Source organism: Oncorhynchus mykiss, chromosome 21 (genome assembly GCF_013265735.2).
Source record: "Oncorhynchus mykiss isolate Arlee chromosome 21, USDA_OmykA_1.1, whole genome shotgun sequence".
Classification (NCBI taxonomy): domain Eukaryota; kingdom Metazoa; phylum Chordata; class Actinopteri; order Salmoniformes; family Salmonidae; genus Oncorhynchus; species Oncorhynchus mykiss.
The window spans coordinates 20197459-20268607 of NC_048585.1; the positions used below are offsets into that span (position 1 = coordinate 20197459).

At 41.4% G+C, this 71149-nt stretch overlaps 2 protein-coding genes across 5 annotated transcripts in view; both read left to right on the forward strand.

Annotated features, from left to right (window-relative positions):
- Positions 1–22976: 22976 nt before the first annotated feature.
- LOC110499957 (sodium-coupled neutral amino acid transporter 4) lies at positions 22977–57707 on the forward strand. 4 transcript variants are annotated; one of them, XM_021577017.2, is made up of 16 exons: positions 22977–23125; positions 37538–37762; positions 38176–38272; positions 38587–38702; positions 40056–40129; positions 40262–40354; positions 40436–40517; positions 40689–40771; positions 40919–40977; positions 43249–43497; positions 43763–43842; positions 43953–44053; positions 46735–46859; positions 53012–53156; positions 53418–53515; positions 53879–57707. In XM_021577017.2, the coding sequence occupies exons 2-16, from the start codon at positions 37650–37652 to the stop codon at positions 53981–53983; spliced, it is 1620 nt and encodes a 539-aa protein (XP_021432692.2). In that variant the 5' UTR covers positions 22977–23125; positions 37538–37649; the 3' UTR covers positions 53984–57707. The 4 variants fall into 4 exon arrangements, with proteins under 4 accessions (XP_021432692.2, XP_036813105.1, XP_021432691.2 ...); XM_036957210.1 differs by having other exon boundaries at positions 22991–23129; XM_021577016.2 differs by lacking the exon at positions 22977–23125 and adding an exon at positions 34135–34265 and having other exon boundaries at positions 53879–57703.
- A 12531-nt stretch (positions 57708–70238) lies between these two features.
- LOC110499958 (sodium-coupled neutral amino acid transporter 2) overlaps positions 70239–71149 on the forward strand; it is a 27300-nt gene continuing 26389 nt past the window's right edge. The window contains exon 1 of the mRNA XM_036957211.1: positions 70239–70371. The gene's annotated coding sequence lies outside the window, so the exon portion shown is untranslated. The remainder of the gene's footprint in view (positions 70372–71149) is intronic.

Here is a 71149-nt window from a genome sequence, read left to right on the forward strand (position 1 = left end):
ACTCCCACCGATGACAGTTCTCTAGGGGACATATTTAACTACAGTAGGTTCCCACTACCACCCTCACTGACAGTTCTCTACGGGACATATTTAACTACAGTAGGTTCCCACTCCCACCCCCCATGATAGTTCTCTAGGGGACATATTTAACTACAGTAGGTTCCCACTCCCACCCCCACTGACAGTTCTCTAGGGGACATATTTAACTACAGTAGGTTCCCACCCTCACTGACAGTTCTCTAGGGGACATATTTAACTACAGTAGGTTCCCACTCCCACCGATGACAGTTCTCTAGGGGACATATTTAACTACAGTAGGTTCCCACCCTCACTGACGGTTCTCTAGGGGACATATTTAACTACAGTAGGTTCCCACTCCCACCGATGACAGTTCTCTAGGGGACATATTTAACTACAGTAGGTTCCCACTACCACCCTCACTGACAGTTCTCTACGGGACATATTTAACTACAGTAGGTTCCCACTCCCACCCCCCATGATAGTTCTCTATGGGACATATTTAACTACAGTAGGTTCCCACTCCCACCCCCACTGACAGTTCTCTAGGGGACATATTTAACTACAGTAGGTTCCCACCCCCACTGACAGTTCTCTACGGGACATATTTAACTACAGTAGGTTCCCACCCTCACTGACAGTTCTCTAGGGGACATATTTAACTACAGTAGGTTCCCATTCCCATCCCCACTGACAGTTCTCTAAGGGACATATTTAACTACAACTACAGTAGGTACAGACAAGTTATTATATGGAAATGTGGTCCCATTAAAAAAATGAGGCTACATCCAATATATCCTTTAACAACGCTTTAAAAAATCCTTTCAGCCAACAAAGGAAAAGAGGATCTTTACAAAAACGACATTCATGCTTTTATGTGTTGTAGTCTGTTTGTACTGTAGGAATGGAACAAACCATTCTTGATTTGATGCTTGAAGCCACAGGGATCCCAGAGCTGTATCTGATTTTAGATTGTGCTGTCTCACTAACTAACAGGAAATCCATGTCAACAACAGATCTCTTTGCTGTCATTACCATAACTGTACGGGAGTTAGAGGAACACGTGGGATGAAACTCCGCCTCCATGACAGTTATATCATTGAAGAAGGGGCAAGACAAGGCGAGCATTTGTGTACAGCAACTCACAAATTATTTTTCTCATGCAATTACATAGTTTAGATTAGTGCACAGTATGGCCATAGGGTACTATATTCTGAACTGTCTCGTTTTTTGTTTTTGAAGTCCTCCCTAAAACACACATTGCCCACAAACTGATGTGAAAACGACAATTCATGTCTGGGCTTTCTTCTCCTAAGAAGAAAATGGAACATTTTCCCAGCAATGGCAGGGAGCTACCACCACACGGACTATAGGCCTGGCTTCTGTAATAATGACAACTCAGAGATGTTTAGTATGTGTGCCCATTGGTCAATGACTGGATGCTATGATGAGCCTGTTAGATGTATTAGCATATTTGTATGATATACTACAATCACACACACAAAAGGCAAGTTTTGTTAAATACATACACAGGTTACAATATGTACATGTGTTTAAATTGGCATGTTGACAAACGCATCTGGAGCCCAAATGCATATAACAGAGAAGGTAGTTATTCCAGAATACCTACATTTCATTTCAAGGCATTTTAAAATGTTTTATCATTCAAAATATCCAGGGGTGCAACTTTCACTGGGGACGGGAGGGGTATGGGGGACATGTTTCCCCCACAGTCTGAAATTGCATTTTTGTCCGTCCCCGTCCCCCCGTCCCCCAGGTTTGTCATTGGAATGCGATACAAAACGAGGCAACGCTGTGCTTTAGGACCATGTGGACACCTGCGAGCGGTCGGGTAGGCTGTTTGGAGAGTGTGTCTGACTGGATAAAAAAATGTGTCCCCCCCACTTCTAAAACCAAAGTTGCGCCCATGAAAATAACCACCACTGAATTTCCATTCTAGTAAAGCACTACAAAGAGTGAATTGACAACACTTCCGAATATCCAGTACATTCCATTTCATAGAACACTCCCTCTTTCTCTATTTTCAGCTAATGCATGTCTGTGGTGTGACCTACCTGAGCTCCTCTTAACAGAACTGGGTTTCTTGATGTCTACTACATGAAAGTTTGCCCTTTACAATGCCCACTGGGCACAGACATCAATTCATTGTCTATTCCATGTTGGTTCACCCTAATTTCATTTAAATTACGTGGAAACAACATTGATTCAACCAGTGTATGCCCTGTGGGTGGTTTGCTCTCTCCCTCTGTTTTGTTCAATCTGGGAAGGTTTTACACTCCTGTGTAACTCTGTCATGTCACACTGTTTAGTGGACTATTCAATCCCAATTTGAGATATGCAAATCTGAAATGACACATTTCCTGTTGATATCAATGAATTATTAGCACTTGAGTAATGAGTGCATCATATCTCAATTATTCTACCTTCTGTATGTGTACAGTAGGCATATTTTCTCTGTAGCACAAAAAATGAACAGTACTGTTTTGCAGTTGTGTAAAGTTCTACTTTAGTAGTTTTTGAGGGTATCTGTATTTTACTATTTATATTTTTGACTACTTCCCCTTTTACTCAATATATTTTCCCTGAAACCCAAAAGTACTTGTTACATTTTGAATGTTTAGCAGAACAGGAAAATGGTCAAATTCACTCACTTATCAAGAGAACATCCCTGGTCATCCTTCTGCCTTTGGCGGACTCACTAAACACACATGCTTTGTTTGTAAATTATGTCTGAGTGTTGGAGTGTGCCCCTGGCTCTCTGTAAGTACATTAAAAAAAACACAAGGTACAGTCTGGTTTGCATAATATAAGGAATTTTACATTATTTATACTTTTACTTTTGATACTTAAGTACATTTAAAACCAAATACTTTTACTCAAGTGACTTTCCCTTTTTCTTGAGTCATTTTCTGTTAAGCTATATCGAATCAAAGTTTATTTGTCACGTGCGCTGAATACAACCGGTGTAGACCTTACAGTGAAATGCTTACTTACAGGCTCTAGCCAATACTGCAAAAAAGGTATTAGGTGAACAATAGGTAGGTAAAGAAATAAAACAACAGTAAAAAGACAGGCTATATACAGTAGCGAGGCTGTAAAAGTTGCAAGGCTACATACAGACACCGGTCATACAGACATCAGTCAGGCTGATTGAGGTAGTATGTACATGTAGATATGGTTAAAGTGACTATGTATATATGATGAACAGAAAGTAGCAGTAGCGTAAAAGAGTGGGTGGTGGATGGGACACAATGCAGATAGCCCGGTTAGCCAATGTGCGGGAGCACTGGTTGGTTGGGCCAATTGAGGTAGTATGGACATGAATGTATAGTTATAGTGACTGTGCATATATGATAAACAGAGAGGAGCAGCAGCGTAAAAAGAGGGGTTGGGGGGGCTATTTGATTACCTGTTCAGGAGTCTTATGGCTTGGGGGTAGAAACTGTTGAGAAGCCTTTTTGTCCTAGACTTGGCACTCCGGTACCGCTTGCCATGCAGTAGTAGAGAGAGCAGTCTATGACTGGGGTGGCTGGGGTCTTTTACAATTTTTACACCGCCTGGTGTAGAGGTCCTGGATGGCAGGCGGCTTAGCTTGACATTTATTCAAGTCTGACAATTGAGTACTTTATCCACCACTGCTGTTTTGACTGGTATTTACCTGGTATTTGATAGGAAATAATGTGGTAACATTGGGTATTTTCTGGTACTTTACACCTCTGGTGGCATGCGTTTTGTTCATAGCCTAGTACAGTAGAGAAATGGTGCCCTCGTGCTTTAACTGAGGGTGCCACACGTTCTGACTGAGAGATGTATTGTTAGGCTTATTCCTTACAACATATAAATGCAACAAGCACACTAAATGGTAGGCTACACACCACAACAACATTAGGGTTTGAGTTACAGCTATTATTGGGTAATAATGAATAGCAATTGGGTAATGGCAATACAATTCCATATGTACTGTAAATATATTTCGATTCAGTCCAGGCCAGATGGTAACATCAAATACATTTCAATTCCTAACTTAAATGGATGAGATGGTAATGGTTTGTCATCCTACCACCTTTCTTCAGGACCAGGGTGAAAGCCCTGTTGGATCCCAATTGGTATTTTGAAGTTTACTGTGTGCACTTAAACCACATTCTGTGCAGAAAGAGAATGTGTTTAATAAAACATCCGTTTTAATTCAACATCAAACCACTGTTTTATTGATTTGATTCTAAATGACCATTATCATAACACAAGATAGGCAGCGCAGCAGCTTCATTAGAATAGGGCCCTCTGTGTAACGGTTGTGAGTAACCACTGGATGGAGCTAGTAAACTTCATAGACCTACTATCACACTGCACATTGTAGAAATCAGGGATTTGCTACAGTAGATGTCAGTGTTTTTATGTGCAGTTCTCCCCTCTACCCTGGTAGTACATTAGAACACACTTGTAACAGTCACATGATTGTGTCAATAGCATTTCTGTGAGATACTCGCGTGCCAGTAAGTTGTGTGAAGCCAGTAGGCCTACACAATAATCTCATTTTGGGGATTGTCACCTTCACACTTGTTTTTGTAGTGGTTTGTCACATTTTGAATAGTGACAATTTGTTAGACCATCAATCAAACTCATGTCATGAAGTGCTTAACAACATGACGGTGACAATGAAAAATGAACACCAGAGGGGAAGTTCATCCTCTCCTGTCTGGCCAGATAGAAGTTTAGAGTATACAGTGTGGCAAAAAAGTATTTAGTCAGCCACCAATTGTGCAAGTTCTCCCACTTAAAAAGATGAGAGAGGCCTGTAATTATCATCATAGGTACACTTCAACTATGACAGACAAAATGAGAAAAAAACATTTTTAATTAATTTATTGGCAAATTATGGTGGAAAATAAGTATTTGGTCAATAATAAAAGTTAATCTCAATACTTTGTTATATACCCTTTGTTGGCAATGACAGAGGTCAAACGTTTTCTGTAAGTCTTCACAAGGTTTTCACACACTGGGCAAACAGCAACATTCACCCTTTTGAATGGCGGACACAATCCAGGTCTCAATTGTCACAAGGCTTAAAAATCCTTCTTTAACCTGTCTCCTCCCCTTCATCTACATTGCTTTGAAGTGGATTTAACAAGTGACATCAATAAGGGATCTTAGCCTGCACCTGGATTCACCTGGTCAGTCTATGTCATGGAAAGAGCAGGTGTTCTTGATGTTTTCTGTACTCGCTGTATGACCATGTGGGAAGGCCAATCGGTTGTCCTCAGATCCCAGCACGTGCTAATAGTTTTGTCCATCATGTTCTAGTCCATGAGGTGTGTATTGACTGTGATCCAGCGGTGTAGTGAACTTCACCTCTGAGTGGTGATAATGTAGCATTCATAAAGCCTTTATGAGCATGACATAGAGGATCATAATGCTCTACATAACATTACTCTTTATTATACATTTATAAAGCCTCAAAACAAATGTAGCCTCTTATGGTATGATGAGACACCTGTTATGTCCTTCATAACAACAAATAAATAGTAAGAAAGTGAGCCGGGTCTGGTTTCAGCAGACACATCTACAGTTTCATGCGTCGGTTGGTTGCACTGTGGATCGGCATGTTACTGGCGGTCATGATGTGGAAAGTGGACTGGCACGTGTTGCTGCATGTTGTGGACAGTTCTGTTGGACACGTGTATTTTTGCAGTTCTCCTCTAATCTGACCTGACCATTCGTTTGGGTGCCTTGTGAGTGAAGCCCAACAGCAGGAGATTAGCTGGGCTCTTATCATGGCTATGTGAATGTCAACAGAGGGATGCGACCCCCTAACCCATTCCATATTAAAGAACAGGGACCGTCTGAAAAATAGATTACATCATGGGTTTTACATAACGACCTCAACAATTAAAGCGAGGGTAGAGGAGCGGAAGAATTTGGAAATGATGCAGTTAACCTTGGCATTGAGCGCACAGACTGGTCATTGAGGCACAGCAGAGGTCTCCGAAGGGTTAGTCTCTAATGAGGCTGGTACAGTGTGCCTACATGCAGTCATAACAACAGCCTTATCTAATTGGATAATAGGGATTATGATTTTCACTCTCAACATAACTCTGTATTGACAGTTAGGCCTATTCCACCTGAACCGCCATTTTGATAAGGTACAAAGTGTTGTGAATAGTGACATGGTGAAAAGTAGTCCAAGGGGCATTTGACAAACAACTATGTTTATATGTTTCTATGGTGCAATTATGTTGTGACAAGATTTGCCACTTCTGCAAAACAGTAAACACACACCTTTGGTATTTTCAGAGTACATGACCCCCAACTAGTCATGACCTTCAGAGTACTGACACTTACTGTTGCCCCTCCCCACGTCATGGTCATGGTTAGACCGTAAACATAAAAAATATACAGTGGCTTGTGAAAGTATTCACCCCCTTTGGCATTTTTCCTATTTTGTTTCCTTTCAACCTGGAATTAAAATTGATTTTTTTTGGGGGGGGTTGTATCATTTGATTTACACAACATGCCTACCACTTTGAAGATGCTAAATATTTTTTATTGTGAAAAAAACAAGAAATAAGACACAAAAAACTGAACTTGAGCGTGCGTAACTATTCCCCCCCCCCCCCCAAAGTAAATACTTTGTAGAGCCACCTTTTGCAGCAATTACAGCTGCAAGTCTCTTGGGGTATGTCTCTATAAGCTTGGCACATCTAGCCACAGGGATTTTTACCCATTCTTCAAGGCAAAACTGCTGCTCCAGCTCCTTCAAGTTGGATGGGTGTCCCACAATATTTAAGTCATACCACAGATTCTAAATTGGATTGATGTCTGCGCTTTGACTAGGACATTCCAAGACATTTAAACATTTAAACCACTCGAGTGTTGCTTTAGCAGTATGCTTAGGGTCATTGTCCTGCAGGAAGGAGAACCGTCCCAGTCTCAAATCTCTGGAAGATGGTTTCCCTCATACGGTTTCCCTCGAATTTCCCTGTATTTAGTGCCATCCAGCATTCCTTCAATTCTGACCAGTTTCCCAGTCCCTGCCGATGGAAAAGCATCCCCACAGCATGGGTGGTGAGAGGTGTTGGGTTTGCGCCAGACATGGTGTTTTCCTTGATGGCCAAAAAGCTCAATTTTAGTCTCATCTGACCAGGGTTCCTTCTTCCATATGTTTGGGGAGTCTCCCACATGCCTATTGGCAAACACCAAACATGTTTGCTTATTTTTTTCTGGCCACTCTTCTGTAAAGCCCAGCTCTGTGGAGTGTAAGTCTTAAAATGGTCCTATGGACAGATACTCTAACCTCCACTGTGGAGCTTTGCAGCTCCTTTAGGGTTATCTTTGGTCTCTTGTTTGCCTCTCTGATTAATGCCCTCCTTGCCTGGTCTGTGAATTTTGGTGGGTGGCCCTCTCTTGGCAGGTTTGTTGTGGTGCCATATTTTTTTTTAATGGAGCTCCGTGGGATGTTCAAGGTGTCGGATAGTTCTTTATAACCAACCCTGATCTGCACTTCTCCACAACTTTGTCCCTGACCTGTTTGGAGAGCCCCTTGGTCTTCATAGTGCCGCTTGCTTAGTGGTGCCCCTTGCTTAGTGGTGTTGCAAACTCTGGGGCATTCCCGAACGTATATGTGTATATATATATATATATATATATATATATATATATATATATATATATATATATATATATATATATATATGAGCGAGAGATGCTGAGATCATGTGACACTTAGATTGCACACAGGTGGACTTTATTTGACTAATTATGTAACTTCTGAAGGTGATTGGTTGTGCCAGATCTTATTTAGGGGCTTCATAGCAAAGGGGGTGAATACATATGCACGCGCCACTTTTCCAATTATTTTTTTTGAAACAAGTACATTTTTTTCACTTCACCAATTTGGACTCTTTTGTGTATGTCCATTACATGTAATCCAAATAAAAATCCATTTAAATTACAGGTTGTAATGCAACAATATAGGAAAAACGCCATGGGGGTGAATACTTTTGCAAGGTGCTGTATCCTCAATGGACCTAGAAACAGCTAGAGGAGGACAGACGTATGTGACCTAATTCTGACCCAGAGCCCACTAGCTGTTGAATTTAAAATTCTATATACCACAGTACAGACTTGTGATGTTTTAAAGTGTCATCATGGCTCAATATACGTAGAACAGATAGCATTTTCCCTCCATGAAAGATAATTATTACCCAGAAATAGAGAAGAGGGAGGATATTGTTGGGGTTCCCTTCATCCGATCTCACGTTAGTGCAACATATTCTGCCGATTGTCTACTGTCCAAGATGAATTAGCTGAGGACGACTATTGGAGAAATATCCCACCCAGCAGATACTCTTAGCCCATCGTTTTGATGAGAAAAGAAATGTACAAATACTGACCTGTAGCCTCACAGCTGAACTTATAGGGTTAGCTGAAGAGACTATTTGTTTACTTTTGTCCAGATGCTGACCTAAACCACAACCTGCTCTAACCCTAGAGGGCATATCAACATACAACATGCATTTATTCAATCCCGTTGCACAAAGAGCAAGACAAAAAATATGGCTTTATACCTCTGGTAGGTTTTGTTTTGCTTGATTTTAGAAATTAACAAGTTTCGGAACTTCCGGAACCGTTAACATTTTAATGATTAGGGTTCAAAAACAATGGGCTGTGATGCATACATACTTTTTATGACAACAACCAATCACATGAGGCAACCCAGTTCAAGATGTCAGAGGTCATTCTTTGGTCAGATGATGTACACAACAACAGCATGTACACCAGTATAAGCAAAAAGTAATCTGTTAGTCAGTCACAGCTGTGTTGATGACAGATGTGAGGCACACAACTTGGAAGGATAAAACACAAAACTTCAGATTGAGAGGACATGGCTAAATGGTAACCCTAATGGTGGCTAAATGGTAACCCTAATGGTGGCTAAATGGTAACCCTAATGGTGGCTAAAATTGTAACCCAAATGCTGGCTAAATTGTAACCCAAATGCTGGCTAAATGGTAACCCAAATGGTGGCTAAGTGCCCTAATGGTGGCTAAATGGTAACTAAAATTTGGTGGCTAAATGGTAACTAAAATTTGGTGGCTAAATGATAACCCAAATGGTGGCTAAATGGTAACTGAAATGGTGGCTAAATGGTAGCCCTAATGGTGGCTAAATGGTAACCCTAATGGTGGCTAAATGCCATAATGGTGGCTAAATGGTAACCATAAAATTGGAACTTCCAGAACCATTAATATTTTAATGACTAGGGTACAAAACCAATGGGCTGTGATGCATACTCTTTATGACAACAACCAATCACATGAGGCAACCCAGTTCAAGAAGTCAGAGGTCATTCTAGGGTCAGATGATGTACACCAGAATAAGCAGAAAGGCATCTGTTAGTCAGTCACCACTGTGTTGATGACAGATGTGACACATAAAACTTGGAAGGATAATACACAACACTTCAAAGACTGAGGACATAACTAAATGGTAACCCTAATGGTGGCTAAATGGTAACCCAAATGGGGCCTAAATGCTAACCCTAATGATGGCTAAATGCCCTAATGGTGTCAATTCCCTCCATGCTGGATACAATGCGGTATGAATCAAACACACTTCTGAAGGAGTAATGCAGAAACCCATTAGGCAACTTTTGAATTCCAGTCAGAGCAACCAACTGTGCAATTAGAGATGGATTGAGTAGATGTCATAAGACTGACAGGAATCATAGTGCAGTGTGTTATTCTGTTTTTCTGTTTTTCTTTTACTTATTTGAACTAATTTGTCTTACCGTTAATCATTTTCGGATGGAAATTGACAGTTCTATAATTATTCAGATAAAATGTATAAATAAATACAGCGTCCTATGGTTTATGGAGTAGCTCTTTTAGTAGTTTTTGTGGTTAAAAAGGGGAATGAATTTACTAATTGTTAACAGGAGACTGGAATTTAATAATTGGTCTGAAGTCAAGCCAGAGTCCGAAAAATAAAATTATGGCCATGAAGAGGGACTGAACTGAGGTACCTATTACTGTATAATTACATTTATGACCAAGACTGTGGAGCCATTACTATACCATTGATCAAAACCTGATGTGCATGAATGAGCTTGCATGCATGGATGAAGAATACAAATATTACCCCAACGTAATGACAAGAAGTACACCCAAATCTGAGTTGATCAATGTTCTGATCAACAGTCTAATAATTTAGGCAAGTACTTTGCAAAAGACGTTTGCTGAAGTGCAACATGATGTAATGGAAATGATACCTCTCAGATGTGTCGATTTCTGTGTTATTTGGGATCTTCTAACCATTCATAACGATGGCTTGTTTGCCAGTGCCCCTGTTATGCATGTTTGGATCTAAAGTGGCAATGCCTGTGAACAAATTGCTCTGCTGAGCCCTGTCTTAAACACTGATCCCAGAGCTGCGACTGAGTGGCCCCTATCCACCTGAGTAAACAGCTAGGAACAGGGGGCCTTCTATTTTTCAGTTGGTTGGGGAACTTCCTCTGTGTCTGTCTGTAAGATGAACTGAGTACACAGATGTTCTCTCATGCAAAAATAGACACCTTTTCACATTCACTCTTGTGTGCTGTTTGTCCCTCGAATAATTAAATTCCAGGTCATGTTGAGAGCCAATAAAATACAGTTGTTTATTATTCTACATGAACAGCTGGTGTCTGTTGTTTGACAAAAAGATGAAAACGCTTGGTCTTCCTATATTTGACTCAACACATCCATCTGAAGCCTGACGTTACATAATGTATCATTTTTCATCCTGATTATTGACCATATTGAATAGAGCCCAATGTATTGTACACATCAGAGTTGTAGTCTTGACTCAAAGTTTTAAAAAATATAACATGACACTCCACCCAATTACAGCAAACCTTACACTAAGACCGAAAGGGTCTTGAGTAAGACTAAAACTGATGACTGAACAGATGACAGCTATGCCATTTCAACACTTTTTTTACACAAATACCCCTCCCACTTTCACTATGTTCACAGGATGACTTCTTGAGACTTGACCCTCTTAACTTGGAACCTTCTTGAGACTTGACGGTCAAGACGAACTGCTCAACTACACCAGAGGTATTGGGTTAGCATGCAGTGAGTATTCTATAAAGTTTAGTTTTACACAAACTTCTACAACCTCAGACAATCTCAGAGAGAGAACTTGTCTGAGCCTGAAGTGTAAGACACTGTGTATTTATGCTCCATAGAAAATAGACTTGATACGGAGGAATACAACAGGGATGCAAGTCTGCTTGCATGTGTTGCTGCTGCATCGTGTCTAAGAACAGCCCTTAGCCGTGGTATATTGGCCATATACCACACCCCCTCGTACCTTATTGCTTAATTTTATTCTACTGTATTTAGTCAATGCCACTCCGACATTGCTCGTCCTAATATTATTATATTTCTTAATTCAATTATTCCCGCTTTTAGATTTGTGTATTGTTGTGAAATGTTAGATACTACTGCACTGTTGGAGCTAGGAACACAAGCATTTTGCTACACCTGCAATAACATCTGCTAAATATGTGTATGTGACCAATAAAATGTTATTTGATTTTTTTTAAAAGACAGATGGGCACAGTCATGGCTAAAAAATAACATCAGAACTTGTATAAACATTTAACCTGTTTCAGTGGAGTGACTCCCATTTGGCTAACAGATCACAACATGCAGTATTTGTTGCAAAAAACTCTCTTGGTATTTATAGATCAATACCTCCAAGCTACAGACGCACCCATATCTGAACAATAATGCTATGTTGAAAACCATTCACCTTTCACAGAGAAAGATCAGGATAAGCTTTTATTTTATTTTACTATTAATTGGTTGCTTGATCCCCAAGAGCAAATTAGGGATTTGTGGGTATAAAAGGGTGATATAATCTTTCCATAATACAGATGGTTTACTATTCTTTATCTGGCAAAATGTCTGGCTATAAGTAGATTAACCAATGTAGCAACTAAATGGCATTCTCCAAAAATGCTAGCCAGGAGATTTTGTACATTGCTAAATAACCAGCTAACAAATGTAAAAACAGGTTGGAGGAAATGATAACGTCCCAGGGAAGTCAAAAAGAAGCTAAAATGTAAAAAGAGAGAACTATTACTTTAAGACATTATTAGAACTCACTAAATCAGATATCTTATAATGGTCCAAATTACGATTCTACTTTTACAGGTTGCACTAATTCTGGGCTGGGTGGTAGCCTAGCGGTTAAGAGGTTGGGCCAGTAGAACATCTGCTAAATGACTAAAATGTTTAAAAAATGGTCACATTTCACAGATCATTGTACCTTTTTTATAGACCACACCATTTTTTCCACCCAAGTCTTTACTAAGTCCCCCTCCCCCTCTAAAGTTGTTTGAACATCTGCTAAAATAGTATTTAAATCCAATTCACCGATACATCATGAGAAACAATTATTGAGAGGTTTTTAGGGGGTGGCATAGGTAGTGGGGAGGGTCTCGTTTTGAGTAGGAGAATTGAGTTTGGGAAGGTGTCGTGAGCATTACCATGCAATGCCATGTATGAGGTCACTCTGGAGACTGTGACCCCAGTCACGCCTGTCACTCCTGGCTGTACCTCCGCACCCACCGAAACCCCTATCTGTGCCCCCTCCCCAAAGCTGAAATAGACTGGCTTCAGATAACTGGGTCAGCCACCTCTGCAAGCCGAGTTTCCCACCTCTGTGAAATACCCAACGCCTCAGCCACTCTGACACAAGAACTTGAGAAGTGTGTGCACAATGATTTGCCCGTGATTTTACCATCAGGTATCTATCTATCTACTCAATCTCACATAGAAGTCATCATTCTGCTATATCATCCTCCCCTTTTAAACTGGCTGCTTCTTCTTGTTATATCATAAGGGAGAATAAAGTAGACGGCACAGGTCAAAATTTTGATTTATGACCCTGTGTCCAGATGACGTGTACAAATATGGGCCTCCGGCCAGGACATCCTGTTCCTGTGGTCAGGTGTTAGAGGGTGTGTTATTTTATATCTATATTGCATCCTTTGAAGTTGTCATGCTGATTGATGTCTAGGGACCTGGTTGAACTGAGGGGTTCTATGTTTGAACTTTTGAAAGAGTATGGCCCCAAACTCCCAGTTTTATTGTCCTTATGGTTGCTATCTATGAAGCAGGTGTGTGTGTGTGTGTGTGTTCGAAACAAGGTCCCTTAGCAACAACAATTAAACAGCCATCTAAGTAATGTTTCTCAACCTAACACACTGTTGAGTTCCCTATTTAGTTCTCTTTATATGTACATGCACAGAGCTTCCAGATGGCTCCAGCCTATGGATGTTCGGTGCATGTACACCGGGGAGATTAGAACCCCCAAAGAAAAGATCCTTAAGGTAATTTCAGATTCCAGTTTAGGGTGTAATAACTTTAGGGAAACCACATTTCACAATATGTACAGACATAGGAGAGCCTTAGGTAACAAGCAATATGTGTTAAATATGTGTCACAGTCAATCAAGACAGCCTCTTTATGAAAGGCCGTTACTTATGGCTAAACAGTTTCTACCAAGCTTATTAATTAATGCTGTGGGATAAATCAGGTGTTTCTAGGTGGGCTTAAATAAATCTACAGTGAAATAAACGTGTACACTTTACATACATGTTTATTGACTTTTAAAAAGACCACAGTAACATGACAGATGTTGTGCAAATGCGACGAAATCTGCTAGGGGATATTCAATGTACAGACATAGAGAGCCTTAGGTAACAAGCAATACGTGTTAAATATGCGTCACAGTCAATCACGACAGCCTCTTTATGAAAGGCTTTTACTTATGGCTAAACAGTTTCTACACATCTTATTAATTAATGCTGTGGGCATACCCAGGATTTACATGCCGGACGGATGATCTACACATGGAGGGAAAACGTACGGAGTTTTGATGGAGCGGGCATGAGTCTTTGCGATGGTGAATTGGAAACGGATAATGGCCAGGGCTAACCGGCCCCTTTATCTGTAAGAAATAGTTTAAAAAATTAAAAAAAAAAAAAAAAAATTGAATTATAACGGGTGTTAAAATGTATGTACTAAATATTTTGGAATTAAATCAATGCTTTAACGATAGGGGAAGCTGTCTTTTCTCTCACGCCATGGTCTGTCGCAGATAAATTTAATGTCTGAAAAAAACAATGTATTATTTTATAGTCTTTCCTACAATGATATGTTATAAACATTACGGGTTATTAAAGTTTGTAATAATGTACAACTGCAGGCCTCCAAGGTTTTTACATAAAACATTCGTGATGGATGTTTAAATATTAGTACAATTTGGTAATTCATTCTAACATGTCTTTAAAAAGTTTGTACTAAATATTTTTGAATTAAATCAATGGTTTTAAAACATTACTCACCCTTTAACGATAGGAAAATGTCATTTACATCACCCCGGTCTGTCGCGAACAAAAAAAAAGACACGGAAAATCAGGGTGCGTGCGTGAGTGTGCGTTTCAAAAACAAAGGGGGGTGTGTGTGTTCAACAGGGCCCAAGCATTCTATCTGGAGGGGGATCGTTTGAAACCAAGGTGTGCACTATCATGCATACGGCATGTCCAGATATCTGCCGATCCCCGGGGTTAAACATTGATATCTCTAATCAGCGCCCGGTGCCCCCCACCCCGGTTGTAGACAAAATGTCTCGACATCCCCTCCTGTTGTTTGAATTCACTGCCTTTGCTCTCTAAACCAAATATACAGGGTATTGCATACATGATATCTCCCGAAAAAGAAAAAAAAATGCCCCTGTAAACTCATTCCGTACTTTCGATAGTTAGGGACAAGAACGCGGAGCGAGTCTAGTGGAGCATATACTTTAACACTATGTTAGCACAGCTTTAGCGCAAACCCACGGGCCAACAGCCCCGAATATTTAGCTGCCAGGACAGATTAAAAAATATATATTCTGTGAATCCCTCCTAATGGATATTTCTGAAGGCTACTGGACATAAGTGATGTGGAAGCAACTGTTAGACGGGGATTCTCAGAAGCAAACTGCGCCCTGTCCTTTACGTAGCCCTTCACCATCACACAATTTTCGGCGTAAATCCAAATAACCACATACCCAATAATATTTAGATATTAAAAAAGGAAAAGTGTGCACTCTGAACGACTTCGGAAGAGCAGATGAAACAGATGCTATTCTACGTTTTTGTACTAACGGCCTCAACCTAACTCCAAACACCAGGCAGCAGTCCCAGGACAGATACAATTATAATCGGGGAATCCTTCCTGCCTCATGGAACTTTTTTTGAAGGGGAGTTGAATATTCAAGGTGATGTTAAAAAATGAAGACTATTTATACAATGAAACAATGTTTTTTTTATTCACACTGTTTGTAAACAATAGCTTCTGCCCTCTTAGGGTCAACATGACCCGCTTATTGATTAGAAAGTATGATTAGAAACCAAGGCTGTGGAATATATTCTCTCTCTCAGGCTATGAAAAAGACAAAAGCTAGGACATTGACTCCTGAGTGTTGAACCGATGCCCACTCTACAGCAACCCTGGTTGTTATTTGCCCCTGAGGATCATCTACGAACGTTGGAACATCTACAACTATTGAAGATGCAAAAAAGGGGTTTTCAGAAATACATTTGGTTTGCAGATATGTATTATTATAAAAATAATATAACATTATCATAATCTTTAGTATTATTATGTTACATGTGAGACATAACCAGAAATGTCAACGTAGACAATTTACAAGAAGGTGTTTACCAGGATGTGATGAAAACACTTTAAAGGAGCTCTAATTCAAACATGCAAGGATATATATTTGATACAATTACCCACTTTAAAACTGTTGCTGCAATATCACTTCTCAATGTGTACATTTCAAGCTTTCAACAACAATAAACCAACCATCTCAATAATGTTTCTCAGACTAACACACTGTTGAGTTTTCCTAGTTAGTAAAGAAACAACCACTAAGCCAAAACACAAAAAGTTGTAATATAACCTGTATACATGTCATTCTATACGGAAAACAGGTACATTTTGATTGAGCCACTGAGACTAACAATAGACAATAGTTATTGTGGGAGGTTTAGGGTTAAAATATATGGGAAGGATCAGGAATGTTAGAGATTTGGTCACTGTGGCGATTTTGAAAGAGGGAGATTAGAACCACAAAGTAATAGGTTGGTAAGAGATCCTAAAGGTAATTTAATATTTCGGTTTAGGGGGTTATTAACTTTATGGAAAACAATATTCACACTATGTGGATCATAAACATGTACATACATAGAGAGCCAACACATCAATATCTAACAGGGATGAGTGGTGATTCATAGTACAACAGGAGTCTTCTGTAACCTGCAATACGTGTTAAATATGTAGTCTAGAGATGAACCTAGAGACATCAAAACATCAACGTTTAGAGCAGCTTGGAGATTATTACCCATGTAAGGGGGAGCAAAGAGCTGATTTACCCAACTCTGTACAAACCCCGACACGGGGTATGATAACTCTGACGCGTACGTCTAATTATTGTTGTAGATGTTTACAACTGAGGGAGTTTACAGTAGGTCAATGTATAAAGGCAAATTGACATAACAGGCCTCAAAGACCAACAGCCTACTTTATAATATAGAATGCAGGGGTGTGTACTGAACATGTACCCATTATAAAACAAAATGGTCTACGGTCAAATGCATCTATAGTTTTTAATGAAGTGGTCACTGCATTCATTTAGATTATTTCAACATAGTCTAGAACCAGTAAGAACATAGATTGAATGATCTGCGTTGTGCTATTGAGCAAGAGGCCTGACCCATTTCTATGTAAGAAGCCACACTTTTTATATTGAGCTTCTTAATTAACTAACTCATAAATATGTTTTTTAAGTCAGCTTAATATACTAGTAGAACATACTAGGTACATATACAGTGGGGCAAAAAAGTATTTAGTCAGCCACTAATTGTGCAAGTTCTCCCACTTAAAAAGATGAGAGAGGCCTGTAATTTTCATCATAGGTACACTTCAACTATAACAGACAAAATGAGAAAAAATAATCCAGAAAATCACATTGTAGGATTTTTAATGAATTTATTTGCAAATTATGGTGGAAAATAAGTATTTGGTCAATAACAAAAGTTTATCTCAATACTTTGTTATATACCCATGTTGGCAATGACAGAAGTCAAACGTTTTCTGTAAGTCTTCAAGGTAAGAAAGAAACCTCTGTAAGGTTTTCACACACTGTTGCTGGTATTTTGGCCCATTCCTCCATGCAGATCTCCTCTAGAGCAGTGATGTTTTGGGGCTGTTGCTGGGCAACATGGACATTCAACTCCCTCCAAAGATGTTCTATGGGGTTGAGATCTGGAGACTGGCTAGGCCACTCCAGGACCTTGAAATGCTTCTTACGAAGCCACTCCTTCGTTGCCCGGGCGGTGTGTTTGGGATCATTGTCATGCTGAAAGACCCAGCCACGTTTCATCTTCAATGCCCTTGCTTATGGAAGGAGGTTTTCACTCAAAATCTCACGCTACATGGCCCCATTCATTCTTTCCTTTACACGGATCAGTTGTCCTGGTCCCTTTGCAGAAAAACAGCCCCAAAGCATAATATTTCCACCCCCATGCTTCACAGTAGGTATGGTGTTCTTTGGATGCAACTCAGCATTCTTTGTCCTCCAAACATGACGAGTTGAGTTTTTACCAAAAAGTTATATTTTGGTTTCATCTGACCATATGACATTCCCCCAATCTTCTTCTGGATCATCCAAATGCTCTCTAGAAAACTTCAGACGGGCCTGGACATGTACTGGCTTAAGCAGGGGGACACGTCTGGCACTGCAGGATTTGAGTCCCTGGCGGCGTAGTGTATTACTGATGGTAGGCTTTGTTACTTTGGTCCCAGCTCTCTGCAGGTCATTCACTAGGTCCCCCCGTGTGGTTCTGGGATTTTTGCTCACCGTTGTGATCATTTTGACCCCACGGGGTGAGATCTTGCGTGGAGCCCCAGATCGAGGGAGATTATCAGTGGTCTTGTATGTCTTCCATTTCCTAATAATTGCTCCCACAGTTGATTTCTTCAAACCAAGCTGCTTACCTATTGCAGATTCAGTCTTCCCAACCTGGTGCAGGTCTACAATTTTGTTTCTGGTGTCCTTTGACAGCTCTTTGGTCTTGGCCATAGTGGAGTTTGGAGTGTGACTGTTTGAGGTTGTGGACAGGTGTCTTTTATACTGATAACATGTTCAAACAGGCGCCATTAATACAGGTAACGAGTGGAGGACAGAGGAGCCTCTTAAAGAAGAAGTTACAGGTCTGTGAGAGCCAGAAATCTTGCTTGTTTGTAGGTGAGCAAATACTTATTTTCCACCATAATTTGCAAATAAATTCATAAAAAATCCTACAATGTGATTTTCTGGATTTTTTTTCTCATTTTGTCTGTCATAGTTGAAGTGTACCTATGATGAAAATGACAGGTCTCTCTCATATCTTTTTAAGTGGGAGAACTTGCACAATTGGTGGCTGACTAAATACTTTTTTGCCCTACTGTACTTCAATTTGATTTAAGCCCACCTAGAAACACCTGATTTATCCCACAGCATTAATTAATAAGCTTGGTAGAAACTGTTTTAGCCATAAGTAAAGGCCTTTCATAAAGAGGCTGTCTTGATTGACTGTGACACATATTTAGCATGTATTGCTTCTTACTTAAGGCTCTCTATGTCTGTACATATTGTGAAATGTGGTTTCCCTAAAGTTATTACACCCTAAACCTGAATCTGAAATTACCTTAGGCTGGAGCCATCTGGACGCTCTGTGCATGTACATGTACAAGAGAACTATAGGGAACTCAACAGTGTGTTAGGCTGAGAAACATTATTTAGATGGCTGTTTAATTGTTGTTGAAAGCTTGAAATTGACACAATGCCAAGGGACCTTGTTTCATCAATCAGCATGACAACTTCAAAGGATGCAATATAGATATAAAATAACACACCCTCTAACACGTGACCACAGGAACAGGATGTCCTGGCCGGAGGCCCATATTTGGACATGCACACTTCATCTGGACACAGGGTCATAAATCAAAATTTTGACCCGTGCCGTCTACTTTATTCTCTCTATCATACCCACCCCAAATACTGTTAATACTTCCTTTATCATAAAGCAGAACTTGTAAAAACGTGGTGAATTATTGATGTAGCACACTGTTACTGGCAATACATATTTAACTAGTATGTTATCAGAAATGCTTGGTACCATAGATAAATATACAAAAGAGAAAATACTTATTTCAAAGGGAATAGCGGCACCCATGCCGTGTCTGCTCTGGTGTCACCTGACTCCTATCCACAAATGGTTCCCTAGATCAGACCTACATGTCTTCATTGCAAACTTCATTACAGTGTAGGAGTCTTTAATCACTGTCAGCTGGTAGGCACCGGTCCTCCTCCTGTGAGTGCTTTAGTAGGTATCACTCTCTAAACCAGAGCGTGACAGCTGATCTCAGATAATGCACGACAGAAGCCAGCCTCTCCATGGACTTCAGTGAAATTGTTTAGAAATAATTTAGCCATTAATCATAGCAGATCCAGAATCAGAGTCCTGATAGGGAAACATTAGCGTAACATACTCACCATCTACTGATGTACTGTAGGGTGGCAGGTAGCCTAGAGGTAGCCCAGTGGTTAGTGTTGGGCTAGTAACTGAAAGGTTGCTGGATCGAATCCCCGAGCGGACAAGGTTAAAATCTGTTGTTCTGACCCTGTACAAGGCAGTTAACCCACTGTTCCCTGGGCTCTGAAGACGTGGATGTCGATTAAGGCAGCCCCCCGCACCTCTCTGATTCAGAGGGGTTGGGTTAAATGCGGAAGACACATTTCAGTTGAATGCATTTAGTTATACAACTAACTAGGTATCCCCCAGTCCCTTCCCAGTAAGAGTTTGCAGGTTTTCAGAATGTTAAGCTGTACAGATGTAGGAATTTAACAGGAAATGTAAAATCTGTAGGGTATTTGAGGTTTAAAAAGGCTTCTGAAGTTCATAATTTCCACTTTGAAAGACTTGATTTTCCCTTACAAAAAAATATCAACCCCTACAAAAATGTCCATTAATTATAATCCACATAATAATCAACATTTGCTGTTGCTGCAGGATTATATTCCTGCTGTAGCACATGGCTTAAATTAAGATCCTACATCTGTACTGTATGTTGACATTTGATGTCTATGTGATATATCAACATGAAGTTTGGGACCAAAACGGCATACCGTACATATGGATTATGTAGTTGTCACTTAGATCAGGGGTTCCCAAACTTTTTCACTCGGGGCCCCCTTCCAGCATTGGGGAACATTCCGCGCCCTCCTACATCTGTACTATATGTTGACAATTTATGTCTATGTGATATATCCCCCACGTCTATTTCTATGGGAACAAGCACTGTTCATGACACAAACTGTTGACACCCCTCTTATTGGTGTAGAGAATGTTGCAGGTTTAAAGCTTCTTTCCTGCAATTCTACACATTTTGTCATGGGGTAAAAATAAATGTTGCAGTTTTAAAGCTAGTTTTCTTGCAATTCTATACATTTTGCCATGTCTAATGTGTATTAATGTGATATTTGAGTGAGAAAAATTACAACTATATCTTTAGCTAAAATAAAGGTGAAATTAAATAAAATACTCAGTCATACAGACAGAATGGATAAAATATTAAATTAATATCATATAAAACAAGGTCTCTAGAAGCCATGCTTTTCAATCCAGAACACAAATAATAATGCCAGAATAGCATCTCATCCTCACAAGTAGAAAGCAGAAACTGACTGTCTTCACTGACCTGACTAGTGACATTCAAGTATGTTCTTAATCTGAGCACATTTGTTGTTTTTAGAGAGACAGTAGGTTCAGGCAGAGTAATCATGAGACTTTGCTCCCAAATCATGGGGAATGTGTTTTTGCCAATAATCACATAAATGTGAGGACTTGTCAAAGTCCTGCCATTGATCAATATGGCATGAACCACTTTATAATGTATGGCTGTCACAGTAAACGCATAGTCAAAATAGTGCACATAGTGGACTCAAACTTGAACCCTGAACCTCAAGATAATGGTGTGCAAGGTAATAAGGTCATATTGACCATGTCAATAGCCAGGCCTTGTTTAATCAGTCCATTATTCAGGGCAAGTCCAGAAGAGGACTATTTTGCACTTGAAAACAAAATATATAGTGCAAATGAAAATAATTCTACATACTAATTTGTGATTAGTATGAGTGCCTTGTCGCAGAACAGGAAGTTGTTGTTTACTTATCAGGATACCAAGTATGGTTGAATATGTCCCTTTTGATTGGTTTGTGGAGTTATTGATGAAACCTTTTTGTTATGCCAAAGTTTTAAATCCGTTGTTAATTGCAGGAAATTAATTTGTGTCAATATCACCTTCAGTGCATGAATTGTGATTTTTCTAATTTTGGTACTGTATTATATCGTTTTTAGTATGCTTAGCAGGCTTGCTCTATCGGTTGGTTGCTGACTCATAGCTTTGAGAATGTGAAAGCTGATTTTATGGGCTGCTGAGACAAGCAATGTTTAGCCAGTTGAGATGGTTATTTTATGTATCCGATTTATACAGCTCACTCAGTTATTTGATTACATTGGCTCCATTGACGTCCTTGCATCTGACTTGCTACTGTATAGAACATGTTCTATTCAACTCCCCACCTATGAGGTCACTATATGGGTGTTATTACCTTGTAGCAATAATGTAAAAGTACAGACAATTGCATACAGATGTAGGATCTTAATTTGAGCCAGTTTGCTACAGCAAGATAATAATAATCCTGCGGCAACAGGAAATTTGAATTATGCGGATTATAATTCATATAAATATTTGTAGGGGTTGATACATTTTTCGTAAGGGAAAATCAAGTCTGTAATTTCCACCTTGAAATGTCAAACTTCAGAAGCGTTTTTAAACCTCAAATACAACCAGAAAAGTTATCCCGCAACAGGGTGATCAAATTACGATCCTACACCTGTAGTAGGTTGTTCGGCAATTTATGTAGCTAGAAAATATAAAAAGTTAGCAACATGCCTTTATGAGATCTTTGTGACTGTATATATTACACATATATTAAACCATTCATAAGCTGTTGTAAAGTGGAGCTAGCGTATTTATTTAATATTTTTTTGTATTTAACCTTTATTTTAACTAGGCAAGTCAGTTAAACACAAATTATTTTGCACAATTACGGCCTACCAAAATGCAAAAGGCCAATATAATTAAGCTACTTTTCCTATATCAACATTTTACCTGAAATGTTGGTGATTGGCTAGATTTTTATTTAATTTATTTATTTTGGTGACTGGCTAGATGGCAATTGTTTTTAATGCATTATTACGATACCTGGGTTACGAAAATGTAATCTATTTTCAGGATAGCCTGCCCTACAGTGATAAACTGCAAAAAACGTGTCATAATGAGTTATAGGATTACGAAGACAAGACATCTTTAGAAAAACACTGTAGGTTGTTGCATGTTCAATTATTTCATCTAAGTAATTACTTTTTTTAATCAGTTATCCAACTGAAATTAATTTGAAAGTGAACATGTTGAATGAAAATGCATCCACAATTGAAGGTTTTTGGAAACTTTATGAAGCGAGCGCAAACAATGGTAAAGGTGCTCACTCCTTCTCCTTGGGTGCGTCTACTCTACAAACATAATGTGAAATGTCAACGAAGATAACACACCAACGTGAAGGCGCTCCAAAATCAATTTAGCTCTTCATATTGCCTACGTTTTACATATTTTAGTCGGCCACTGTCACTGTCCATCATACAACATACAACTTCCATGTTCTGCCATTGCCTATCGACGACTGCGAGATACAACAGCCAATTGGTTGCGTTCAGTCGGAGGGTGTCTTGGTAGTGAAACATGATGCTTGAAGAGTTGCCATCACATGGTGGAAATTTCCACTGTGTCCCTCGGTTGTTAAATGGGAAGGGTCTCCCTTACTGGTGTTCACTACGCTTACTTGTCCTCCACCTATGAAGTCCCGAACAATTAAAATTTAGGTAGGTAGGTCCCCATTTAAGCTTTTTTTCAAATGTTTAGCGTGTATATGTTCTCCCGTAGTTGTATAGGTATTGCATACTTGTTTGTCAACGTCGGTATTTTGAAACACTGTATCCCATTTGCAATTCGCACCGGAAAGCTAATGGTTAATGTTGACATTATTGACAAAACATCAACAAGATAAATTAACCAAGGCTGAAAATTGCGGTTTAATCTCTCAGGTAATCTGTTTAGCCAATACATGTATCGTTTAAATTAACTATGGGATACTTAAAACACGTTATGTATTATCCATGATATCTGATCAAATGTCATAGTCCCTGGAGTACATTTGCTGTGTTGGGTGTAGCCTGAACGTTAAACAATAATGTTTTTCGCGCAAATAACATGTGTCGTGTAGCCTACATGAAGGGCAAATATTCTATGGTAGACCGTTAATTATTCTTATAACGCCAGTAAGTGATATTACATGTGTAAGTCACTATTTTGATGTGTTTTGGAGAAGAAAGAATGCAGTTTCTTCCAATGTTTGGAACTGCCCCGCGTGTGTATTTCGCATACTACAAAGGAACGTGAAAATCACTATTTTTAACCATTCAATAACCTTCACAACGACACTGTCAGAGTTATAACGTTTACAAAGGTTTAATAGTTATTTTGAATAATAATTTCTGTAAGTGTGTTTTAATAGTTGTACAATTATAAATATAGTGGAAATATCTGAACATGTAGAAATAAATTAGAAATCGAGGTATGTTGGAGTGTGTGGTTTAGCCTACAGACTGATTCCGCCTTCTTTCGTTGATTTGGGAGGTGCTTATTTCAAAAAGATTCCTCAAGGGTTAAGTCATTTTAACCCTTAAGCTTTTTCTTTATCTTTGTCGTTGATGGGGATATGCTTTGAGAATATTCATATTTAATTTCACCTCTCTATTTGCTAGATATATTATAAAAGTACAAAGGGTTCTCAAATCCATGTGGTTTAAAAACACTCCTCTCTGTACCAGCATTGACGGAAGGTTGTACATTATCAGCCCAGTGAGCCTACCTTAACAGAGGCTCAGGCATGCCATATCTTAAATGAAATAAAGTAAGTGATTCAGGGAAAGAGTTATATATATTGTCTGGTGAACTCCCACTGACACTGCATGCATTATTAGGAAACCTTTGCCACCAGTAACATATTTTTATAGTAGCCATGCAGACTACTGTGAGATGGGATTATTTTAAGTAATATTGGTTTTGAGTTGGGCAACCAAATTCAGGTGGCCTGACCTCAAGTTTGTCCCTAAATGGTAATGTTTCACACATATGTAGACAAATTCTGATGTTAACAAGTGCAGCACACGTATAGGCTAGCATTGGAGCATAGTTTCCCAGTTTGGTTAAATGTTTTTATGGCGTGAAGGTTCAGGAAGTGAGACATGAAGTTAAAACAAAATGTCCAGCTTCCGAATGTATCACAGTGATAATACAGGTCTGTTATCTAGATCATGCCAAAAGGGTTCATACAGTTCCTGTTGTTTTGAACTTTACAATGCAATTTTAGGTAGGTAATGCAGTTACTAAATTGTTGCTTGGTAAAATCCAACCCACATCTTGGGTTGCTGACTGTGTCCATAGACTTTTCTAGGTATCCATTAAATAAGGTCCATTTGTAATATGGGTAAACTATCTCTATCTCTCTGAAGTCTCTTTTGACTCCTGTCAAAAGGACTATTAATAAAGTGTAAAAGTTTGTTGTGTTTTTTTTATTTATTCTCACAAATGGTAACAAATTATAGAGACAAAAATTGGAAATTACTTGCAAAAGTGAGAAATGCTTTTCACATTTGATAATGACTTGATTTCACAGCTAATCTACTGATGTAGCCATTCGGTGACAGACAGAAGCCTAGGCTATTACAGAGAACCCTGTATAACTTTCATTGTTTACGGTCTAATAGAAAATGGGTCAATTCTATGTCAAAGACTTTCATGTCAGCAGTGTGCAGGTGTGTTCAAATGCAGGCCCTGGCACTTTTTCTCAGCACACACCTGTCAGTGGGGATATAGAAATGGGCATGCTCTTTTCATTGGTCTGTGTGAGGTGTGTGATGCAGTGGCTTGAGTGACAGAACAGATGTAGGTTAAAAGCCCAGAGCTGTTCATGTTCGAGCAATGACAGCTGATGCAATTGGGACTGTGTGGAACAGAGCAAATTTACCCTTAAGCCGGTCGCAAAGTCGGGTTTGAGGTGTGTGGTGCATGGCAGCTAAATAGTTTGAACAATAAGAATATGGAACTTAAATACTAGCTATGGTAAGAAATATTTCCTAGGCTAGCTTTAATTTTTGTGAAATGGCTTTGAACCAGGTCTCTTAATAATTGATCTTATCTCTGAGACTAACCTGCATCGATAAATCACATTATGTAATACCACATCCTATTCCATAACCAGTTTGCTCATGGCCCCCTCAGGCAGGCTGACAGTCAAATCTCTATACCATCTATACATTTTATATGCAGTACATTAAGATCAGGTAAGGTACATAATTAATGCAGACATAAAGCTGGCTCATATCTCACATTTCTTACATGACGCAACTGTGTGGCTGATTTAGTAATGCAACCCAAGTCCTGTCATGTGCATTTAGCCAACCTTTTGCAAATCATTCCACAGAACTCAATTGGGAATGTGTTACCTTTTGGTAGCATCAAAATCATCAGTGATGTAGTGGAGGGTAAACACAATTTATCCACCTTTTTTTGCCCAACAGTTTATCCACCTTTTGCGGAAAAATGCATTGAAAGAATAGGAAGCTTCACTTTTTCACCACAACTGGCAATCAACGTTTACCCACCTTTTTTCTTACCACTACATTATTGTATACAATATAGGCTAGCATTAGGGATGAATCGCATCAAAGGCGAAAGGGTTAGGTGATAGTCAACAGAGGATCGTATGAGATCACATCATCTTATGTAAGACTTTGGCTTACTCGGGTAGAACAGTGATAAGACCACTAAATGAAAATTACGTAGCATCAAAACAGACATTTCCAATGTTACAAAATGTAAGTCACTCTGGACAATTACATAAATGTCTCTCCCAGCGTTATTCCACCACCTCTGTTTAGTTTGGCAAGTTCTCAAAATGGCATAAAGCAGTGAAAGGCAAACAGGTTTGCTGATAGTGCACCCCTTCCCTGGAGGAACCTGGCATATCTCTAAATGACCATACTGTCCCAGACTAGAGCTGGGCGCTGCCAACCACATGAGTCCGCTCAGGGTTTTAAGAGTTTGCCTGATAGCCGGTCACACACAAACTCACCAATGGGTTTGAAACAGAGAGACTCTACAAGTGATTACTTCCTGTAAATAACTAGCATGGAAGAATTTGCCACTCCAATTTATGCTGGATTGTGAGTTTGCCTTGCAGGTTTTACAGGAAGCAATCGCTCGATGAGTCTCGGTTTCAAATGTCTCAGTTGCCAGCACGTACTGGCTCGAAAATTGTGCAATTATCAGCAAGTGTCTAATGACATGCAGGGCCTCACCTGGCCCCGGGAGCACCCTCCCCTAGCAAATTCAAGGCCACTCAGATGTGGTTCTACGTCAAGCAGTGTAACTTCGTCATCAGCCAACAAAAGCCATGGGCAGATCAATATGGACTGATAAGACCATCGGAACAAGGGGGACCTGGGGAGAGTGTTCACAAACAAAGTTAGGACGGACCCTGTACAGTACCAGGAAGCAACAACGACTACAGCCTGAACCCCATCAAGGCCAACAAAATAGATCTTACTGCAGAGGTCCAGCTCAAACACACAGGGACCATGCTTTGGTGATCCTCTTCACCACAAACCTGGTCACACATTGTTGTATTTGATTATACCTTATGAGGCCCTGCTATTACTATCAGGCTCTTGTGCTGACCTGACCAATACATATCACCATACCCTTCACAAGATCGTTATGAGTATGTACATTCGTTATTTTTTGACAAAAATATGTAGAGCATGATAAATGCCAGTATTGATGCTAAGTGGTTCTACGTCAAGCAGTGTAACTTCGTCATCAGCCAACAAAAGCCATGGGCAGATCAATATGGACTGATAAGACCATCGGAACAAGGGGGACCTGGGGAGAGTGTTCACAAACAAAGTTAGGACGGACCCTGTACAGTACCAGGAAGCAACAACGACTACAGCCTGAACCCCATCAAGACCAACAAAATAGATCTTACTGCAGAGGTCCAGCTCAAACACGCAGGGACCATGCTTTGGTGATCCTCTTCACCACACACCTGGTCACACATTGTTGTATTTGATTATACCTTATATGAGGCCCTGCTATTACTATTAGGCTATTGTGCTGACCTGACCAAGACATATCACCATACCCTTCACAAGATCGTTATGAGTATGTACATTCATTATTTTTTGACAAAAATATGTACAGCATGATAAATGCCAGTGTTGATGCTAAGGCTTGAGCAAAGAAATATGTACAACAAGGTCACTGAGTCGTACGTATGTACATAGTCACATGGAGACCATGTGTTTGATGTATTTGATACCATTCCACCTATTCCTTTCTGGCCATTACCATAAGCCCGTCCTCCCCATTTAAGGTGCCACCATCCTCATATGCTTAGTACAGTACATGCTTGTGACTGTAACTCATACAGTACCTTTGTTACATTGATGGCTAATATTTTCTTTGATGAATCCCAACTCCAATTCTGAAATACCTAATGGCTCAGACACACCGGTAGGATTGTCAAACATTTGCCTGCTGACAGTACTTAGCGCCTCTGAACAGAGTGTTGGCAGTCAATCTCTTCTGTGTTCAGACAGCAAAGACCTTGAAGTCCACTCAGCCTTATTAAAATACACCCTACCAGAAGGTGGCAGTAGCGTTTTTTGCCAATACATGTCTGTGTGTTGCTTTGTCGTCTCGTCAATGTTAGCTAGCTAGATGTGCTAATGTTGCTATTGTTGTAAAAAGCCCTTGTTGATACTAGCCAGATGGCCACAGCTAGATAACTAGCTAGCAAGATGACAAAACATTGTTTTATTTACTCTCCATAATCGCATACCGCCCATATACAGTTTTAGCTAGCTGGCTAATGTTAGCATGATTTGCTAGCTAGGGTTCTGATGTGCTAGCTAGGTAAAGTAAAGATACTGCATTGACTCTCAACAGCTATCCCTTGTGATTTAATCATAATGTTTCTAGCTACAGTGGCTAGGTAGCATGCTTGGATAATGTTGTGTGTATTGTGCTGCACTTACCACCCTATTTGTTTCGTATGAAGTGTGTGTGACTGCCTTGCTCACTTAGCAAGCCAACGTTAGCCAGCTAGCTAGCTAACTAATAAGCTAGTGCACATTTATCAAACCACAAATCAACCACAAACCACAACCACAAATCACAAAACTCCTTAGCTAGACATAAAATATGTAAATACTTGCTCTAGATTTTCTATTTTTTTTATGCAGCTTTATTGTTTTAGGTAGAACAGTTCTGATTAAAAGGATGGATTAGCTCTCTTTTTTTCCTTCTTATTGTCACTCCTGTCGGCTCCACCACGAGGTTTGTGCTCTTTGATTGGCTCAAAGTCAAGTTGTTGGCCACCGCCGGCCATTGTGATTCTACAAGTACACAGTCTTTTGTTCTAGCAAGAGAAGGATCGGCCTCCTACTGTGATAAGTACCCAATCGGCAGTCAGATTCTCGTGTGTTTCATACTTAGCAGTTTTCACTGAGAGATTGAATTTGAACAATATTAATACTTTCACATGGGATGCCAAGATCTTTTAGACTAAACCAGATGTTCTCTTGAACAGTTCTCTTGAACACTTCAACTGTAATGGTTTGATGGATTCAGGTGTAAGTGTTGCATGAAGTGGTAAAAGCATGGCAGTCATGTCACAGCTAGTGTAGAGATGTGAGGTTCTGAGGAATGGCTTATATTTAGCTCTGTTGCTATGTGGACTTTGGCCTGATGGGAGTCTCTCAGGCTCTATCAGATCATTCCTCCCTTACTCCAGTCTAGCTATGCTCTCAGTCAAATCCCACAGATGAATCCAACCCTGTGTTCTCAAGGCGAACCTGTGTTCTTGAGGCCATCTTGCTCTCTCAATGCTAACTTGTGTTCTTTTGGCTAACTTGTGCTTAATGCTAACATGTGTTCTTTAAGATAACTTGTGCTCTCAATGCTAATTTGGTTCTTAAAGCTACCTTTTGTGCTCGAGTCACCTGTGTCGTCCAGGCTAACTTGCATGGCTATTTTTATGCTCAGGTTCAACTTGCATAATGCTTGCGTTGTTGTTATTCGGCTGTCTCCATAGGATAACCCTTTTTGGTTCCATGTAGAACCCTCTGTGGAAAGGGTTCTACCTGGAACCAAAAATTGTTTTCCAAAGGGTTCTCCTATGTGGACAGCCGAAAAAAACAGTTTTAGCTTCTAGTGTAGAAGCAAAACCTCAGCACTGTTGGCTAACGTGGACATCAAGGCTAACAAATGCACTATTTGGCTGTATTCAATCTGTATGGAGATCCTCATGGAAATATTTGCATGTTTTGGCACTTACCCTCAACCCACATGCTCAGTTCCATAGACGCCAGCTCACATGCTCTGACCTGTGGGAATGCTAGCGAACACACCTACTTGTTAGATGATATTGGCAAAGGCCTAACCAAACACCTTGCAAGTTTTTGGATGGAGAGAGAGCTGAGAATAGAGAATATTACCACTTGGTATTTACTGATACCGGACAGGTGAATAGCAGCAGTGTTATGAAGCAACCTTTCCTATGTCAATAGCTAAGTGCTGCATTTGCAAATTTGAGTTCCTGGCATTCAGAAACCATTCTCGCGAGTTGAATGGGGAGAAGCGACACCTAATTTCAACATTGGGTTTAAAACTGATCAGTGGCCGACATTCAAAGCTTTACTAGTTGTACAGATGGATACAAGGACTCACACAGCCAATAATAGTAACTAGCTAGTGTAGATAAGCAGTGGATCGAGCGCATCTCAAAGTAGGATACACGAGTCGACCCCATCTTGAACTGGGCTCCCATAACACCCAGGCATTTATGGTGGAGCTGAAATTGTGGCAGGGAGCCTCGGAGAGTGGACATATGGAATGTGTCACGTCTCTGAGAGAGAAAGAGATGTACATGCCACTCATAATTAACTTGCATGTGCAGACAACATCTAAATAGTGGATTTGTGGGTATCAACTTGACTGACAGGGTGGTTAGGACACTTTTATTAGGTAATGATAATAGTAATTACTAAACATTGTATGGATATCAATGTAATCCCTGGCCGAGTCATACAGTAAAAATGGGAACCGATGTGTCTCTGCTTGGCGCTGCTTCATAGATAGGATACCCTTGACTTTCTCCTAAACTACCCTGAGGTGTTCAGCTGATCACTGTAGCCTGAGTCATTTTGATGTCATGTTGTACCCAGACTGTTTGTATTGACCCCTCCTTTTTTTTTACGCTACTCGCTGCTTATTTTCAATGCATAGTCACTTTACCCCTACCTACATGTGCATATTACCTTAATTACCTTGACTAACCTCTTGCCCCCCACATTGACTTGGTACCGGTACCCCCTGTATGTAGCCTTGTTATTGTTTTTGTTTTTATTGTTTTAAAAAAAAAACGTTTGTTTTTTTAGTAAATCTTTTCTTAACTCCTATTTTTCTTAAAACTGCATTGTTGGTTAAGGGCTTGTAAGTAAGCATTTCACAGTAAAGTCTACACCTGTTGTATTCGTAGCTAGGGTGTGGAAGGGCTGGTGTATCTCTTGCACTGTATTCATTCATTCCTTATTGACCTTTCAGCATTTGAGGGATTACCAGAAGGAGTGTTATATCCTCTTTGCTTTTGAATGCCAGTGTTACGCACCTGATAGTGCACAGGCTAATGGCTTCTAATGGTTCACCAGACGTAAGCATAGAGTTACATAGCTAAGCTCAAAATGTGTTGAGAAACACATTCTAAACTGTTATGATGTTAGGGCCCAGACATTCTTCCAGCAATGTTGATGTTGGACAGAAAGAGATGTTGGTTTATTTGACGCAACAAAAGCGTGACTTTCCATTACCGTCCTGGTGATATGTCATCTGGCCAATCATTCACCGCCTACCGGAGATATTTGCAGCAAGTCACATGGCGTCTGAGGTACCAACTTATTTTGGTTGCTTTAAAATTCCTGCTTTTTATAATTGGCTAGAGAGCTGTGGAGGCTGCTGGAATGAGGCTAGCTGGACGACTGCGCTGGTAAGAGTCTGGTGACTGGTGTGCTGTGCACAGTTTGTGGGTGTGCATGCGTCTTTCTTGGGACAAGACCCTGTATTCACCCTATTAGAAATGCCTGTATTATTGTGGTGACATGGTGTTTCAGCTGTTCCAGTTACCTGCTGGTGCCAGTGGACTGGTTTGGTGTTTTTGTTTTGGAAGATAAGAGAGGTCAGGGGGCCCCTTGACCTGTAATTGACATCTCCTGTTTACCAGCTGCTGTTGACCCAACCTGTGGGTCTCCTGCTGCAGAAATAACCCCACTATAGGGCATCTACTGGTCAGATCCTACTCTGTCCACGTCTCTTATCTTGTAACTAATTACAAATATTACATGTGAATATACGACATGCTATTTAGGTTATTCTGGGGAGATTTTAGATCTGTATGTGTGAGTGATGTTATGTGACTGAACTGCTCTGTTTCTGCAGATGTCTTGTGTGAACCAGACAATACTCTCTGCTGTAACAGGTGTGGACCAGACAATACTCTCTGCTGTAACAGGTGTAGACCAGACAATACTCTCTGCTGTAACAGGTGTAGACCAGACAATACTCTCTGCTGTAACAGGTGTAGACCAGACAATACTCTCTGCTGTAACAGGTGTAGACCAGACAATACTCTCTCCTGTAACAGGTGCAGACCAGACAATACTCTATGCTGTAACGGGTGCAGACCAGACAATAATCTCTGCTGTAACGGGCGTAGACCAGACAATACTCTCTGCTGTAACAGGCGTGGACCAGACAGTACTCTCTGCTGTAACAGGCGTGGACCAGACAGTACTCTCTGCTGTAACAGGTGTGGACCAGACAATACTCTCTGCTGTAACAGGTGTGGATCAGACAATATTCTCTGCTGTAACAGGTGTGGACCAGACAATACTCTCTGCTGTAACAGGTGTGGATCAGACAATATTCTCTGCTGTAATGGGTGTGGACCAGACAATACTCTCTGCTGTAACGGGTGTGGACCAGACAATACTCTCTGCTGTAACAGGTGTGGATCAGACAATACTCTCTGCTGTAATGGGTGTGGATCAGACAATATTCTCTGCTGTAATGGGTGTGGACCAGACAATAATCTCTGCTGTAACGGGTGTGGACCAGACAATACTCTCTGCTGTAACAGGTGTGGACCAGACAATACTCTCTGCTGTAATGGGTGTGGACCAGACAATACTCTCTGCTGTAACAGGTGTGGATCAGACAATACTCTCTGCTGTAATGGGTGTGGACCAGACAATACTCTCTGCTGTAACAGGTGTGGACCAGACAATACTCTCTGCTGTAATGGGTGTGGACCAGACAATACTCTCTGCTGTAACAGGTGTGGATCAGACAATACTCTCTGCTGTAACTGGTGTGGACCAGACAATACTCTCTGCTGTAACAGGTGTGGATCAGACAATACTCTCTGCTGTAACAGGTGTGGATCAGACAATACTCTCTGCTGTAACAGGTGTGGACCAGACAATACTCTCTGCTGTAACAGGTGTGGATCAGACAATACTCTCTGCTGTAATGGGTGTGGACCAGACAATACTCTCTGCTGTAACAGGTGTGGATCAGACAATACTCTCTGCTGTAATGGGTGTGGACCAGACAATACTCTCTGCTGTAATGGGTGTGGACCAGACAATAATCTCTGCTGTAACAGGTGCAGACCAGACAATACTCTCTGCTGTAACAGGTGTGGACCAGACAATACTCTCTGCTGTAATGGGTGTGGACCAGACAATACTCTCTGCTGTAACAGGTGTGGATCAGACAATACTCTCTGCTGTAACAGGTGTGGATCAGACAATACTCTCTGCTGTAACAGGTGTGGACCAGACAATACTCTCTGCTGTAACAGGTGTGGACCAGACAATAATCTCTGCTGTAACGGGTGTGGACCAGACAATACTCTCTGCTGTAACAGGTGTGGACCAGACAATACTCTCTGCTGTAATGGGTGTGGACCAGACAATACTCTCTGCTGTAACAGGTGTGGACCAGACAATACTCTCTGCTGTAACGGGTGTGGACCAGACAATACTTTCAGTAATATTTATTTTATTTCAGAAAATGTGGAGGTTGGTTGTGGACTCAAAAGAAGCATTTCATGTGTCTGATTTGAAGTTTCTCTGTGTATAATGTGTGTGTGTGAGGGGGGTTACAAAGTTGGACTGTTAAGACCCTATCCTTCAGCGGAGTGAGACCTTGCACTCAGCGGCACACTCAGCTGCGGTCCCTGATTGGCGGGCAGTGTCACAGCCTCCCCGGTGGATTCTAGTTGTCACTGGCAGGCTCTGAACGCTTAACGGTACGCTGAGTCAACCCATGGTAGTAGGGGTAGTGGGAAGGGAGGGGTGTGTGGTTGAGGGCAGGACAGGGTAGGACAGTGACCGCAGCATGAGGATGGTACCGTTTGCACCCAGGGATGACCACCTGGGGGTGTGTGCTCGGCGGGCCAACACAGAACAAACAGCAGTTGCTGCAACAACGCTCACTGTGCAATCTTGGCTGAGCTTTCAGGATGTCTGTGTACTGTCCCCCTCTCTCTAACCCCTCCCTTTCTTCTTCTTCTCCTGATTCAGTCTCTCTCTCTGCCTTTCTCTCTCTTGCCCTTTTTCATTGACGTGGGGGGGGGGGGCGTGGTTGGCTTCAGGCTCCTGATGTGATTGGCCAGGGTGGGTCCTTCCCCTGCTCTTTAAAAGCCTTCCTCTCACCTGGGTTACAAAAAAGCAGCAGCTCTTGCCTCTCCTGGCTGCTCACTAGCACTGTCCTCATTCTCCCCACAAACAAAAACAAAATAACACTTCGGACCCCCTCTCTGTCATCTCTGAATGAGTGAGTATGTCTCCTTTTCCACATGATTTATCTGCTTCTCATGTCAGGGAACTTTAGTTACTTTGGTCTAAGTTTGTGATTCAAATAGCCACTAAATTGAAACTGCTGAGAAAATAAAATCTTGTATTGAAAAGTGGAGAATTTTCCACTGTTTTCTTGAGAAACCGTAGATGCACCTAGCTGAATTAGTTTGTTTTGTGCTTTTGAGATTGTGGGAGGTATTTCATTGCTTGAAGTATTCAGTTGGTTTCCTTTGAGCATTTGTTTGTGGGTTTATTAGGTGTTTTGTTGCGTTATTGAGAAAACCAAGCCACTGCTGATGTGGGTCTTGCATAACTTGAGTGGTAGTTTGAGTTAGACAGAGCTAATCTTTGAGCTAATGATGTGTTGTGTACCTCCAGTAAGAATGGGATCCTCTGGTACTGTACTTTTATTGTGTCCTTAAACTTGGAGTTGAGTGTCATGTAAGTTGCACAGACTCCTTTTCTGCTACTTCTGGATATATAAAACTAATGAAGTTCATGTTTTTCCCATTCAGTTGATTGATGTCACGCTGTTGGCAAATTGGATTAGATGAATCTCAAGTTTTGATCAGTGTTTGTTGTGTCACAGAGCTGACTTTTCTATTAAAAGTGTTGTAGCCTTGTAGTGTGCTTGCATACAACATTAGATTTAGGCGTTAGTCATTTTCAAGAAGGTTCTTTATTTGCACAATGTACAAGGCTTGGGATCAAATATTGTGTTTGATAATGCAATAAACGATTTGGCATACAGATGCCGTATCTTAATTTGATCATCCTGTTGTTGCAGGAATCTTCCTTAACAGCAGGACATGCAATCTTGTAGTGTATGTGAGGTTTTGAAAAGGCTTCTAAAGTTTGTGATTTTCACTTTAAAAAACAATCAAATGCAAAAGTAGAAGTGGTTTTAACTACAGTGGGTAAAGCAAACATTTCAGATGTGCATGAAAGGCAAAGGTTCAAGGATTTTGCTGGGGCTGGGTCTGTGGCTATAGGTAGCTTAGTCATAGCATAACACAAGGTATATGCACGGGGAGCAGTGGAGTGCTTAGTTGCATGGATGGAGGGGTGAAGTCTGGTTGTGCACGTTTCTTCTTATTTGCTCGAGGGTAGCACACTGGGGAGGTGTACAGTTGGGACAATGATTGATTGATTGTATTTTTATGCAATGCACACTTTTGATCAAAGATACAAATATCTACCAATACGAAGATAGAGGCCTACCAGTCAACCTGTCTATCTAGAAGAGACATAGGAAATGTACTAGGACACACAGCAGTTCCAGGGACGCAGCTGGTCCAGGCACAGCAGGAACTAGAATGCGATCAAACCAGAACTGTGCAGAGTAGACAAGCCAGGCAAAACTAAGTATGTAGAAAAATGCTTCGCAAACAGCTAGCTAATGATTTGCTTGGCTATGCGTTTCCATACAGGGTAGGTGACAGCAGTCACAACAAAAGAGGTGTGTGTGGTAAGAAACAGGTTCAATCTGTCTATGAATTCACCACAGCATGGAGTTAAAGGGAAACATGGAACTCCTTACAGGACCTGTTTCAGTCCTGAAGGCCATGGATCTCTGTCCTGACTGGGTACAACATGGAGGACCTACTGTGCCCAGGCTCACTTACGTAATGGCTTATTGACTGTAAACGTGGCGCGCTTTGACGATCATGTGAGAATGATGGATTTTATACTTGGCCCAGTTTCATCAACGCCTTTCAATGGCTGGGACAAGAGTTTAAATAGCCAGAGTTGAAATAGCATGTGACTGAAATGTATTTTCTAGCACTAAAACTTCCTTTCGAAGAGTTTTTACAATGCTTGTAAAAAACAAGGATGGGCAGCACTGAAATGTTAATTCATGGACTTGGATTGGTGGATGAGGTTATGTTCCAGAGCTGTTTGTTTATGGCTTTGTCACAGCGTTGGACATCCATGTGTGTTACTAAGGTTTAGATGTGTTTCACCGTTGTGTTTTTCCTGGGGTGTTGGTCGGTAGGACAGGGGAGGGAGCAGGGTGCCACTTTTGGGAACCTGGCTGCTCGTCTGTTTTTACCCATTCCTATCAAAGAAGCCTTTGTATGGGAAGAACAGCACTGTGGGTAATTGGCTGTTAAAATCATTTAGCAGAACTCTGTGTGCGCTGCCCAGTGCCTCATCTTGTTGTTACGTAATAGCAGCAATCAAATGTTCAATAGAATGGAAATATGAACACATGCCTCCTGCTGGCCCACTACTTCAGTGCACTCGGTGCGTTCAATTGAATTGGGTTTACCGTGGACAGCAATACAGACAGGCCTTTGTAGCTTGCTCTCCCATAGGTTAGGAACATTTGGTCGGAAACTTGCCTGCCTCATTAGCCGACCTCTTTGACCTGAATTTAGGGTTCAGGCGTGTTTTTGACATAATGTTGAGACTTGCTTTAAGGTTATAGTATCATAAAGGAAACTGCACAGCAGCAATAGAACATGGACTTGTGTCTGAAAGGGTTACTTAGAGGTTCTTTTAGGGAAAATAATGTGTGCTAATCTCTAAAAATAGATATGTAAAATTGAGGTCACAATTGATATGGGATTTTACAGTCTGTCAAGCAAAAAATACTACAATTACTAATCTACGTCGACTACAAAATCCATTTGAACTTAATACAGTTAGAGGCCATTTTGTTAACTCTCAGTGTATAGCAGAGTACAAAAGGTATCCAAAACCAGTCAGCACGGAACGTCAAGATTCCAATGCGTGACAGGAACAGTGATATTGAAAGACGCCATAGTTAAAGCACACTGAAGTGCGTGAGCTACCAACATGTATCGAATGGGGAGATAAAATGCTGCTGCGGGTTCAGGGGAATGCGACACAGAAGGGTGTGTGTAGAATGACACCTTTTCTTCCCCTTGAATTGTTTTGTCAAGGCCCTAGAGTTCTGGCCAGTCAGATAAGACTCAATGAATGTATCGTCATAACATTAACAGTAACTAGCTCATTGTTGACAGATTACACAGTCAAATCAGAGAACTTGTGGCCATGACCTTTTTGACTGGACATGTACATCCTTGTATCTTATTAGGGATATTGTCACTTTATAGAGGGCTAGTCAACGTGTAATTACAAAGAAATGATGGCTAGTTGAGGCCCAGAACGTTTAGTCAACGTTTAGACAACATTGCTGGTTATAAGGGCTTCCCGCCACATCAGCAGCTCTCTGAATAATCTTAGAACTTCTACTATTTGTCTCTTTGCCGTTTTCTACAGGTATTTGCCCTATAGTGTAAGGCTGAGCTAAAGTACACCAACCTACCCTGTACAACTGCTCTGCTTTGGACCGTGACCCCTTCCCCAGCCCCGCACCACTATAGCCGTAACCATGGACCGCATGGAGCTGAAGAAAGTCTGCACGGAGGCAGACGATGACAGCGCAGACAGTTTGGACGACCGCTTCACAGAGCCCATCGACTCAGAGAAGGCCACCATCAACAGGTGTGGTTCAATACTGTCTCAATTATTTTATCTGAGACTTTCTACAGAAAGAAACTGGAAATTATGCGCATTGCCTTAGTTGTGGCAACAAGAATGTGTTCTTTGCCAAACTGTACAGAAATTGTTCTTTACCATATATTTCTTGTCTCCTACCTATAATTGTCTAATGTACACAATGCTATTCAATACACTGGTTAGGAGAATCTCTCGGCTCATAGCTTCACTGTTAACCGCCAACAGATTAGCTACACTGTAATCTCATTTCATCCATCAACCAAAAAAATAAAATAAATAGAAGCTGGAACTAGCCTAACTGACCCTGTGACCTCTCATAGTCCTAACACGGCTGTCATAAACTAGTCATAAAGAAGTATTTTAAACTAGAGATTGATTCAATGATTGTACATCTGCAGTCACTTCCTGGATGAGGATGGAGACGCAGAGAGCCACAAGTTTCTCACTAATGGGATTATGAAGAAGAAGAAGTATGAGGAGTATCAAGAAGAATACGTAAGAAGACTGATGATGAACTATCGATGACAACACATGCATGTTTGCTCTTGCTCATGGACACTATCTCTTAACAACAACCTTGACCATTTCCTCAAAAGCTGTCTGCTTTTATTCAAACCTTCATTCCAAGGAACCCTTTCGTAGGAACTGGTAGTTACGTGTCTGTGACGGGTGGTGCATGCACGTGTGTGTGTGTGTGTGTGTGTGTGTGTGTGTGTGTGCGTGCGCGCATGAGAATGTTCTTGTTTACAATCAGTTGAAGTCATGGTAATCTCTCTCTTACCCTCTCTCTCTACCTTTCTCTCTCTCAGCACCCAGGACATACCTCCTTTGGTATGTCGGTCTTCAACCTGAGTAATGCGATCATGGGCAGCGGCATCCTGGGTCTCTCCTATGCAATGGCCAACACTGGCATTGTGCTTTTTGTGTAAGTGTGTGTTAACTTCTGCCATAGAGACCATGTGGAACGGGGTCAATGTTTGGTTTCTGCAACAGTCAAGTGATTAAAGCACCAGCTAATAAAGTAAACAAATCTGTCTGCATCGTATAGTGTTACTGATAGGACTGAAATAACTTCAGGGTCCTTGGTATAGCAAGTGGGGTTTGACAACAGGGTGAGTGGTGGGGTAGGTATTTGGGAATAGACAGACACTGACTTTGGCTCAAAGTCGGGACCTTCTTGTGACATGCCATCCCCAGCATGCATGCAAAGGTGGCGTGAACAACCATGTTACAATCCCGCCTCTGAACTCCATCCCCCCATCCATTCCCAGCTTCCCCGGATTGTGTTGACGGTCCATAACAGCCTGTTCAATCAAACCCTTTAACCAGGTTTCTCAAATGTCCAAAACAGGATGATGATGCTTTATTTCAGTTCTGTTTCCACTGTATATGGCTGGGCTTTACCAATAAATGATTTTGTGACTGAGTACTTTCACTAAGCAAAACATTGTCATTTTCGGCATATCCCTGAAAGTGATTGAAGGACAGGAGACAAGAAAATAGATTAGGAACCCACTTGATTATTATAGTGGCGCAGCCGGTTTGTTTCCGGTCCTAAGGAGTTTACAGGGAGTCCCCAAACGTCAGTCCTCCATGTCAGTTGCGACATCTTACTTCCTCACCATCTATTCTGGGCTTCCCTGACATTCTGGAAGGTGGTATCACATAACACCCATTTGATACAGTCATTCAATATTTATTTAATACATTGGAGGCTGGATGATTGGGTTAAAGGCCCCTTGTGAACTCTTTAAGTGTAAGAATTTAAGGCTGATCATGTTCAGCCGATGCAGGAAACCCATACATCCCCTCCCGGAATAACTCTTAAAGTTACTTTATTGACTTATATAATAGCTCAGAGTTTAGTCTGGTCTCTAAGCACTGACACGCATTGGTCTGCTACTATTTTGTCTGAGCTGGCACACATATTGACATGGCATGATAGTGTCTTTGACATGTGCTTTAGGCATTGGAACATGGTCTTCTCAAATAGGCGGTAGATGAATGCCCGAGAAAGCATCCGGACCCCCCCCCCCCCCCCCCCCCCCCCCCCCAAGTGAAATATGACTGCAGTTCTAACGATAAGTTTACCTCCCTAAATAGATAATGGGGAAAACAGAGTGAGAGTGACTAGGGGGGGAAACTGGTGAAAGTTATTATGTAGGGTGTTTTGTAACTCAGTTGATTCCCCTCCAAGTGTTGTTCATTGTGATTTGCGTAACATTTCCGTATGGTATAGCCCAATGCTAATGTCTGACTGGTTTCTATCCCAACGTAGAGTCCTTCTCTTGGGTGTGGCCATCTTGTCGTTGTACTCCGTTCACTTGCTGCTAATGACTGCAAAAGAAGGAGGTAGGTGTCATTTTTTAACTCATGGAAATGTCTGTCTTTCATCAGCATCTATCTGTCTGTCCTCACCTTTCTGCTTTTTTCCCTCTGTATCTTTGAATATCACTCATCAGCACATTGTCGTTGTTCTAACAGGCTCTCTCATCTATGAAAAGTTGGGAGAGCGAGCTTTTGGCTGGCCGGGGAAAATGGCTGCGTTTGGATCGATAACCCTTCAAAATATTGGTGGTAAGTGAACAGCTAATGTTGCATTCATTGTAGTGTTATGATTCTATATTGAAATGTACATTTGTGTTTGTTTGCACACAGCCATGTCCAGCTACCTCTTCATTGTAAAGTATGAGCTGCCAGAAGTGATCCGTGCCTTCATGGGACTGGAGCAGAGCTCTGGGTAGGTGTCTGTCTGTATGTCTGTCATTGGTTAACTATTTCATAAAATCAGTTTATTTGTAGTTAATTTGACACAGGTGGCTCAACACACTACACAGTTTGGTTGGTGTATCGATAGATGGATGGATTGATGCTCTGTGTGTGAGACCTGTTCTCTCTGCTTTGTTTACAGTGAATGGTACATGAACGGAAACTACCTGGTTGTGTTTGTGTCCATCGGTATTATCTTGCCTCTCTGCATACTCAAAAACCTGGGTAAGTGGTGTAGGTGTGTGTGCGTGTGGGTATGTGTGTGTTGCGGTTGTTTCAGATCTAGTCTTTGTATACTTTGTTTGCATAATGTGTGTGAGTGTTTGCGTGATAGCACATGAGTTTCTCTCTAATTCTCTCTCTTGTCTCTAGGCTACCTTGGCTACACCAGTGGATTCTCCCTATCCTGCATGGTGTTTTTCCTGGGAGTGGTAAGTTTAAGGACTGGCGGAACCCCCCCCCCCCCCCCCCCCCCCCAACAGCCAGTTAAAGTGCAGGGCGCCAAATTCAAAACAACAAAAATATCATAATTAAAATTCCTCAAGCATACAAGTATTTTACATAATTTTAAAGATCAAATTCTCGTTAATCCAGCCACAGTGTCTGATTTCAAAAAGGATTTACAGCGAAAGCACCACAAACGATTATGTTAGGTCACCACCAAGCCACAGAAAAACACAGCCATTTTTTCCAGCCAAAGAGAAGAGTCACAAAAAGCAGAAATAGAGATAAAGATGAGATGATCAGATGACACTCATAGGACTTCATGTTACACAATACATGTATGTTTTGTTTGATAAAGTTCATATTTATATAAAAAAAATCTGAGTTTACATTGGCGCGTTACGTTCAGTAGTTCTAAAACATGCGGTGATTGTGCAGAGAGCCACATCAATTTACAGAAATACTCATAATAAACATTGATAAAGATACGACTATTATACATGGAACTTTAGATAAACTTCTCCTTAATGCAACCGCTGTGTCAGATGTTTTTTAAAACTTTACCGAGAAAGCAAACCATGCAATAATCTGAGTACAGCCTTTAGACAACAAAGCAGCCAAAAAGATACCCGCCATATTGGGTAATCAACATTACTCAGAAATTGCATTTAAAATATTCACTTAAATTTGATCTTCATCAGAATGCACTCCCATGAATCCCAGTTCCACCATAAATGTTTGATTTGTTCGATAATGTCCATCAGTTATGTCCAAATATCGTCTTTTGTTAGGGCGTTTGGTAAACAAATCCAAAAGCGCGTTCAGGTCGCGTCAGACGAAAAGTTCAAAAAGTTCCGTTACAGCCCGTAGAAACATGCCAACCTAAGTATTGAATCAATCTTTAGGATCTTTGTCTGTACAAATGAAGTGGAGCCTTTCACATGAGCGTGCCAGACCGAGGCTGTGGCACTCTGCCAGACCACTCACTCAAAGAGCTCTTATGAGCCCCTCCTTTAGAGTAGAATCCTCAAAACAGGTTCTAAATACTGTTGACATCTAGTGGAAGCCTTGGGAAGTGAAACATAACTAATATCACCCTGTATCTTCAATGGGAGCTGAGTTGAAAAACTACAAACCTCAGATTTCCCACTTCCTGGTTGGAGTTTTTCTCATGTTTTTGCCTGCCATATGAGTTCTGGTATTCTCACAGACATCATTCAAACAGCTTTAGAAACTTCAGAGTGTTTTCCATTGAAAGGTACTAATTATATGCATATTCTAGCTTTTACGGCTGAGTAGCAGGCAGCTTAATTTGGGCATGTTTTTCATCCAAGCTACCCAATACTGCCCCCTACCCCAAAGAAGTTAACCTGCCTCCGCTTGCTCCAGTAGTTTAGCATTTTTGGCCCCCTGAATGACTGAACAATGATGGATGATGGTGTTGATATTATATAAAGTACCATCAGATGTGATTTAAGACGGCTACGTTTCACCTTCTGTCAATATGGCAACAACTCCTGCTTTTTATAAACTCTGACATTCTTTTTCTGTCCAGTCATGTTTCAATGCAGACAGAACATACTTGTTGCCAAAATAGTACATTTCGTCCTACATTGCTTTTGTATTCTTGCCACACGGCGTCTTGATCGTACCTACTTTCTCCTCCGTAAATGTCATCCTGACCTTTTGGAGGGTATTACGCCAGTGCTGGCTTTGCTCTCACAGGCAATGTGGGCGAATTGCCTGCCATGGTAGTTCCTAGTAACATTTAGAATATGCCTGGTGTGGTGTTCAGCTGGTTAGTTACCGTACATGAGATTAGAGATGAGTTTATCAATAGCCTTCTTTTGATATCTTAAACTCCACTCTGGCCCACTTGTTCTCTAGTGGTGTATCATATTAAACACTGATACAGTCTGTATCATCATTAATGAAATAGAACTGTGCTTGCGGCCACACTCCGCTTTACACAGGGTTTATACCATAGTAGCTATCAGAGAGACATCCTGTGTAGTTAGTAACCCTGAAAGTACATAGTTTAGCGTTCAGCGTCTGTTTCTTTGAAGACAGAATGAAAAATTACAGGATGGAAGGAACTCATTGCTCTGCAATATAATGGATTACTGCCTATGTAATATAATGCATTTCTATGTTTGCTAATCATCCCCATCTCACTCCTCTGTCCCCATCTGACTCCTCTTCCCCCTATTTTCCCATCTGTCCCCATCTCACCCCTCTGTCCCCTCTATACCTCTCAGCTGATCTATAAGAAGTACAACCTCCCCTGCCCGATGCCCTTCATGTACCATACCAACCACAGTATGAATGGAACAGCCCTGGGGCCCCACGCCCTGCACAACGGCACCGTCCTCATGGACTTCTCCAGAGCTGACATGTCCCCCGCCTCCTACCTGGACGGCCACCACACCTCAGGGGTCCGCTTCGAACCACACCCCGACGACGTGGAGGAGATGTGCACGCCCAAGTATTTTGTGTTCAACTCTCAGGTGAGGTGTGGAGCTACTGTATGTGGGTGGGGGGGTGGAGGTATGTGGGTGGGGTGTGAGTGCGTACGTGTGTGTGTGTATATGTGATGAGTCGGAATGCTTCATGTCATAATTCTGTGTTTTGGAAACAATATCCTCTGATAAACAGTCCCAGAAATGGGATTAATCAAGGTTTAGAGGAACCCAATTCTTAACGTACATAGCTGCTGTGAGTGTGTATCTGGGCCTGTGTTTCATTCCACGATCTCTTCTCCTGTCATTTCAGACTGCTTACACTGTTCCCATCCTGGCCTTCTCCTTTGTGTGCCACCCTGAAATTCTACCCATCTACAGTGAACTCAAAGAGTAAGTGCATCCAAGTGAATTACAAAAGACACGTTTGCATAGACGCTCATAGAAATTGCTGCGGTACATTTTCTCCATACAACTCACATCTCAACTTGCGTCTTCCCCAGTCGCTCCCGGAGAAAGATGCAGAACGTGTCCAACCTGTCTATCCTGGCCATGCTGGTCATGTACATGTTCTCAGCGCTGTTCGGCTACCTCACTTTCTACGGTAAGATATACACACACGCACAATAAGATACATTTGCAGCAATTTAATTACTTTGTTTCTGCTTTTATTGCCGTTATATGTTCATTTTATGAGTGAAATGTTTGAAAAAGAGCCAGTAGTATGTATTTAAACACTAGAGCCAGTAGTATGTATTTAAACACTAGAGCCAGTAGTATGTATTTAAACACTAGAGCCAGTAGTATGTATTTAAACACTAGAGCCAGTAGTATGTATTTAAACACTAGAGCCAGTAGTATGTATTTAAACACTAGAGCCAGTAGTATGTATTTAAACACTAGAGCCAGTAGAATGTATTTAAACACTAGAGCCAGTAGAATGTATTTAAACACTAGAGCCAGTAGTATGTATTTAAACACTAGAGCCAGTAGTATGTATTTAAACACTAGAGCCAGTAGTATGTATTTAAACACTAGAGCCAGTAGTATGTATTTAAACACTAGAGCCAGTAGTATGTATTTAAACACTAGAGCCAGTAGTATGTATTTAAACACTAGAGCCAGTAGTATGTATTTAAACACTAGAGCCAGTAGTATGTATTTAAACACTAGAGCCAGTAGTATGTATTTAAACACTAGAGCCAGTAGTATGTATTTAAACACTAGAGCCAGTAGTATGTATTTAAACACTAGAGCCAGTAGTATGTATTTAAACACTAGAGCCAGTAGTATGTATTTAAACACTAGAGCCAGTAGTATGTATTTAAACACTAGAGCCAGTAGTATGTATTTAAACACTAGAGCCAGTAGTATGTATTTAAACACTAGAGCCAGTAGTATGTATTTAAACACTAGAGCCAGTAGTATGTATTTAAACACTAGAGCCAGTAGTATGTATTTAAACACTAGAGCCAGTAGTATGTATTTAAACACTAGAGCCAGTAGTATGTATTTAAACACTAGAGCCAGTAGTATGTATTTAAACACTAGAGCCAGTAGTATGTATTTAAACACTAGAGCCAGTAGTATGTATTTAAACACTAGAGCCAGTAGTATGTATTTAAACACTAGAGCCAGTAGTATGTATTTAAACACTAGAGCCAGTAGTATGTATTTAAACACTAGAGCCAGTAGTATGTATTTAAACACTAGAGCCAGTAGTATGTATTTAAACACTAGAGCCAGTAGTATGTATTTAAACACTAGAGCCAGTAGTATGTATTTAAACACTAGAGCCAGTAGTATGTATTTAAACACTAGAGCCAGTAGTATGTATTTAAACACTAGAGCCAGTAGTATGTATTTAAACACTAGAGCCAGTAGTATGTATTTAAACACTAGAGCCAGTAGTATGTATTTAAACACTAGAGCCAGTAGTATGTATTTAAACACTAGAGCCAGTAGTATGTATTTAAACACTAGAGCCAGTAGTATGTATTTAAACACTAGAGCCAGTAGTATGTATTTAAACACTAGAGCCAGTAGTATGTATTTAAACACTAGAGCCAGTAGAATGTATTTAAACACTAGAGCCAGTAGAATGTATTTAAACACTAGAGCCAGTAGTATGTATTTAAACACTAGAGCCAGTAGTATGTATTTAAACACTAGAGCCAGTAGTATGTATTTAAACACTAGAGCCAGTAGTATGTATTTAAACACTAGAGCCAGTAGTATGTATTTAAACACTAGAGCCAGTAGTATGTATTTAAACACTAGTAAGCTACCATAACCATTGCATGTTTGTTTTTTATTTTATTTCACCTTTATTTAACCAGGTAGGCTAGTTGAGAACAAGTTCTCATTTGCAACTGCCACCTGGCCAAGATAAAGCAAAGCAATGCGACACAAACATCAACACAGAGTTACACATGGAATAAACAAAACAGTCAATAATACAGTAGAACAAAATAAAACAAAAAGTCTATATACAGTGAGTGCAAATGAGGTAAGATAAGGGAGTTAAGGCAATACATGGGCCATGGTGGCGAAGTAATTACAATATAGCAATTAAACGCTGGAATGGTAGATGTGCAGAAGATGAATGTGCAAGTAGAGATACTGGGGTGCAAAGGATCAAGATAAATAAATAAATACTGTATGGGGATGAGGTAGGTAGATAGATGGGCTGTTTACAGATGGGCTATGTACAGGTGCAGTGATCTGTGAGCTGCTCTGACAGCTGGTGCTTAAAGCTAGTGAGGGAGATATGAGTCTCCAGCTTCAGAGATTTTTGCAGTTCGTTCCAATCATTGGCAGCAGAGAACTGGAAGGAAAGACGACCAAAGGAGGAATTGGTTTTGGGGGTGACCAGTGAGATATACCTGCTGGAGGGCGTGCTACGAGTGGGTGCTGCTATGGTGACCAGTGAGCTGAGATGAGGCGGGGCTTTACCTAGCAGAGACTTGTAGATAACCTGTAGCCAGTGGGTTTGACGACGAGTATGAAGCGAGGGCCAACCAACGAGAGCGTACAGGTCGCAATGGTGGGTAGTATATGGGGCTTTGGTGACAAAACGGATGGCACTGTGATAGACTGCGTCCAGTTTGTTGAGTAGAGGGTTGGAGGCTATTTTATAGATGACATCACCGAAGTCGAGGATCGGTAGGATGGTCAGTTTTACGAGGGTATGTTTACCATATCTCTCTCTCACACCCAGTTCCGGCCTTTTGTATTGGTATGTCTCTTAATAAAGCTCGTATTCTTTCTTTCTCCCAAACACAGGAAACGTGGAGGCGGAGTTGCTCCACACCTTCACCAAGGTGTATAAGTTTGACACCATGCTCCTGCTGGTCCGTCTGGCTGTCCTGACCGCTGTCACCCTGACTGTCCCCATTGTCCTGTTCCCTGTAAGTACAACGAGGCATCTGCTCAAACGCACGCAGACACACACACACACACACACACAAGCAGAGACTCGCACACGCATGCATGCACACAGACACACATACACAAAACATATGCACACATTCTCACGCATACAATCTATGCAGACACATTCACACGCCGCTCAACACCTAGGTCATTTTATCCAAATGAGATAAAAATCCATTAATTATTTTAATACCAACAAGGGGGTCTCTTTCTGTATTGGCTGAGTGAGTGAGTGTGTTGACACGGCTGGTTTTCTTGCTGAACTTGGTGAAACACAAACTGTTCTGCTGTGACGTTAGCAGACTCATTATTGGACTTTCAGCAATCCCGTCAATCCAACTCCCCAGGTCCCAAATGAGAACCAGCCCAGGTTTTCAAAGCTCTGTTTGTCTGTCGTAAGCTTCCTTACAAGAGCACTCTGTCCCTCCTCCAATCATACTCTCGATCATACTTTAGACGTACAAGCATAAACACAACTTAACACGCACACGCATATACAGCTTTGAAACAATTACACCCCTACACTGCTCCCCACATGATGCCAGACATATTCAGTCCCTTCCTTCTGGGAGACACATAGATGGACACACATCAATAGGCTCAGCATGTGAAAGCACGGAATATATTCACTCACTACTGTAAGTCTCTCTGGATAACAGCGTCTGATAAATGACTAAAATGTCAATGTGAAAAAGCAGTGGTACAATAGACGTCTTGTTCGTCACAAGCTCTTTAGCCTTGCTGCCAAGGAATACAGTGTAATGTTCACAACTCCCCTGTCTCTCATTTCCCCCTCTCCTCTCAGCAGCACATTGTCACCAGATGCTGTCCTTGCAAATAAATACTGTAAAGTCACTTGCTACCATCCTTATTTTGTTCATGTGTAAGCTGCAGTTTAGCCTTGGTTTGTACAGTTTAGCCTTGGGTTGTACAGTTTAGCCTCGGGTTTGTAGCGTCAGTTCAGGTCTGATACTGTGTTTCTGATCCACTGGTTATTATGTAATCTCCTGTTCATGCTGCCTGCCTGTCTGCCTGTGTGGTGTGTGAGTCACTGAATGAGTGTTGGCCTTGCATGACGTACCTGACCCCCCTATATGGCCGTGGGCTATATTTGTCTTGGCCCTAGCCTGGCACAGGAGCCCATAAAGGGCTGAGGGTCTCAGAGGTGTCAAGGACCTACCTCCGTTGTAGCCTACAATGAACCATGCCTTAGCACTTAGCAGTGCCCATTAGAATTGATCCTCTCAAAGGACTTAGTTGACCCAAGGAACATTAATGAAGATGGTAATATTAGATTTATGGAATGTTTTTTTCTCCAGTGATCAAAGTGCCATACAGGGCAACTGCAGCACATTTCCACTGTTTACCTACAGTCACTGTAGCTTGCAGGAGTTGGGAGATGGGTTCTTGTGATGGGAGAGACAGTTTTAGGCTGGAAGGGTTAATAGACTATGTGGTGGTGTTACACTGAGCCACCAGCAGAGGGCAGGAGAGAACTGTCAGCCCCATGGCTCTAGTCAGCCCTGCTTGGAAAGAGAGGTGGGGGGAGTATCCGTTTTGTCTGTGGGCTATACTGATACTCCCACATTCTTACACGCCCACAGAAACACTATCTCTCACACACACACACACACACACACACACACACACACACACACACACACACACACACACACACACACACACACACACACACACACACACAGAGAGAGAGAGAAACACACACACTCACCAGCTCTCTCGCTGTGGGAGTGAACGCTGCTTTGGTCATGGGAATGTGCGAGTGAATCTCACAGTCCCAGTGGAAGTTTACAGGAGATAAGCCCTGAGCAGACAGTGGAAAAACCCTCACTGTGACCTCCACCTTAGAGGGAGGGAAAGATAAAGATAGAGGGAGGGAGAGACAATGCACTCACTGACCACTGCAGCTGACACCAAAATGCAGTGTCAGAAGGGAGGCTATAGGAACACGCCTAGTGCCCAAATTAATTACGTTTCTTGCGCGCCAAGAGTCGAGTAGTGACTAACGGATTGGGTTCAGTCAGTCCCGATGAGCCCTTCCCAGCTACCTAGTTTATGCTTATGGCTAGAAACTTCAGCGAGAATTTGAAACTTGCCTGCCGAAGTTGAAATCATTTTGTTTTTATCTGAGTATATATCTTTTTTTATGTAACGTTAGACGTTAATGCCGTAGTTGTACATTATTGGTGAAATCTACAATAAATGTGCTTCAGCTGTCACCATGGTCTGTTATTGGCTACACTATCTAGCTACCCTTTCAAGTGCAGCGCAAACTCTCTCAGGCCAGTCAAGTTCTTCCACACCGATCTCAACAAACCATTTCTGTATGAACTTTGCTTTGTGCACGGGGGTATTGTCATGCTGAAACAGGAAAGGGCCTTCCCCAAACTGCTAGCACAAAGTTGGAAGCACAGAATCTTTTAGAATGTCATTTTATGCTGTAGCGTTAAGATTTCCCAAATTCGTCCGTTGGACTGACAGATGATGAAGCCTGGTTCATCACTATAGAGAACGCTTTCCACTGCTCCAAAGTCCAATGGCAGTGAGCTTTACACCACTCCAGCCGACGCTTGACATTGCGCATGGTGATCTTAGGCTTGTCATGGCTGCTCAGCCATGGAAACCAATTTCATGAAGCTCCCAACAAACAGTTCTTGTGCTGAAGTTACTTCCTGAGGCAGTTTGGAACTTGGTAGTGAGTGTTGCAACCGAGGACAGACGCTTTTTATGCGCTACATGCTTCAGCACTCTGTGGTCCCATTTTGTGAGCTTGTGTGGCCTACCACTTCTCGGCTGAGCTGTTGTTGCTCCTAGACGTTTCCACTTCACAATAACAGCACTTACAATTGACTGGGGCAGCTCTAGCAGGGCAGAAATTTGATGAACTGACTTGTTGGAAAGGTGGCATCCTTCGGTGCCATGTTGAAAGTCACTGAGCTCTTCAGTACGGGCCATTCTACTGCCAATGTTTGTCCATGGAGATTGCATAGCAGTGTGCTCGATTTTATATACCTATCAGCAACAGATGTGGCTGAATTAGTTGAATCCACTCATTTGAAGGGGTGTCCACATACTTTTGGTCATGTAGTGTACATCATCCATTAGGGAAAGGGGGATACCTAGTCCGTTGTACAACTGAATGCATTCAACTAAAATGTGTCTAACACATTTAACCCAACTCCTCTGAATCAGAGGGCACCAGGCGTGTCTGTGCAGCCTCTCCCATAGCCGAAAGGCTCCTTGAGCAGGCCGTGGTCAAGCACAGGAACTAAGGGAGGAGATGTGAACATAAAGCAAGTACGGCATGTGGAATACATGTTTGGACACAATCATGTCGATGTGTATGCTGCCGTGTGCTCTGTAGCCATTGGCTACTGGTCTGTTACACCTGAAAAACTGTGGGGCATATGCATGGCATCTTTTCCAAACACATTAGTCCAGGCCTAGATAACCCATCATCAAACCATTGATTTCCCCCCCTTGACTGCTGCTCAGGCTTCAACAAAGCATCACGTGCACCTCAGCATTTTCTGCGCAGTGAGTTCAGTTCACCGCACAAGCTTGAGGATATAGTTGTGGAGACATAGGAGAGGTGAGATGAAAGTAACCAGTCATGCTGGCATCACGTTGCCAGGTGTCCAGCCCTCTGAATCACGAGACGTGACATGTGAGATCTTCCCTTGGGAGTCCTTTGCCCTTCATTTGGCAGAGAAGCCTTCAGCACCCAGATTAACGTTTGCTTTGTCTCTGAAGCACTATGTCCTTTATTACAAGCAGGAGGGCTGGGCTTGTGTAGGAGGGGAGTGAAGGTGAAAGGGTGGGCTCAAACAGTAAAGAACTTAAAGGCAACAGTCAAGATACTTGGTCACGAACCAGCAGGTTTTAATGAAACAGTGTTTAGATGTGGTAGGCAGACTTGTCCAGTTCCCATGCTCTCTTTGTTTCATGACTCCTCAATAACAGGAACACAAATATTTAAATGACCTCAAGTCAACTGTTAATTTTGATGTTTTAAAAGTCACTTAAAGTGTTCTTAAGTATAACGATTCCTGTTTTCATGAGTCATTTTAATTGACCTACAACATTGTTTTTGAATGTTGGTGTGTGATATGATCTGTTATGTTGTGATATTCTATGGCCTCATCTCAAGGTGGTTGACCTTTTCTTGATCGTATCTCTAAATAAAGCAGTGGGACCACTTGTCTGAGAAATATAAACGCAGGAAATAGGTCCTTCTATCTATTAACCTTGGTATTTTCTGCTGCTTATGGCTCTGTAATAAGATGGGATTCTGTTTGTGTTGCAGTCACATGTTGATGGTTACATTGGCCTTGTAGTGATGTTATTCTTGTGATGGGGTTGTTAGGTTGCTGCTGAGTTTTCCCCTAGAGGGCAGGTCAGAGAAGGCAAATCCTGTGGTGCACAAGCACAGTGCCCAGTTGGCTGTGACCAAAAGTAGCCTGCCATGCATGCTGTCTTTTCACAGTGACTTTATGGAAAATAAGCTTATAGTTAGTGAGTTAATTATATATCTGCCCTTGTTATCGCTGTAATACACTATTTTCAGGGTCATTTGACTGGCTTTACAAAGTGAACCCTGTCACCTGTCTTTGACAGTGGTTGAATAGGCTTGTTGGATGTGGTGGGAAAGGGTTTAACATGGGTTTTATTTTTGATGGTCAGTCAATTGAGGATTTCAAACATCTCAAGTTAAAACCTGTCTATCTTATTCCTGACTTTATGGTGTGATTGTTCCTCTTAATCTTGGATTTACCTTTTTGCTCTTCCCTTTTCAATGTCTTCCACCCTATGAAAAAAGCAGGGGCAAACCAAGGCGTAGTAATACTATGCCATATATCTAGCTGTAGCTGAAAAGGTTGCAGAATCTTTCTTGGTTTGAGCCCAGGAGGCTCGCTGGTTTTGGGCCATGTTTCTAGCTTTTGGCTGGCCTGGTAGACCCGGGTACCTTAGCAGCGGTGGCGCTTTGCCACATATCTCACCCCAGTGGGAGCTGTCATAGCAGGTGGGGGGAGGGAGATGCAGGCAAATATTGCATGGTGCACTCCAAAGGCCCTGCGCAGGATCGTTGTTGGGCGCTGAATAGTTCAGAGGCTTGGCGGCCGGTGGGTAGAAATGTCACGCCCAGGCGCCAGGTTTTCACCGACCCAATTATGCCATGACTGCTGGGAGAGGGGATTGTTTATTATCAATGGGGGGAGGAGGTCATTTTACCTTGCAGAGTTACTGCCACGCCTTAAAATAATTTTGGTGTAAATCTCTGCCACTCCTTCATACATTCTTTCAGCAAGGTGTCAGTGTTGGCCATTTTGGCTCTTGATCCACAACTCAAGAGAGCAGCGCGCCATCAACCCTCCCCAAACAAGTATTTAGACTGAAACATGAACCAGCCGAGTGTCTCGTCTTTCTGCTGTCTAAATGTCTACGTAGGAAAGGTATCATTACTGAAAAAAGCAAATGAGAGGATTTCAATAAAGGGAGAAAAGGGAAACTGTTAATTGATAAGCGTTGCCTTGGGGCAGAACACGCCTATCCTGCTGCCTTCAGTCCCTCCTTCTCTGGCCCTCGGCTGATGCAATCCCAGGGTGCCGTTGCAGGAGGCTCTCCCAGAGTTAATCCTCTGCCTTTTGAATGGCGCTTTAAGCCCCGCCTCCTCAACCTCAACCGGCTGGCCCATAGCAGTTGCTTTTCACCTGATACCCGTGACCTCTCACCCAGTGAAGTCTTTAACTCAATGCCTTGAGCTGTGCAGCTCTCAGCCTCTTAGCTGGTGGCCTCCTTCCCTGCCTCTCTGCCTGGCTGCCTACTTAGACTCTCACATGCTGCAGTTGACACACTTCAGTCAGCAGCCAACTGTGGGAATTGGCCTGTGGGCTTAGACTAGTTTGCCGACATAGTTACCTACTCGCCCTTGTGTGTGTGTGTGTGTGTGTGTGTGTGTGTGTGTGTGTGTGTGTGTAAGAGAAATAAAGACAAAGTGCTGTATTAATCAATACATAAAAAACACGTTACAAGTGGTATCCTAAGGGTCAACTGATCGTCAGTATGTCGCGGTTGATCAGACATTATAAAGAGGTTTGTGTTGCAGATCCGTTCCTCCATCAATACGATGCTGTTCAGCCAACGGGAGTTCAGCTGGGTGCGTCACATGCTCATCGCCGCCTTCATCCTCCTGTTCAACAACCTGCTGGTCATCTTCGTCCCCACCATCAGAGACATTTTCGGCTTCATCGGTGAGTCCTCCTCAACCACAGCAGTGGTCCCCAAACCCATTCCTGGAGAGCTACGGGGTGTGCAGGCTTTTGTTCCCACCAAGCACTAACACTGATTGATGTCTTGATGTGGAGGTTTTTCATTGAGTGAGGTGTGTTAGTGCTGGGCTGGCTCAAATGCCTGCACACCCTGAGGCTAGTGCTGTCTAAGTGAGGACATTTGTTTAGACAGAAAAAGCTAGATGACTGATGGTGTTCTTCTTCCTGTTTCCCCTCTGACAGGCTCTTCTGCAGCCACCATGCTCATCTTCATCCTCCCTGCTGCCTTCTATCTACGCCTAGTCAAGTCCGTGCCGATGCACTCCGTGCAGAAGATCTCGGTATGTGTGCGGGAAACGATGGTGCACGGACACACACACACAAACACTCAACTCAAAATCACATACGGTGACTCAGACACAGAACAGCCACTCTGACGCACGCAACATATGACACACACGAAATGAGCACCCATCAACATGCCCATACAGACACACCATAGCTGTTATTAGAACAGACCGCCCACCCCACAGCACGTAGACAACACCCTGATTTACAGAGTTACAGCGGTCCCCCAAAACAAGGTTTCCCAGAGGCCCACTGAGATTCTTGGCAAAAAAAGTATTGCACTGAATGTACAGATATGAACACTTCACACAACCTCCTCTCACAGTGTCGTTATTTTTTTTCCTGATGTCTTTTAGGCGGCCATTTTCCTGGTGGTGGGCATCATCTTCATGTTTAGCAGCCTGTCGCTCATCGTGATGGACTGGATCCACAACCCTCCCGGCTCCAGCGGTGGTCACTAAGAGGACCCCCCCCTTACCTCCACCCCCTCTCACCTCAAACCCCCTCCCCTGACTGTGCCTTGGGGTTAAGGTCACCGGGCCCGGGGGGTGCCCCCACACATCACCTACAGACTGAGTACGTCAGCGTACTGTAAAGGGGCGGTTTGCTTTTCTCAACCCCCACCCCTTTCCACAAAGTATTACTGGAGGGGACTACGTTCTACGACTGAAACAGATTCTTTTAAGTTCGTTATTCTTTTTCTTTCTTGTTGTTGTTGGATGGTTTAGTTCTGTAGAATCCTCCACAACAGGGGCTCGCCGAAAGGACACAAAGTAATCAAGGAGGACGGTCAGAAACGGGAGAAAAGACGTCAGACGCTGCGGCTGTTGCTGCGCGCCCTGCCGTAGTTTTCTAGATAGCCCATCATCTCTACTCTGTGATATTCCCTGAGAAGAGGAAAAAATACGACCAGGGACCTCAACCATTAAACGGTCTAGAGAACCCAAAGAGAACGAGAACTGATCTGAGAGCTGCCACTACTGGAGCTGGTTGTTATTGCAGGTGTGGCTTCAGGGCAATGGGCTCTGCACACTTGAAGATTAGAGAGAGATGTGGGACAAGGGTTCAAAAACAAAGAGCACTTTTAGCATATGTTTCAAGTTTTAATGTATTTTTAACACATCCAGACACACACAAGAAACACACACACATACCATCTAGCCATCTACACTAATTGGAGCTATTTTGCTTACTGTCAAAATGTATTTTTGTACACCTAGGGAAAAGAAAAGTCGATATAACCGTACATAGGACAGCTGTAGTATCTTTTTCCGAGCTAGAGCCTGGAAAAAGTTGTTCTGAGGGATATTTGTAAACTAGGTTTTGTAAAGTAGTTTCTATTTTATTTTATACTCTCACAATCAATCACATCACCAAAGTTTGTGCACACACATATTTCTCAGTGGCTAGTGTGTTGCTCTCAAAACATCCCTTGATAGCAATCATCAGATCAGACGTTAGCAATCGTACACATTGACAGACACATACACCAAGTCAACATTTTCAGCCATGTCCATTCTCCCAATCAACACTTAACGCGATGATCAACACACACTGTCAGCCATTTTGAAACCGCCCATTAGACTGAGCTTCAAACAAGAGACTCCATCCATTCAGTGTTATTGTCGCAGAGATTTGAATGTTGCCAAGTTTTGAATGTACCGGTACTTGGCCAAACGTCTACTGATCAACTGAATGACAGTTTACGTGTTTCTTTCTTTGCCTTCTTGTTCACTCTTGTCCAATGTGTCACACTACAGAGCCCTTGGGTCAATTGCAGCGAACAATACCAGGAGATGAGCTCATGTTGATGGCTTGAGATCATTTTCAACTTGTAACTCCATCTCTTCCTAAACTTCATGTGAAGTAACTGTGCTATGAAATACAACTAGTGAACGCTAGTTTCAGTGAAGAGGAACAACAGCAGAACTCTATGAGAGTTAAAGAAGGTCTACTGGCAGTATAACATATAGGTTATTTAGCTATTTGTGTTGGCACAGCGATCCTATAACCCATGAGAATGTTTTTCTTCTATCCCAGTGTGTAAAACGATATCTTGTAACAAAATTCAATTGTGGGAAATAATATTGTGGGTAAAATAAGCAATGGATTGAACCTCCAGACTGTGCTGTTTCTGAGATACAAGATAAGTTATTTTATCTGTGTTTGCAGTTCACACCTTAAAGGGGAAATCTGCAGTTGCTACATTTTTGGACTTATAAATTAATGATTTGTACCCATTGATTCTTGAAAAATATCAATTGTGAATGCCCCAAGAGCTTAGTTTAACCGTCGTACCCCATCAGAACCCAAAATATATGATTGGTTTACTCCAATGTTTGTAAACTACAGAAATGTAAACAATATATAGCCTCAAAACATGGTTAAAGCCATCATTTTGATATCATGGAAGGTCAGTCCTTGCATCCGTATACCTCAACCTTCAGCTTTTTCCGGAACAGACGGGGACAACACTTTGTTATTGCTTCAATTGCTGATTGCCCCTTTAAGTTCAATATGGGCCATAATGTCAAATTTGGAAAAGATTAGTGAAATGAAATGCATCCACTGTTACTTAGCAGGCTTGTCATTTGGTGATTTGTTTATGCCAGATTGCTGTTGATAGTAGAGTTAACATAAACAGTATGTGTTTATTACTGTAATTGTGACTCGTGTTACTGTAATTTACATCATTTCCACGGACCATCATTTCTTAAAATGCCCTAGTTAATGAATTAACACCACGATAAATGAATTTCTAAATATTGTGCCGTGCTGAAAAAACATTTGTCAGTAGGTGGCTACATTAGCAGTTTGCATTCGAAGCATAGAATACCTGTTTTCTTAGGTGTTAAAGCAGATACGTGTTCTGAATGGATCCAGCCAGAATGGACAACATTTACAGATCCTTTGTGGATCTACATATGCATGAAACAAATTGATATTTCAAATGAAATGGTATAGTGTGTGCATGTTTTGGATTACAAACATGGTCTTTTCTGACAACTTGTATATGCTTTGTAAATAATCGTATTATATGGTACTCACTGAATTATATGTGTGGGGGGTTGTAAGGGATTTTTACCAGAAGTCTTCTACAATGTTATTTTAGTATTCAATGTTTTCGATTTTGCTCTATGATGATATTTCTTTTTTTTTTATGGAAGCTTGTACATTTGTAGAAAATCTCTACCCCTTTTCATTTCTTTATAGTTACATATCTGGAGGACCTAGACCTTGAATTAATGAATGGTTTTGTCGGTAATGTTGTCTGATTCCTCAGTCCTACAGGGGCTGCAGGGTCCAAGTAGAATGTCAGTGTTGATGTCTTGCGAGACTTGGGTAGATATTGCCTATGTTGAGCTGAAGTATTTGATTCATGCCATGCGGGTGGGTGCGCTGTCAAAAGATCAATGACGTTCAGATCACTTGCTTTTAGTAAGAACCACCCTACAGCCACATTTGAGAAGTGGTCCGCATCGATAGGGGCTGCTGGGTCTTTGCTGAAATTCCTCCTCAGCCTCAGTTACTGTATGTGAAGATACACTTCATGAAGTGTATTGACAAAAACCTTACTAATGTGTGAGAATCCAGAAACCAACCTTTGCCTTAATAATTGCAAACTTCAGTTCATCTAGGGAGCAAACCTTAGGGTCAGGTACGGCACCAGATGTAAGACCTTGGTCAAAGTGATTTTGTCATTCGTTTTTTAACATTCAAAAGGGGCATGTTTTTTTTCCCCCAATGAAGAACTAGAGCGGAGAGCACAAATGTTGTTCTCAGACACTCAAGAAGGGGGTCGGGGAGGGGCTCTTTCAGCGCTATGCCCTCAATATCACTCAGGTACAACTTTAGACTGCCGTTGCATGACATGCTGTAGTCACGACAGTTGACTTTAATATACGTTAAATGACCAAACACTCTGGCATGCAAACTACATGTCATGCGTTTGACAACATAAAGTAGGCTTCATGCCGGAGAGTTTACCCCAAAATCATCTGCCTTATCGGTAACCTGGCCTGAAAGAAGCACTGGGTCAGCATCAGTGTCCTGCCGTTCAGTGTCTGCTTCCTGTGGATCAACTAACATTCAATTGTATATTTGACTGAACAAAGGGGATTTTTGTATCAGTGAAGCTGTTTCAATATCATGTAACATGAACAATAAAAATGTGAAATAAACCTGGCTGGATCTCTCTGCTGTTGAAATGAGGGAAGAACAAGGACTTGTGCCTAGAGTCCACCAGATCAGAGGCAGTAGGGATAACCAGGGATGTTCTCTTGATACGTGTGCGTATAGGACCATTTTCTGTCCTGCTAAGCATTCAAAATATAATGAGTTCTTTTGGATTTCAGGGAAAATGTATGGAGTAAAAGTACATCATTTTCTTTAGGAATGTATAAATAGTAAAGCACAGATACCCCAAAAAACGACTTGAGTAGTGCTTCAAAAGTATTTTTTTTAACCTGAAGTACTTTACACCACTGAATAAGGGACCTCAGGTGTTTGTGGTATATTGCCAATATCCCACAGCTAAGGGCTGTATCCAGGCACTCCGTGTTGCGTCGTGCTTAAGAACAGCCCTTAGCCGTGGTATATTGGCCATATACCACATCCCCTTGGGCCTTATTGCTTAAGTAGTACCCGGAATAAACTAACAGTGCAAAATTCTCTTTTTTACTGATTATTATAGCTACTGAAAACGCAACTTGATTTTTTAGTAATGTGTCTTATAAATGCCTTGACCAGTTTTAGTATAATCATTTGAGTACCAAAACTCTTTGTAAGTATGTGAAATATTGTTCTTTTTTCAACATTGACAACAAGGTCTAATTAATTGACATTTTATTAAACCTCAACTTAACATTTTCATTTCATTCCTTCTCTTCTACAGCTGTAGTGTTGATGCTATTTCATCATTATCTCTCAAGCTCCGTGACAAATATGCAATATGTCTAATGGACGTGCGCACTTGTTTGGGGTTATATCTACTCACCAAATCCCCTCTCTCCCTGCCCACGGCTGGTGTTACGTAAGGTGGCGACGACGCCTGTGACCGACTTGATTTGGGAGCAATTTTGCTGGCATAATGACATAGTGCAGACTGGCCTGTCCAGAAATATACCTCTATCCTGTCTATTTAACATCTAGTCCTGACATCTAGCACCCACTTGTCATGTTCCAGGACTGGTCACAGGCTGGTGGGAGCTAGGAGGTGTTGTCCTCTACCCTCCACCTTACCAAAAACATCTAAGATCATGAATCAGCCTTCAAATGATGAAGAGCAGGTTGTGAGTTTCATTTGAATTAAGACACTATTCTGTATGTACAGTAGCTCAAGTGCATTCAGTTCATGGTTAATTATGAATGCTATAAATGTTATTTTATTTACGCTATGAAATTTGGGGAAATACCATAAGTAAATTCCAAGAAATTGGGCTATGAAGCAATACCACTAAATATTGTAGTAAAATATAACAGTAAAAAATAGAATACTACTTTCTTGTATTATTACATTTGTTGGGTGTGTGTGTCTGTGTCTGAGTGTGAGCACCAGCTCATAGCCTCACTCAGGATGCAGGTCACACTCCTCTGCATGGTTCCCTGTGGATCTGGTTACATAACGCCTCTGGATCATCCCCTGCCTCTACCACCCCCCTCTCTCTTTCTCCCTCTATCTCTTTATCCTCACCCTGTCCCACCAAGGACACATACTCACCTCATTTCCAGTGATGCACTGACCCTCCTTCTGTGTCCTTCTATGACACTGTGGTACAGTAATTCATCCAATGAGACGTCTCAGAGATTCCATTTCAAAACAGAAAGGTCTAGGCCAATGCCATTTCTGTTGATATACGGCTCTGGTCTAGAGAATTCCATATACAGTAAATATGCTGAAGAGGTAAGTACAGAATCCTCTGTAGTAAGGCTTGTGTAGCACTGTCATAGCAGTGACATAATATGCATTACATGCAGTCATTAACTCTTATGACAGATGACTTAAAGTGATTCTCCAGAACTTTTGTGTAATTTCAGCCAGTAGTTTTTAAAGGGGTGCTCACGAGCCAAAACGGGTCTCCGTTTTTTGTGTACTACGTCATCCAGTTATGTATGATATGTTACGTCCTGCAAATTCACATGATATGTTACATTTGTACAATATGTTGTGAAATTGTTGTGCTTAAAATGCCTGACTGCATCTTTAACACTATGGCAGATGTCAGCTAATTGACCATCTGTAAGTTTAGCCAACTAGCTTAGCAAAATAACGGTTTGTGTCACAACTGAGTCAAGTTAGTTGCCATGAGCTGACATCAGCTGTCATGACTTCTTAGGGCATCTTATGTCATTGTTTTTTTTATTTATTGTATTTTTTTATTTAACTAGGCAAGTCAGTTAAGAACAAATTCTTATTTACAATGACGGCCTACCAAAGGCAGGCATTACAAAGAGGTGATGAGGTGAAGTGTTACCATTGAGGATAAATGCCTCTATGCCTGCTGATTCCATTTCCCATTAACCAACCGCACCTACATCAATATCTCCTGGCAAAGAATCGATAGGAATTGATTGTAGCCGGCAAACTGACATATTCCCCGGAAACGGAGCCATGGTGTGTTGGAATTCAAATGCTGTATACATCTAAGACACATGCTGATGCAGATGCTATTTGAGGTTGTGTACATGTGAGTTACATATAGTGAGCTCCAAAAGTATTGGGACAGTGACAAATGTTTTTGTGGTTTTGGCTCTGTACTCCAGCACTTTGGATTTGAAATGATACAATGATGATTGTGGACTACAGGAAAAGGAGGACTGAGCACGCCGCCATTCTCATCAATGGGGCTGTAGTGGAGCAGGTTGAGAGCTTCAAGTTCCTTGGTGTCCACATCACCAACAAACTAACATGGTCCAAACACACCAAGACAGTCATGAAGAGGGCACAACAAAAACCTATTCCCCCTCAGGAGACTGAAAAGATTTGGCATGGGTCCTCAGATCCTCAAAAGGTTCTACAGCAGCACCATCGAGAGCATCCTGACTGTTTGCATCACTGCCTGGTATGGCAACTGCCCGGCCTCCGACCGCAAGGCACTACAGAGGGTAGTGCGGACAACCCAGTACATAACTGGGGCCAAGGTTCCTGCCATCCAAGACCTCTATACCAGGCGGTGTCAGAGGAAGGCCATAAAAATGGTCAAAGACTCCAGCCACCCTAGTCATAGATGTTCTCTCTGCTACAGCACTGCAAGCTGTACCGGAGTGCCAAGTCTAGGTCCAAGAGGCTTCTAACAGCTTCTACCACCTAGCCATAAGACTCCTGAACATCTAATCAAACGGCTACCCAGACTATTTTCATTGCAAATTACCTCTATTTGCATTTACATATTACCCCAATTACCTCGACTCTGCACCGGTTCCCCCTGTATTTTACTGCTGCTCTTTATTTATTTATTTAATGTATTTTTTTCTTAAAACTGCATTGTTGGTTAATGGCTTGTAAGTAAGCATTTCACTGTAAGGTCTACTACACCTGTTGTATTCAGCACATGTGACATAACATTTGATTTGATTTGAACTACAGTGCTGACTGTCAGCTTTAATTTGAGGGTATTTTCATCCATATCGGCTGAACCCGTTTAGAAACTACAGCACTTTTTGTACCATAGTCCCCCCATTTTAGGGGACCAAAAGTATTGGGATAAATGCAGTTATATGTATATTAAAGTAGTCAAAAGTTTCGTATTTGGTCCCATAGTCCTAGCACTCAATTATTACGTCATGCTTTTGACTTTACCAACTTGTTGGATATCATACCCTCAAGACATGCTAACCTCTCCACATTACAATAACAGGGAAGGTTGGCATTTTGGGGGGGGTATGATATTTGTAACATTCTCATTCATCAATATTCACAATGAATTCAATACCTTTGGAGCTCAGTGTAGCTGCGTTGCCTTTTCACCATAGACAACATGACATTAAAACTCGTCTTCTCAAACAGTACAGTGCCCATTACAGGACTGGCCTTTCACTTCATATACCAGGCAATTTAGACAGTCTCCCCTGTAGTTATATTGCATGGCTTTTATGGTCTCATACAATCCATATAACCACAAGGTTCCATAATTACTTAGTGTGTGTGTATGTAGACTTAATTGGGCCCCGCCCGGCCACTGACCACACCCATATTTACTTAAATAGAAGTTTATTGTTCATCAAAGTTCTTGTGGACTAATTATTTGGATTACTTCATACACTCTCCAGTAACTTGGTTGGGTAAAACATTTTAACATTCAACGCTGCTGGATTAAATTGTGCCTATTTTGGGGGATTTCTTCTTTCTAGACATTGGATTTTGGGTGTCATCATTATCCCTGCAACGTTGAAGATCTTTGGCTGTTACCAAGGCTGTGTTTATTTAATAGCTACTGCGTTTACAGGCAACTCTATACCTTGTGCGCACTCTTAATAACTTAACCTGGATCAGTTTGTTATGTTACACAGACTGCCATGACTAGGTAAATAAAGGCTTGGCTACCCTGTACTTTTGTCTTCACATCCTCCACATCTTCCGCCTCTCTTTAACCCCTACCCTTCTCTATTTAACCTCTCCCTTCCTCACTGTAACCCCTCCCTTTCTCGATTTAACCTCTCCCCTACTCTATTTAACCCCTCCCTCTCTTTAACCCTTCCCTTTGTCTTTTTAACCCCTCTCTTTAACTCCTCCTCTCTCTCTTTCTTCCACGCCCACTTTCACCCACTGCTCTCCACTATTCTCTCACGCCCTTCATCATGTGTTACAGTTGCGGTCAAATATATTGGCATCCTTGCACTTTACAATGATGTGCAATGGAATAGAATGTTCCGTTTGGTATTTTAGAAAGTGGTTGAATGGCTATTTTTACCCTGTAGGCATCTGAAATGTACCACTGGTGAGATAAGTTACACATAGATGAGAATCACTTATATCCAACCAAATTCATTATATTTTTTAATAGTTTAGTCCAGGCCAATTTATGACTCCTTATTTTTTTGGGCCCTGTGTAGTTCCATATCAAAAAAATACATACAGTATGTGAAATAAATAAAAATCAACTTGTTTTAAAAGAAATAGTGAATTGTGCAAGGGTGCCCATATATTTAACCACAGCTATTTTTCTTATACCTCATCCCTCCATATCCCTCTCATCCAATTTGTCTATCCTCTTTTCCAATGTCCCTCTCACTTCCTCTCTTCCTCCTCTTCCACTTTAACTTTAGACATTCTTACCCTATGTGCCTATTTATTTTCTTTACCCCTAAAGTTTCTCTCCCTCTCTCTACCTTCATCTCTTCTCACTCCTTCCCCTCCCTCCCTCATATCATTATTTTATGAGGATTAACAGTCCTGCACGGTGGGGAGAATTCCAGGAAAACTGTCACCTTTAATAATCCAGTGTCCATGTTTGAGATGCCCTCGGTCAGATCGCTTAGTCCTGCCACTCTCGTGTGGCCTGCATTAGGAACATACCGTATGTAATGGAAACGTCTGGGTCGTATTCACTAGGCACCAGTGGAAGAAAACGGACAAAAACAGGGAGGCACTAACCTAAACTTGTCCAATAAAAAACTTTAGTTTTCATTGCAAAATGTGTTCCGTTGCGGTGCGTTTTGCTACGGTTTGCACTAATGACCCTGATGTACACAATCACAGACTAACTGGAGCAGTTCAGTTTCTCCCACTTCTGTTAACGTTTACACAAAGGTTGAACGTCGGATGTAGGGTTGTCTGACAGCGATTATTTGTTTGAGTTTGGACAACTGTTGTGATGCCGGCCTGTCTCTCTAGTTCTGTTAGCGACAACTGCTGAAACGTTTTCATCAGCTATTTTGGAGATATCAGTGATGATCAGTTATTTTAGATATAACAGTTGAAATGTTATCATTAGCTTTTAGAGATATCAGTTATTATGATCAGCTATTTTAGTTACTTACAGCCTATACTGTACATGATAAACTATTTCAGTATACCCCGTTTTATCTGTTTTGGTGGAGTTCAATGGTTTACTGCTCCTACATCCTTTACTGGAAGCTGTTGTGTCACACACAAGTGGTGGTCAAGACCCTGTAAATGGCGATACGGTGAGAGAAGCGGCCGCTTGGTGTGAGAGAGCAACCTTTGACCACCACCTCCACTCAGAATGACCATGATTCTGACCTCTCAGGAACCCTTCTTACCTGGTCAAGATGTGATTGACAAATGGTCCAATCACAGAGACACAGGCTAAGGCGTAATGAGAGCCCATAGGCATTTTCCCGTCCCTGGGCTAAACAACTCTAAGAGCACTTCCATGACTATAGGCTACAGATATGTAGGAATAAAGTATTATTTGTGTATGAAAATGCAATGCGATGACGTTACCTCCGATGTTTACTGTTGACTGTTGCTAAACGAGTCTCACATGCATCAGACTCTGGAGGTCAAGGCAAACAAACCGGCTTGCTTTCCGTGTTTCTAAATGTAAGTACAACTCAAATGGAACTGTGAATGAAGCAGGTTTGGGCAATGGCCTTGGAAACTAGGCTTAGTTGGCCAATTCAATGCCACAGTCTTGACACATACAGTATTGTACGTAAGCAGCGTCTGTCTGAAATGTTAGTATACCAGTTGATGGTCACAGTATGATCCTAATGTATCAGGACAGAATGTACAGCACCAGGACAGAAAGTCTTCATGTGCAGATGATGGTCTTAATATATATGCTGATGGACTGGATGTCCTAAGTATTAAAAGGACCTCGAATCCTGAAGTTGATCCCCACTAAGGTCCATCACAGGAGCATTCTTCAAGTGGTGCCTGTATGTGCCCCTTTTTGTCACAAACAGGAAATAGATTCATCATGGCATGTTCAGGCTTTGAAAGTCACTGAAAATGATACAACGTGGGTTTTATTGGTTTTTTATTGTGGAATCCCGTTTATTGCTTCCTGTTGATAAGATACACAGCTTTGATCATTTCTGAGTCGCTGGTGTTATAGCCCTGAAAGAAAGTGAGCATTTCCCAACGACATTCCTAACACAGTGATAAGCCATCCCGTGCAGCAGATTGCTCACATCTAAATCAATGGTTCGGTCCAAAGGTAAGATTGAAAGAAACCCTTGGCCACAGAATGGTCTTCGAGACACTTTTCAGACCACTATGTACAGTACACTTTGTTGTTATAATGTGACAGGACAATAGTCTTTGACAGTATATCCTGTGACCAGCTCATACCATGGAAATGGATTGTATTTGTATGATACTGCCAGCTCTTAGGAGAGAAAGAGCACTGTCCCAAAAGGAAGTATCTATTTAGGTAATTCCCATTGTCTGACAGACTAGCGCTGGATAGGAGTGACGCCACCTACCGGAAGACAGTTTATTTATTTTTTACAGTGCATACATTTTTGTACTGGTCCCCCATAAGAATCAAACCCACAGTCCTGGCATTGAATGTGCCATGCTCTACCAACCGAGCCACACGGAACCATAATGGGTCATTCCTAACGGAACCAAGCAAGTAGCTTTTCAAGCCAATCGCTCTACATTTAACACTTACTTTATCAATGGCTACATTATCTGAGGTAAAAAATCAATGATTGGATTGGTATCAGGATGCCGGACATGAGTTGACAAACTTTATCTGAAAAGTGCTAGTTAGCTAATTTATCTTTCAGGTGTGAACTTCAAAAGCTGTTCACTTGTTATTTGGTGGCACTGTTTGTTTTTTGGGAGGTATGCAACAGCAAATGTTTTCAAAAAGAAAACGCAGAGTCATCCGGAGTTGCGATAGAGTGGCCATTGATGTTCTCTCCAGGTGTAAACCTGAGAGCACCAGAGGGAAATGACTGTGCAGGAAATAAATTAGACTAGAGACATACAATGAGAGGCGTCTACACAGCACACATTCTCTCCTTCTTTATAGCCATAATGTGTCGATCATAGGTGATCCTAGACCAGTAATTAGGTTATTGCATGTTTTTCCTTGACATAATGCTGATAGCTAGTGTGTTTACACTGATATGTTCATTATGGTTATGTAGGCTGAAGGGGAATGTTAATGCCAATAGGGAGGCTTGATAACATTGTGCTCTGTCACAGGATATGCAATGCTTGGTGCTGCAACATGGATCTTCCAGGAAAGTAGCAGTAAAGCAACTAGATGACTGTGGAACCAGGCCTATCTCTATATAATGCTGTGGATGGAACCATGATGTTATAACATGAGGGTAACCTGTTTGTTGTGTTCCCAGACGCTACCGATTACTGTCCACTGTGCCAACCTCTAAGGAATGGCACTGTCGCGTCTTTGGCTATGCCGGAGTAAGTGATATGGCATGCTATTCTATAAAATAATTTATCTGTAATTACTATTGCCTGATCAAGCTAATCATGTAAATGTAATTAACTAGAAAGTCGGGGCACCAAGAAATAATGTTTATAGAGCTGTTATCTTCTGAATAAACTCTTAAAGACCTGGTCATCTTTTACCTCAATAGCAGTCAATATTTCATCGTCACCTTATTCAGTCTCATCTGAAATTTGTAAATTCTTAGTTATCTTCACGAACCCTGGCTAACAAGTTGAAAACATTTTGGTTAATTATTTATTGACTAAATACCTAAATAACCACACAGAATTGCATCGACACAGAATGGATCATGCATTGATTACAAACTATGTCATAAAGGAAAACGTCCCTAGCGGACGGAACAGATATGACGGCTGGTTACACAAAGAAAGGGATGAATGAATGAGCGGGAAGACCAAGGAACAAAAAGGTTTTGTGTTTCTATCGGGCCGTAGGCAGCTATGCTATCGTAAATACAGTATCTTATGCATTCTAAATAACCGCCCAATTGGAAAAGGAAAATGCAATAAATATTTACTCTGAGCTGCGCTTCGTTAGATTGGTCGTAGATAGAAGGCCTGGTTGCCCAGCAGGGATCTCTTGTCCTCTGAAGAATTTCTCTGGTGGTAACCTGGATACGTTGTAGTATCGTTATGTGTGTTAGACTGGGTACTTCGTCCGTCCTTTCCTAGCCCACGTTTACAGTGGCTGCTGCTAACTCAACGGCTAGGAGGTATCACTTCGGGAGTACATAAGAGTTCAAAGTTCATACCAAGTTGCCATACCTTTAAGCTCGTGCTATATTCTGGCTGGTATAGTCGAAATTCATCCTTTCGGTGTGTCGATCGTCACCTTTACATTGAACACGATGCTACTTTTGTTAGGTTATTATCTGAGTCCTTTAAACATAGGTCCGTCGTCCTCGGAACAGAACGTTTTCGTCAACGGGCTTATATCGGGGTGAAGAGAATGGCGTTTCATAGTTTACAACCAATGACTGTTCACTTGGGCGGTGCCTCTGAGTGAGCAGAGTTTCTCTATGAAAAATAGTTTTCTCATTTAAGAAGCTAAAATTACATTTAATCTTTTCACAAATAGTTTCATATTTCATAAACATTTAAATTGCACAACAATTCCATGTGAATCTGGTAACTAGTGTCGACTTTCCAAGATACAGTTTGTGTCATCTTGTCATTAGTAGTAATGTCTATGACAACAACTGATCTGAGATCATATTCATTAAGTACCAACGCATATTTTCAACTGGTTGGATTACCGAAATATGGTTCCGTTTCCCACCTTTTGATGTTACCTGACTCTCTACGTTACAAAGGCTTTACAAGAGTCAACTCTATAAAGTAGAGAGAGAGAAAAGGGGAAAGGTATTTATGGGGGTCATAAACCTCCCCAACAGGCCAACGTCATGACAGCACCAAAAGGGAAACATTTTAAGATATACTTGACTTTTCATCTTTACCCTCTACTATCATTTAAGTAACTGAATCCATCTTTGAAAGTAGCTAAAGTTTTTGCTTTTTGGGGAGGGAAAACTGCAGGTAGGGTCCCTATACTTGCTAGGTCATGCCTGAACACATTTTTGGAGACAACATTCTGACAATCAATATGTTGTTGTGAGAAAAACGATCCAAAGACTTATGATGACAGCTAAGTTTGTGTGTGAACAAGTTCCTATTTTCCTACAGCACATACCAAGAACTTGAGTGAATGTGAGTGCCTATGTAATAATGAGACTGCACAAATAAACTGTTTCTACCCCCTGCACAGCGGTAGAGATCACTGGCAGTGTGTATCAGTATCTCATATGCTCTATCTCAGTGGGTGGGTGAACGGACACCGTAGACTTATATAATCAACGTTGGACACAGAAACAGACAGTCAGAGCCAGTGGGGTCTGTGGGGTCTGAGGAAGAAGCGACTGAGTGGAGAGAAAGCTCCAGGTTTTCATGGGTCCCTGACCCCTATCAGATTCCACAGCCTCTCCTGACCCTTCCATAACTGTGCCGACGGGCCCCTTGCCACCTGGTAACCCACCTCTACTTTCTCACCCCTCCAGAGGTTCACGCAACTCAAGTCAACCCAGTTCTCTTGGCTCATCTTGGTTTTAGAAGCACTTGATGGTCGTTGCAATCCGTACTTTTTGGTTCTTCCAGACTATGTTCTGATTTTCATAGTCTTCCTCAAGGCAGGACATGAATAGTCACATATGGTATCCTCCATTTTGAACTAATAGCTACAGTCTCACTACCAAGTCTGCAAATGCTGCTGGAATCGGTAGGACTCAACAATAATTTAAGACTGAACAGCATTAGAAGTGCAGTTGGAATCGGTAGGACTCAACAATAATTTATGACTGAACAGCATTAGAAGTGCAGTTGGAATCGGTAGGACTCAACAATAATTTATGACTGAACAGCATTAGAAGTGCAGTTGGAATCGGTAGGACTCAACAATAATTTATGACTGATCAGCATTAGAAGTGCAGTTTTAGAATGAACCCCTAAGTAAAGAAACAATCATGAAATTCCAAACAAAACTCTTATCAAAGTGTGGTCCACTGTAGAAGGTCAAAGATGCTAGCTATGGTAAGCCATGAAAATGCACAGTCACAATCCTCTTTTTTTTTACTCCTTACTCCTGTCAATTACATTTCTGTATAGAATTTTACTGTATCGTGCTTATCAGTCTTTCTACAATAAAATGGAAAAAAGAAGTGGATAACGTAGCTTATATTAGAGTTTACTAGAGTTTAAATATGGCTGAAAGTGGGTTTAGGTTCCACCTGGCGTGTGGAAAGGAGGCAGGGTGGAGTGTCTGTGTGTGTCAGGAGCTCCTGGTGTGATGGCCTTTTGAGTAAAGTCCAAACAGTCTACACTGAGAGGTTCAAACAGTCTACACTGGGAGGTTGAATCAGTCTACACTGGGAAATTCAAACAGTCTACACTGGGAAATTCAAACAGTCTACACTGGGAGGTTGAAACAGTCTACACTGGGAGGTTCAAACAGTCTACACTGGGAGGTTCAAACAGTCTACACTGAGAGGTTCAAACAGTCTACACTGGGAGGTTGAAACAGTCTACACTGGGAGGTTCAAACAGTTTACAATGGGAGGTTCAAACAGTATACACTGGGAGGTTCAATCAGTTTACACTGGGAGGTTCAAACAGTTTACACTGGGAAATTCAATCAATTTACACTGGGAGGTTCAATCAGTCTACACTAGGAGGTTCAAACAGTCTACACTGGGAGGTTCAAACAGTCTACGCTGGGAGGTTTAAACAGTTTACACTGGGAAATTCAATCAGTCTACACTGGGAGGTTCAAACAGTCTACAATAGGAGGTTCAAACCTACAATACATTCACACCACTCTGTAAGTAGGTCATTTTGGAATTATGACGGATATACTATCAGCATCATGTCATGAATCTGCCTCCATGTTTTATGTAGGAAGTTGATGGTCATATTCTTTGGATGCAATTCACATTACTATGATTATTATTGTCCATTTACATTTCTTCACGTTTCTCAACAATAAAACATTAAATTATATTTTTTGTTACAATCCATCACCCACGTTACACAATTACTTTAACATTTATCATTAGAACTGTTGTGCAAACCACAAAGCAAACTTTTAAATGTTTTCTGTTCATATTTTGGAAGCAAAGTGAGCACTTGAATCAATCATAGACAGGAAATGAATCCAACATGCCAATGTTCAGCTCTAGTAACACACTCACACAACTAACCCATGTCGGCTTGTCAACTTGTCTTTTCCAAGAAAAGCTTGTCTACTCTAAAGGATTGTACGGCTCAAATAAAAGAAAAGAGTTGTTCAACAAAAAATGACATGTAAGCAATGAGAGAACAGGAAGTGTTGTGGATAGAAATGTGTTCAGAAGTGATTTGAAACTAACCCCAGACTAATGTGGTGCTGTTTTCATTATGTCTGACGTGGTTAGACACTGTCTGACTCTGTTGAAGAAAAGAGCACTAACCATTTGCAATGAGGAACTATTGGTCTACTAGTTGTAGAAATAGTAGTAGTCCGGTCTGATGTTTACGCCACCATTTTAGCCACTGTTTCAGGCAACATTTCAGCCACAATGAAAAATGTGCTTGATTAACATCACAACACCACATTTCCTTCCTCTTCCCAGAAGACACTTGAAAACACCTCTTTCAGTTCTTCATGAGAACATTTTTTTTTTTATCTTCTCAAATGCTGATGCTATTTCAGACAGGAAGCTGTGTCATAATGCCCACCTCATATTGTCCCCTTAACCTCCTGTCCTCCACAGGAAATGGTCATGGAGATGGTATTTCACAGCACTTCCGGCATGGTGCACTGCGACAATGCTGTTGAGCAAAGAGACCAAACTCATGCAACAACGACTGGAAGACAGGAACTTTGACTGCCGTTGCTGTGGCAGAGGGAAAACAGTGCACTCATCTGTAAGTAGATCGAGTCTGCATGTCTTCTTCACAGCCTTGTCTCAGTGTCTCTATTGATGTTTCTTTCATGCTCTACCACTTGTTGAGTGTATCACTTCTGTGTACACCTCAGTGTATGCTGTTGGATCTTTGCAAGTCTCAGAGTACTTTCTCTAACACTTACAAAGAGTTAGGCCAATGTATTAGTGGTCTAATTGAGTCTTATCTTAAGCCTGTCTTTCTAGTGTCACCTTAAGCCTGTCTTTCTAGTGTCATCTTAAGCCTGTCTTTCTAGTGTCGTCTTAAGCCTGTCTTTCTAGTGTCATCTTAAGCCTGTCTTTCTAGTGTTATCTTAAGCCTGTCTTTCTAGTGTCGTCTTAAGCCTGTCTTTCTAGTGTCGTCTTAAGCCTGTCTTTCTAGTGTCATCTTAAGCCTGTCTTTCTAGTGTCATCTTAAGCCTGTCTTTCTAGTGTCATCTTAAGCCTGTCTTTCTAGTGTCATCTTAAGCCTGTCTTTCTAGTGTCATCTTAAGCCTGTCTTTCTAGTGTCGTCTTAAGCCTGTCTTTCTAGTGTCATCTTAAGCCTGTCTTTCTAGTGTCGTCTTAAGCCTGTCTTTCTAGTGTCATCTTAAGCTTGTCTTTCTAGTGTCATCTTAAGCCTGTCTTTCTAGTGTCGTCTTAAGCCTGTCTTTCTAGTGTCGTCTTAAGCCTGTCTTTCTAGTGTCGTCTTAAGCCTGTCTTTCTAGTGTCGTCTTAAGCCTGTCTTTCTAATGTCATCTTAAGCCTGTCTTTCTAGTGTC

Coding starts and splice junctions, on each gene's coding strand:
- LOC110499957 (XM_021577017.2), top strand. CDS start 37,650: ATGGACCGCATGGAGCTGAAGAAAGTCTGCACGGAGGCAGACGATGAC. Junction 37,763..38,175: donor GAGAAGGCCACCATCAACAG/GTGTGGTTCAAT, acceptor GTACATCTGCAG/TCACTTCCTGGATGAGGATG. Junction 43,843..43,952: donor ATCTACAGTGAACTCAAAGA/GTAAGTGCATCC, acceptor CGTCTTCCCCAG/TCGCTCCCGGAGAAAGATGC.